Below are 72,089 nucleotides of genomic sequence, written 5' to 3'. Positions count from 1 at the left end.
CGACAAGTTTTCAATTACTTCTAGCACGTACGCAACTCATTCAACACCAAACATAATCGTTAATTCAACAATAACACAAGTCTTTCCATTGACAAAGGAATAAAAGAATTAGGTGAACCGTTTCCTTACATCAACTAACTTTGAGTTATAACAATTTACATTATCTTAGAAAATAAACAACAATTCACACTTAAGTCTCGCAATGTTAAATATAACACTAACATGACATGATGACAATTCTTAAAGTGGTCGGATCGCGACATCCTTCGCTACATTCTACAGAGTTAGAGAGAACTATAATCAAAACAACACGACAAGTAATTTTTTTTTTGCAACCATCGACGATAAGTTGACATTATGCTCTTGGCTTACTAACATTATGCATTATGACTTCAATAACAATCTAATAAGAGTATTTGTAATTCACAACATTCAAACCATAACAATAGCAACTATTGTTCCCAATTTGAATACCAAAATCACTTCCATCGTCAACTAAAATCATCAACAAAACTAATTATCACGACAATAACCAATCGACTAAGTCTTAAAAAATAATTTTTAAGGTTATTTAATCAATCATCACCAAATATAGCACAAAACACAAATCATTAGTAATTTCATCTCTAAATCCAAACCCTAGTCATTTCATGTTCAAAGATAACATCTTTAATTACTACCCATACTAAGATTCAAAGAACTAATACAAAATCAACACATAACCCATAATTTCAAATCATACTTCAAACTCTAAGTCATAAACATGTTCAATTCATCCATCAAACTCTTACCCACAAAAAAATTCAATGAAATTAATACAAACCAACATCAAACTCAATATACTTAATAAAACTCCAATTAAAAACTAGAAATAAATTAGAGAAAAGAGGAGATGACTCACAAAGGGGGAACTAGAAATGGGTGAAGGTATAGGTGGTAGTTGTGGTGGAGTGGAGCACAAAATGGTGGAGGAAAGCTTCGTGGTGGTGCTATACTTGGTGTTACAGCAGCCTGCTGCTGTTGGGGGACAAAAAGGCAGCCGTGGCTGCTGCTAGGAGGGAGGAAACCGGGCTGCTGCTGGCTGGTTGCGTGGAGGGCTGTTGCTGGCTGTTTGTGAGGTGTTGTCGGCTGTTTGCTGGTGGGGAAGGGAGGAACTGCTGCTGCTTGGTTGTTTGTGGACTGAACCGTGAGTGAGAGGGAAAAGGAATTGAGAGAGGGAAGGGAGAAGGGAGGAAGTGTGCGGCTCATTAAAGGGTCTGGTCTCACTTAAAAAGTAAAACCCTAACTCATTTAATTAATTAATTAATTAATTTCCTAGATTAATTGTCTCATAAGGCCCAACTAAGAAAAACACACATTCGTTTTACTCGTACTTTTATTTTTGATACAATTATAATCATATAATTCAAACCTCTTTATCTTAGAAATCGTAATTTATTTTTAGTATAAATGTGTTAATATTTATTTTCAGATATGAAAGAAATTTATTAAAACAAATTCAAACAATTTAATATATAATTGTAAAATCTCCAAAAGTTATTTAAAATATTAATTAATAGCGTTATAAAAATCTCGGGGTGTTACAATGCACTTAATCAATTATCAATTATAGCCAAAATCTGAATTTTGATTCTTATTCTCGTTGATTCTAATTCTTGTTAGTTATATAATGCACTAATCCAATTCTAATTCTTGATCAACATTGTTTCTCAACTTTTTCAAAGAAACCAAAATCAAAACCCTCTGATTTTGGGTGATATAGTTGAATTATTCTTCTTTTTAATTTTTGATTTACATTTATTCATTGTTCAAAGAAAGATTCTTATATATGTTGTTTTCTTATTGTGTTGGTAATTTTTCTTCAATGCTGCATGAAGTTTGGGTAGACAAATTGTAACAGACTCGAAATTTCCCATTAATCATCCGATTAATTTTTCCCAATAAATTCTTAATTCATAATCCTTAACTCCAATATAGTTTAGTCATCATAACATTATTTCCTCAAGATTCAATTTTTATATACAATTCGATACTCCTTTAAATTTTCAATACGTGTCTGATTTCTTTAAATTATTTCGAACTCAAAATTTTAAATTTCTAAAATATTCTTTTTGAGCCCAAAAGTTTTAAATACTAATTTATATACTACAAAATTTTCAAAATTATTTAATTAACTTACGATTCACTAAAGCTTTACGTTTTAGATGCTTAATTCCTAATTAATTCCGTTAACAATTATTTTAACGAAGTTAACACTTTCACTTAAACTATTTTAAAACTAGTGTAATTATAATACTAAATTTAATTACACTTTTAAGCTTGTTTTTACACCTAAACTAATCCTAACTACCTAATACTAATAACTCAAAACCTATCCAATATTTTAATCTTGTTTACTTATGCAAGTAAACCAAATTGGAAAAAAAATAATCCCAACACGATACCCTCCTTATCTTAGAGGTTATTCTAGCAACATAGGCCATGTTTACTTGATTTTCTTTATCAAAATATCTCAACAACCATACCTTAACTTAGCCTATTTAACTACATAGTCAATCTTGCAAAAGTGGGAAGAAAAATCAACCTATGTTTTCCCTCTTGTTAGACGTGGCCTTTGTGCAAAATAAACCCACTAATTTTTTCTCCATTTTCTCCTAAATTCACTTTATAAAGTCATATACTAATTCCCTAAAATTAATTAGTTGAAGAAAATCAAGAAGAAGAAGCATAATTGGGTATAATTTTGGGTACTTGAAGATTATCATTTTAGAGTATTGGGCTTTGGAGCATTGGAGCTTGGAGGATCACACAATCCATTTTCCGAATTTGTATTTAGTAGTAATCCTTGATGATAGTATGGTATAATTTATTACTCTACTTTTTATGTGGAAATTTTACATTATATTTACTTTATAATATGCAAAGTATGAAATATATTGGGCATGATTAATTAAGAAAATTTGGTTGATGAATTTATGATTATGTTTATACTAAGTATCATTAATTATACTAATGAAGAAACAGACTGACACATGTCAGCCTGTCCTTCATTAGTTTCCCGCCCATATGAATGCTGAAATACATAAACGTTATCTTCTAAAATTTTCTGTAATACTGTAATTATAAAATATATAATTACATATTTTCTATAATATTGTCATTAATTCTGTATAATTACAATATCATTTCCTAAATACAGAAATTATTTACAACCAATCTGTAATTTTCTGTAATATTGTCAATATAAATTATATAATTACATATTTTCTATAATATTGTCAATAAATTCTGTATAATTACAATATCATTTCCTAAAATACAGAAATTATTAACAACCAACACCTAATTTTCTGTAACATTGTCAATATAAAATATATAATTACAAATTTCCTGTAATATTGTCAATAAATTCTGTATAATTACAATATCATTTCCTAAAATACAGAAATTATTAATAATTATTATACTGATTTTAGATATTAAATCAGACAAGTCATAAGAGAAGCAATAAAATTACAGTGAAGTCTAAATTTGATTTTTAGGGTTCTATTTGGGGAAAATTGAGAGGATTTTATTTTCAGATATTTTAATTTGGAAATAGAACAAAATTAACTTGGAGAATAATACAAAAATAACATTACAGAAAATTTTAGGATTATTGAACCCTGCTTTCATGCTATAAATGCATGAAGAATTTTAACCTTTTGTCATTCACCTATCAAACTCCAAAAATTTTAGCCCTTTGGCATTCACCTATCAAACACTTCAATAATTTTAGCCCTTTGTCATTCATTTCAGTTTTTTAGCACAAATTATTCCTATGGCTCAAAGCTACCACATGATTAGAAATATTGTGGGAGAAACCGGAACATGGAGAATAAAAATCAAAGCAATTTATCAATGGAAAACATATGAACAGAATGGTGAAGTGAACGGCATCCATACAATTCTTATTGATGAAGAGGTTTAGCAAATTCATGTTTTACATAATAGACTATCGTACATGTTTTGGTTTTATTTACTATTTATTTAACTGATGAAAAAATGTTAATTTACAGGGTACTAGAATTCAAGCTATTATCTCAAAGTATGTATTATCTGCTCATCAAGATAAAATCAAGGAGGGAGAACATTACTATATCACAAGGTTTAAAGTGACCGAAAATATTGGAGACTATAAACCAACTAAACACAATCACAAGATAATTTTTCTCAAGAACTCTGTCATAAGAAGATGCAATGACATAACAATTCCAGCAGACCGATTTAATTTTGCCAATTTCAATGACATACTTGCTTTGAAATATGACACAACAGTATTGACAGGTTTACCAACAATTCTAATACATTGAACTGATTGCAAAACATTAAATAGCATAAATATTGACCTTTTACTTCTTCTACACAGACATAATTGCAGAAGTAACTGCATATAGTAATGTAAATGATGGTTTCAAATTATCAATCAACCTTGAACTGATTGATGAGGAGTAAGTCATTTTAATATCATATTTTATTAAAATTAAATTACAGAAAAATTGAGATTAAATAATTATTTAAACCTTGTGTTCGATGTAGGAACAACCAAATTTCAGGAAGGTTTTGGGAACAATATGCAGAGGAAATTTATAGTTACGTATCCAAACCTGAGAATAATAAATCTTTTGTGATTATTATTCAATATGCAAAAGTCAAATTATGGAGAGGTAATAATCATTTTAAAATACCTGATTGAATGTTGCATGATTAAGAAAATACTTATCTTATTTAATAACTCTTTATCCATATGTATTAGGTACGACATCATTGACCAATTCAATGTTCATAACGCGACTCACCATTGAACCTGATATTCATGAAGTGCATGAATTTAAAAACAGGTATAAAAATCATTTAAAACTTATTTAATTATGCATTGGGGATTAGTAAATGTGTGCATCTGAAAAATCTAGAAATTAATACCAAGCCCCAAATTAAACATGTACCAAATTAAAATACCTAACAAAATGCACCATCAATTACTGTTTTATTTCATTCAACAGAAGGAAACTCAACGACGGTTCAATAATTCAACGATCATTGCTTGATGAGTCTAATCACAGTTTAAAATCATCAGAGTTAATATTTCTTCATAATCATGAGGCTGTGCAATTGAAGGATATAGTGCTGCTGCAAAAGGTTATATTTACAACTTTAATTTATAAGAATCTTAAATACAAAACTAAACCACTGAATTGTATGCAAATTGTAAACTACAGGAAGGTTACTATGTCACATATGGCACAATCACATCTATTGATTGTGAGCACGAATGGTCTTATTCATCATGTTACAAATGCTATGATGCTGTTCAAAAAGAGTCAGATGGTTCCATGAGTTGTCTTACATGCAAAGTACCTATTCTATTTGTTTGGCCAAGGTAAATAATTTACATAAAATTTTTGGCTTTTGACTTCTATTGATTAACAAGTAAAACAAGTAAAAATTCAATAATACACTCAACTAATCTAAATTCCATCAATGTGAATTAAAGGTACAAGATTTTTGTGCGTGTTTCGGATGGTGTTGGGCAATCCACTTTTGTTCTTTTTGATTCACAAGTGAAGAAAGAATTACAAGTTACTGCTAAAGAGTTAATTGATAAGCAGGTTAAGGTAATTATTATTAGCATTGAGCTATTACATTTTCTGATACCCACGTCGGTATTTTCTGTTATTGTTTTTTCATTTATTTTATAAACAAATTAATATATTGTTTAAATTACTAATATTTATGATTGTAGATAATTTAATATTGTAAAAAATTGTATTAATAAAAATTAAATCTAGACGAATCAAATAATATCACACTTTGCTATTTTCTCTTATCCATTATTATTGTCTTATGTGATTTTGATATATTTTTCAATCAATTATTTTAATCTTAAATATCATTAATTATACTTGATTATAAATGATTACATGTTAAAAAAAAATTACTTTTAATAAAAATAGATTAAAAGATGATCTTTAGGAAAGGGGAAATAAATAAATAATTTCATAATCTTTATAATTGGATCATTGTTATTTATTAAGGATGGTGTAAAATAATTTCATAATCTTTATAATTGGATCATTGTTATTTGTTAAGGATGGTGTAAGAATGATTGATAAATATTGTTCGAAAATCAAATGGGATAACAATAATGAATTAAATAGTTTACAATTTAGCATATAAATATTTTATAAAATATAATTTTTAATGTTTAGGAATTATATTTTATATCTAATATTTTATCATTTGTACAGTCGATTTTTCTCATCCACGTTCAAAACATCGTCATACTGCGCACCAAGCCTATAACCCAGACAATGAAGGTTTATTTTCAGGTAATTCTCACATGACTAAAAAATATTACCAGTTTTAATATGGATTGTAAGTATGATGAAAAAAATAATTAATGTACATTTTATTAATAGACTTATGACTTTTATTAATAATAGTTTTTTATTCTTTGATTTATAGTAGTTGATTTATCGCAATTACAAAAATCAACGGCGCATTCTATACCCACTTATCCTCAAGTATGCTCAAACAAACTTACTCGGGCTGGAAAGTATACTATTGGTAGAAATTTCATCAAAAGACATACAACCAACGTTCTTGACTTAAATGATTCTCATTTAGAAAATAGTATTGATATAGGTAAGTGTTATGTATAACGTTCTATAATATCCCAATATTAAATAGAGTTGATGTCATATAAATTTTTGAGTTAAGAAAAAAATATGCAGTGAACTTATACATTACTTTGTACATCATACTAATAAAATTAATTTTTATTTATTTTTTTAGATGATGAAAAATTTACAAGAACAGATGTTGAAGGTAATATATATATATATATATATATATATATATATATATATATATATATATATATATATATATATATATATATATATATATATATATATATATATATATATATATATATATATATATATATATATATATATATATATATATATATATATATATATAAATTAGCTTTTAGTAATTTATTAATATTTAATGTGTAATATTCTTTTTACAGTGTATTTTGATGTTGGAGATCCTGACTTTAAATGTGAGTATTGTTTGGCCTTTATGTGGGCAAACGAAAGAGCGCGGAAGGATGGATCATTGAAAAATGCAAAGTTTTCATTATGCTGTATGAAAGGCAAAGTTCAAATTCCTACACTTAAAAATCCACCGAGATTTTTGGAGGATTTATTGAACAGGAAAGATTCTAGGAGTAGATATTTTGTTGAAAATATACGTGCGTTCAACATGATGTTTGCATTTACATCAATGGGACGTCGAGTAGATAATACTGTTAACAAAGGTCGAGGGCCATATTCTTTTAGACTAGGAGGTCAAAATTACCATAGAATTGGTAGTTTGTTGCCAACAGAAGGAAATACAGCAAAGTTTCAACAATTATACATCGTAGATACTGAAAATGAGATTGAAAACAGAAAACGTGCTTTTAGGTAATTTACAATAAATTATTTTTTAATATTATAATTTATGTTTAAGTAAAATATATTAATGTATTTTTTGACCATTCATTTCAGTTCTAAAACTACGAAGGAATTTGATGATGTTTTGTTGGAAAAATTAAAACAAATGATTGATGAATTTAACCCGTATGCTAAGGTATACAGAATGGCAAGAGACAGAATTGACTTGAATAATGAGGTTAACATTCAATTAAAGTTGATTGGGAAAAGAGCTACAGATTGTAGGACATATAATATGCCATCTGCATCTGAAGTAGCTGCCCTTATTGTAAGAGATATTGGCAGTTCGTGTGAAGAGAGAGACATAATTATTGAGAATCGAAGTGGATTATTGAAGCGTATTAGTGAGTTGCACCCCTCATATCTAGCTTTACAATATCCCTTAATTTTTGTATATGGAGAAGATGGGTATAGAATTGGTATAAATCATAGAGGATTGGAGTCTTACTCTTCATCGAATTCTAATCAAAGGATCAAATTAACCATGCGTGAATGGTTTGCCTATAGACTGATGGATAGGGAAAATGAAGCAGATACAATTTTACGATCTGGAAAATTATTTCAACAGTTTTTCGTTGATGGGTGGACAATGATTGAATCAGAAAGGCTATTTTTTGTCCGTAAAAATCAAACGCTATTAAGGGCTGAAAATTATAATAGCCTGCTTGATTCAAATTCTAATGGTATTCCAGATTTATCTAATACTGGTCGTCGTGTTGTGTTGCCATCTACCTTCCATGGAGGTGATCGTTTTATGACTGAACTATATCATGATGCTATGGGAATTTGCAAGACATATGGATATCCGGACCTGTTCATTACATTCACGTGTAATTCCAAATGGCCTGAAATTTCTAGATTCGTTAAGAAGAGAAATTTGCGTCCTGAAGATAGACCAGATATACTTTGTCGAGTATTCAAGCTTAAATTGGACCAGTTGTTGAAAGATATTACAAATGGAAGTTTGTTTGGCAAAGCCAATGCAGGTTTGTTACTTACTTTGCTTCGTTCGTTTTATAGATAAATATTGAAGAAGATTTAATTTATTTAACATGCTTCTAATTTTAATTTATTTGCAGTTGTCTATAGTGTTGAATTTCAAAAAACAGGACTACCACATGCACACATTGTATTATTTCTGCATCGAGACGATAAAATTCCAAGAATAGAAGATGTAGACAACATAATATCTGCAGAGATTCCAGATAAAAATCTTTTTCCCATTTTGTACGAGAATGTAAAAGACTTTATGATACATGGTCCATGTGGTACCTTAAATTTAAATTCACCGTGTATGAGAGATAGAAGCTGTAGTAAAAGATATCCAAAACAATTCAACAATACTACAGTACTAAGTGATGAAGGATATCCTGTGTACAGGAGAAGGGATACGGGGGCTACTCCGCTACTGTGGACAAAAACAATGTGTCGATTGATAATCGTTTTGTTGTTCCTTATAACCCTACGTTACTTTTGAAATATCAGGCACACATAAATGTAGAGTGGTGCAATCAGTCTCGGGCAATTAAATATTTATTCAAGTACATTAATAAGGGTAATGATAGAGTAACAGCAGGATTAGTTAGGAAACGAAATGAGAATGCCGATGATAATACTATCGACGAGATCAAAGAATATTATGATTGTCGTTATGTTTCGGCTTGTGAGGCTATTTGGAGAATTTTTGCCTTCGAGATTCACTATAGGCTTCCTTCTGTTGAGAGACTGAATTTTCACCTACCAGGAGAACAAACTGTTGTGTTCAATGAAAATGAAACAATTGAAAATGTCTTGAATAAACCTTTGGTTGATAAGTCAATGTTTTTGGCTTGAATGGAATGTAATTCTAGATTTGAAGAAGCTAGAGAACTTCGGTATTTTGAATTTCTGGGAAAATTTGTTTGGAAGAGAAAAGAGCGTGAGTGGACCATTCGTAAGAGAGGTTTTTCTATCGGTAGACTTTATCATGTATCTCCAGGATGTGGGGAACGATATTACTTACGCACACTTTTGAACTATGTTAAGGGCCCAACAAGTTTTGAAGATATTCGTACCATAAATGGTGTTCTCTACCCTACCTTTAAAGATTCTTGCTATGCAATGGGTTTGTTAGATGATGATAAAGAATATATTGACGGTATATTAGAGGCAAGTTTTTGGGGATCTGCACACTACTTAAGAAAATTATTTGCCATTTTGCTTATGTCTAATAGTATATCCAGACCTGAATTTGTATGGAACAGTACATGGCATGTGCTTTTAGAAGATGTACTATATAGGCAACGCATGATACTTCGATTTCCCGGTAATTTTTTTTATTATTTAATTTAATTAAGAAATAGCTTTATTAATCATGTTTAACCATTAAGTATTATATTAATTTCTAAGTGATGATTACAGATTTGAAGCTTAGTGATGAACAATTGAAATGCTATGCATTAGTTGATATTGAGAAGATTCTGCAGAATAATGGTTGTTCACTACGCAATTATAGCAATGAGCTACTTCCAGATGAATTAATAATTCAGGATAGTTTTAATAGACTCATAGCTGATGAGTTAAGTTATGATAGAGAAGCACTACGCATAGAGCATGAGCAGTTATTTCAATGTTTGACTGCTGAACAACGGATCATATATGATGATATTATGCAGGCTATGAATGATAATAAAGGTGGTGCTTTTTTCCTTTATGGGCATGGCGGAACTGGTAAAACATTTATGTGGAGAACTTTGTGTGCAGCTATTCGATCAAAAGGGGATATTGTCCTTCCTGTTGCTTCAAGAGGTATTGCTTCTCTATTACTGCCAGGAGGAAGAACTGCACATTCAAGATTTGGAATTCCTTTGATTGCCACTCCTGATTCTATGTGTAGAGGTATTACTCCGGGTAGCGATTTAACCTCTTTGCTAAATAAGACTAAGCTCATCATTTGGGACGAAGCCCCTATGACGAACAAATATTGTTTTGAAGATTTAGACAGGAGTATGCGAGACGCTTTACGAGATTCAAATGGTATTGCTTCGGACTCTCCATTTGCTGGTAAGGTAGTTGTTTTTGGAGGTGATTTTAGGCAGGTATTACCAGTTATTCCAAAAGGAACACGACAAGATATAGTTTTTGCATCATTAAACTCTTCTTACATTTGGCATTCGTGTAAGGTTTTAAGGCTTACAAAGAATATGAGGTTGCAAACTCAGTCTGTTGATGATAATGATTAAAAGGATTTCGCTGATTGGATTTTAAAGATTGGTGATGGCATACTAGGAGAACCTAATGATGGAGAACCCATTATTGATATTCCTGATCAATTTCTCATCAAGGATGTTGTAGATCCTATTGGTGCCATAGTTGAAAGTACATATCCATCCATACAGGAGAACTTAAGTGACACAAACTTTTTTCAAGAAAGGGTCATACTTTGTCCTTCAAATGATATTGTTGGGAAAGTGAATGAATATGTTTTTTCATTATTACCTGGGGACGAAAAGGTTTACTTAAGTTCTGATTCTATAAATAAAGCAGATGGATGTTTTGAGTCTAATGTCGATGCATTTTCTGTAGAGTACTTAAACAGTATTAAGTGCTCTGGCCTTCCAAATCATGAGCTGAAATTGAAGGTTGGTGCTCCTGTTATGATGCTTAGAAACATTGATCAATCAGCTGGATTGTGTAATGGCACACGATTGGTAGTCAACCAGCTTGGAGATCACATTGTCGAGGCAACTATTCTTACGGGATGCAATAAAGGAGAAAAGGTTTTCATACCAAGGATAACATTGACTCCAACAGATACCACACAGCTCCCAATTAGACTTCAAAGAAGACAATTTCCTTTGATGCTTTGTTTTGCGATGACTATTAATAAAAGTCAAGGACAATCATTGAGTCATGTTGGATTATTTTTGCCTAAACCTGTATTCAGTCATGGACAACTTTATGTTGCCGTATCAAGAGTGAGAAGTAAGAAAGGACTTAAAATTCTTATTGTTGACAAAGATAATCAAACAACTACGTCGTCGTCGTCGTCTACTGACAATGTGGTATATAAAGAAGTATTTCAAAACTTATGAGGTAAAAAATTACGCGTTCATATTCTTTAAGTAATTTCCTTTTGATAGTTTTATTATTAATATAACTAATCAATATATATTATATATATATATATATATATATATATATATATATATATATATATATATATATATATATATATATATATATATACATATATATATATATATATATACATATATATATATATATATATATACATATATATATATATATATATATATATATATATATATATATATATATATATATATATATATATATATATATGTATATATATATATATATATATATATATATATATATATATGTATATATATATATATATATGTATATATATATATATATATATATATATATATATATATATATATATATATATATATATATATATATATATATATATATATATATATATTGCAGGGTGTTTCATACAATATAGTTACAAGGTGATCTATATTGAAGTTATGAAGCCATTTTTATGGTAAAAATTTTGATTTAGTTGTAATTATTTAATTATTGTAACGAACTTAAGTTATTAATGATAAATTTTGTATTACCATTTATTATTTTCCTAATTTTATTGAACAAAAAATTAAATATTCAATAATATATATATATATATATATATATATATATATATATATATATATATATATATATATATATATATATATATATATATATATAATATTTAAAATACTAACTAATAACCTTTAAAAAAATTATAATACAAGTATAAAATTAACTCAAATTTTTTTAATCTCCGTGCATGGCACGGGTATCTATCTAGTGTTATACTAAAAATATTGTTAGTATGTTGTTTAATAAATTTTCAACATGTTACAAAGTTGGGTGGATTATTATGCTAGAACTAAAATTAAGTTTTACTTATGTATAAATTTGTGTTAGTATGTTTATGGGTTATGTGCTATATTAGGATTGTTATTATAATTAAGTATGTTTATACTAGAATTTATTTTTAATATGTTTATGTTAGTTTTAAATAATTTTAATAAGTTGTGAGTAGTTTTTTATGAACATGTTATATTAACTAGGATTATATTAAAAAAGTTGTTATTAGAATTTTATTTGATATTTATGATATCCTTAATGTTATATCAAATTTTCAAGTTATTGTGTAAAAGTTTTAATTTTTTTTAATGATTATGTTAATTATTTAAATTTAGGATATACTACAATAAAATAAATTAAGTTGTTTATAAGTGGAAAATTAATACTCCAAAAGTAACCTAAGCCATTCGACCAAATTAGTTTATATATAATAGAAAAAAAGCGTTTTAATTAAATACTATAAGTTACTAAGTATCCATAATAAGTTTAAAATATATTTGTGTATAACTTTTTATAAGCATTTAAAGTGTTTCTTTGAATATATGAGAAATTATAATAAACATAACTTTTATGATATTAAATAAATTAGTCGTACAAAATAATTTTTTTTAGTTTACTATTTGAGCGAAAATTTAGGTACAAAATGTGAAAGTATTATAAGAAATTTGTCTCTTAAATTATGAGTGAAATATTGATTTTTATGAAAATGTCAAAAAAATAAAGTTTTTATCCGCTTTATATCTAAAACATTGATTTTCTTGAAAATTATAAAGTTTAATTAAAATAATGATTTTTGTGAAGTAATAAAGTTTTACTTGCTTTACAACTAAAAATATTGAATTTTCATAAAAATTACAAAGTTCACGTGAAATATGGATTTTTGTGAAAAATTTGTAAGTGTCACTCTGTTTTTATAACTAGAGATATTAATTATTGAGAAGTTCCAAGTTTTATGATTATTTGCTAAAATATTAATCTTTTTTGTAAACTTAATAAAGTTACTTGTTTGTCTAAAACTTGAAACGTTGACTTTTGTGAAATTGTTGGATTTGGAAAACTTATCCTAAGATTACCATTTAACTTGGAGTTATAAATAAAATAATTAATTATCCGAAAAGAATAAGTTGTATTGATTCTAAGTTAGGTAATATCGATTTTAGGAGTTTATTTCAAGAAAAATAAATTTTATAAGCTACTAATGGAAAATATTAAAGAGAAGACTATTAACAAAATAATAAGTAAAATTTTTGGTAATAAATGAGGAAACTATTAAATATAAAGTGATAAATAAAATATAATGAGTAAAGATTAATATATGAATCACAAGGGCCTAGAGGTAAAATTTAAGTCTATGGTAGTAACTATATTAAATAAAAGAAATTCTCACCTAAGTTGAATAAAGTTAAAGTTAGCATGTAATAACGAAAATGTGATGAACTTATGTGAAATTATCTGATTATTGGTTGAATGACCATGATAGTAAGGTAATGTCGAATCATGGACCGACATGTAAAATCCCGGCGCCCATGTTAGCCGGCACGTATAAATGCGGTGTTAGACAGGGAGTTAGCTACAGCTCGAGCATAAACATTGGCGGGGTGACGACTCCCACCACAATTTTATGGATGATAGGATTTTGCAGGAATTAGTTTCAGGTTCCGATCCAGGCCGTAGCTACCAATTATTTGTGCTATCGAGGACTTAGCTGCATTTTGTTATTCACTTGATGTTTGATGATCTTGACGTATTTGTTTTTGGCACTTTCGCGCATAAAGAAGCTCAAACTTGGTTTGTTTTGTATGAAACAGGGCACACAACACCATTTGGTATATATTATTGTGTTGAAATGGTTAGAATTGAAAATCCTAGTCATATGCTTGAAATTACGTGCTAAGTTGCGATTTTAAGGGTTTTTAAGCGTTTTTGGCACTTTTGCGCATAAAGTAGCTCAAACTTGATTTGTTTTGCACGAAACTTGACACACAACGCTATTTGGTATATATTATTGTGTTGACATGGTTAGAATTCAAAATCATAGTCATATGCTTGAAATTACGTACTAAGTTGCAATTTTAAGGGGTTTTAAGCGTTTTTGGAACTTTCGAGCATTAAGTAGCTCCAACTTGAGAAAATGCTTGAAATCGTAGGGATGAAAGTTTGGATTACGGTTTGGTTTCTATCAAAACCAAGTCAAACCAAAAAACATTCAGTTTTCTTTTCATTAGTCCAAAGTCATACCCTTTTTGACATAAATTTTTGGAAAAATTATCTATAATAATCCAATCTATTCATGATTTTCCTACAATAATCTCACCTATTGATTAACCATGAATAATCTCAACTTTAAAGGGTATTTTCGTAAAGTAAATCCGGTAACCAAATGACTTGCAATAACAAGTTTTGTTTTTATAAAAAAATATAAATTAAAATAAAATAACAACTTTAAAGGGTATTTATATTTTTTTTCTATCTTTCAAATGATATATGTAAGAGGGTAAGAGAACAAAATCAACAACACAAGTCCTCAATTCTCACATAATAATAGCGACAGTAAGTCACTAAATCAAAAAGTATGATAGGCAAATAAAAACCTAATATTTTCAACAAGAATATCCTTTGCCATATGAGATAAGATAAGCAATGAACAACCATAAATACTGATTAAGTTCCAAAATACATTGAAGTATAGTACCCTAATATTTGTATTAGTCTTTTAAGAGGAAAAAAATTGAAGATGAAAGGCAAATAAAAACCTAATAGAAGTATTTTCAACTAGAATATCCTTTGCTAGATGAAAAGAAATGAGCAACAACCTCCATGTTTTTAATTTTTTAAATAATACCGATAAACTTCCGCAATGCATAGTTGCTTATATTCTTGAACAATCCAAAATGGTAAATGAGGTTTTGAAGAGGGAGTACCATTTTACAAAATCAATAATCCTGTTTTCCCAAATTACTTTTTGATTTGTTTTTAAAAAAATTAGAGCGTACATAATTTCAAATCTGAATTAATTTCTCTTACTATTCTGAAGAATAAAACAAAGAGTTTTGTTGATAATACTACATAATATAGCATCAAACTCGATGATGGTAACATGTCCTTATCTGAATTGATGACAAGGTATACTTGATGTAATAAGTACTTTATATATTAACCACAATAATGCATGAGCAATTTGACACGAAACATTCCATGGTATTAATTTAATAAATGAATGTTCATGTGACTGATTTCATTTCTTCAATATATCCTATTCAATCCTAATGTCAGGAAATACTTCACTGAAAACTCATGTATACGTTTCTACACTATGTTACTCGGACTCCGATACTGGTATGTTTCGAAGTATCGAACATGTCTATAATATTCAATTTCACACCTAAAAATGAAGTGTCCTAAGTGTCTACCAATGTCCGATCATCAACAATACGACTGGGTACATGAGTCAGAATGAAGAATCAGAGCAACATTGTAACTACATAAAGAGACTTACCGGAATCATGTGTTTCCAACGAACATAACTCTTTGACTTGAAAGTCACTAGGTTGAGGCTCCTTAAAATCTTCCTCGAAGCACATCTCCTTGACATCATGATAATTAGGATACGGACCATCTTGAAGTTTAGCAAAGAAATAAAACAGCTTGGAATCATCTTCAGAACGAGCGATGAAATTCATGCACACCACTGTTACAGGTTGGTGCTGCCTATCTGCAACAAGTACCTCCTTCAGCAACAAATTTGTGCACTGCAACAAACATCTCAAATATTATGATAAAGTTGCACAACTGTGTTTGGAGTAGAATTAGTAGTTCAAATTGGTACAATCTTTAAGATTTTAAAGAGATAATGTTTTTTAGGGTGGGTTTCATGGGAGGAAGGGGAAGAAATGCATGAGGTAAGGATCCTTACACCTCAAATGTCCATGCAGAATTTCAATCAATTCAAATAGCCCATGATCCTTACATCTCACTCTCCTAGGGTATCAATAAGTCCATTGGAAATATTTCACAAAAGTACAACATATCAAATCAAACACTTAAGACTCGTAATAGCTCACACGTCCTATTCAGAATTATCAGTACTTCTTTCACAACTCCCACAAGATTGGTCGTAGCAAAATTTGTAAAGACTCGTCATTGTAATTGATCACATCTATGGTATTAATATTTGAGTTAATATGAAGTACATAAAATAGTTCAACAATGAGATATAAAATAAAATGCCTACTGAGTCAAATTTTGTTTCTATTCAAAGCAAAACAAAGAAAAATACCCACTGAAGGGGTAACGAAATAAATAAAATCGGGTTCAAAAAACAAAACAAAACAACACAAATTTACTCATTCATTCAATTACTTACGTATCAGACTTCTCCTCCTCATCAACACTATTAAACAGATAAACAAAATCAAAAAATCAAAATTCAAGTCAAAATTACTAGTAATAAAATTCCAAGTAAATAAATTAATTAAGCAAATACAGTATTAAACACATAAACTGTTGAACAGGTAAACAAAATGAAATCAAATATTAAAATTAAGCAAAGATTACACACATACAATTGATCACGATCAAGGTAATGATCTCCAGGATAATCCAAGCTGGAGAAAAAACAAACAAAAAACCAAGTGAATTATATTACTATGATTAAAAATTCAAGTCAATAAAATTAAGGAAATATTAAACACATAGAAGTACATACATATAACGATCAAGGTTTGGGGCCTTTATGCGGCACAGATGGTAAACGAATTATGGATCGGAATTAGCAATAACATAACTAACAATTAACTTTAAAAAATTAATTAAAAACATAACAAATGAACAATCAGTGACGTACCAAGGAATTGATTTCAATTTTTTTTGAGGCCTTGATGCATGAACTACATCACCGCCATCGGGGTCCATCGTCGCCATTAAAAGAGCTTTTTTTTCTGAAAAAAACTTACAAATACAGGAAAACAAAACTACTATTTAGGGTTATAACATATATTTAGGGTTATAAAAAACAGAGATTAAAAAAAACAAAAACAAAAACAAAACAAAAAAAACTAACACAAACATAATAGAAATTAAAAATAACAAAAATCAATAACCCTAACTAGAATGAGATCAGTTAACCAAACATAAAAAACAGAAAAAAAAAGCAAAAAAAAAAAAAGATAATCAAAACAAATCGAAAAACTTAATAGAGATTAAACGAAAATTAACAAACTAACCTTGAAGATGAAGAGATTTGAAGAAGAAAGGGTTAAGGTTATAGAGAGAATCAGAGAAGGACGCGGCGAAGAGGGTTTTCGTGAAATGGTAACTGCCCTAACTGGAAAATGAAATGGGTCATAGATTGGCATGCAAACGGGGCGGGGCGGGTATTGGAATTAATTACCATCTCCATCTCCATCCCCACTCATCAGGTTTATAAAACGTCTTTTTCCATCCCTCAATAATTGTAATATACCCCTAGATTCCGAAGCTTGTTTACTAGCAAAAAGTCATAAACAAACCTCTCTTCCTAGTTTGACTCATAGTACTAAACCATTTGTTTTGATACATTCTGATATTTAGGGCTCTGCTTCTGAGTTTAATACGCACGGTTTTTCTTACTATGTTTTTTTTGTGGATGATTGTAATTGTATGAGTTGGGTTTACTTCTTAAAACACAAATCTAAGGTTTTTGATGTCTTTGTTAAGTTCTATAATATGCTCATCACTCAATTTCAAACACAACCATAAATGCTTCGATTAGACAGGGGGGGAACACATCAACTCCGACATACAAAATTTCTTTTCATCTCAAGTCTCATTCATCAAACCACTTGTTTAAATACTCCACAACAAAATGGGGTAACTGAACGAAAGAACCGTACTCTCCTTGAGATAACCCAAGCTCTTATGTTTAAAGCTCATATTCCCACCCATTTTCGGCCCGAAGCAATTGTCACTCCCACTTACTAAACTGTCTTCCCACAAAATCCATCAATTTCAAGACTCCCTTAGCCACCCTCCAAACGCATCATACTATCCCCTCTTCTCATTCCTTACCTCCACGTGTGTTTGGTTATGTTGTGAATGTTCATCTTCCTAAACAAGCCCGTAACAAACTTGAACCTCGTGCTCTAAAATGTGTCTTTCTTGGGTATAGGGTAACTCAGAAAGGGTATCGGTGCTATGATCCAGTCCATAAAAAACTCTATACCACTATGGACTGTGACTTCTTTAAGGACTCATATTATTATTCCCAGCTTAGTCCTCAGGGGGAGACTACTATTAATGACTTAGCTGTCTTACGCATCCCATAGTAATTGATCCTTATCCTAAAGAGCAAGTAGGTGAACCACAGCTGCTGTCATTGAAGACATAGTACTTCCTCTTCCTCAAACTATCCCTGTTCTATTTGAAGCATCAAGTAAAATACTAAACAAGAGGTACACTCTGAACTTTTAATTGATGTTGCTAATGATATACCAGATGTTGAGGAACAGTGCAGATATAAGTTTCCACCAAGGAGTACAAGGGGTGCTTCTCCAAGGAGATATGATCCAGAGTTTGAGGCAATGAGGTCTCGGTAGCCTATTGATCAGGGTAATAGTGGATCCTTACCTGAAGCAGCTGTAGCTTTCAATACCTCACTGTATTCTCATGCTATACCCCGAAATGTTGAGGAAGTACTCCAAAACCCTAGATGGTGGAAGGCGATGGAAGAAGAGATTTTAGCACTTTAAAGGAACAAAACCTGGGAAAATTGTATGTTACCCAAAGGGAAGAAGACAATTGTATGTTACCTAAAGGGAAAATTGTAAGTTACCCAAATGGGTGTTTTCAATTTAATTTCATGCAGATGGAACCATCAAAAGATACAAAACAAGACTCGTAGTCAAAGGGTATACATAGACATATGGGGTAGACTCATGGAAACTTTCTCCCCTGTGGCCAAGATCGACACGGTTAGAATCTTATTTTCAGTTGTAGCTAACAAAGATTGGCCATTGTACCAGTTTGATGTAAAAAAATTCCTTCCTTCATGGTGAAATAGAAGAAGAATTCTACATGAAAGCACCTTTGGGGTTCTCTGATGACTATATTCAAGGGGAAGGATGTAGGCTTAAGAAAGCACTATATGGGTTGAAGCAATCTCCACGAGCATGGTTTGGTGGATTCACAACAGCAATGAGAAAGTTTGGTTGTGTGCAAAGTAACACTGTTCTTAAAGAAGGAAAAGGATCAAATTACTTGCTTAATAATCTATGTTGACAATATGGTTATCACTGGAAATAATGAAGAGGATATTAATGAGCTCAAAAGAAGGTTGTTCCTGGAGTTCGAGATGAAGGATCTAGGAAACCTTAAGTACTTTTTTGGTACTGAGGTTCTTAGATCAAAGAAAGAGATATTAGATCAAGCCCTAAAAATTGACTGATGAATATACTGCTCTTATTAATAATGATACGTGGGAGTTAGTTCCTTGTCCTTCTAATGTGAATGTTATTCGATGTATGTGGATATTTTGTCATAAAACTAATGTTGACGGTTCTTTTGAGCGCTATAAGGCTCGGTTAGTTGTTGATGGTAGTTCTCAACAGGTTGGGATTGACTGTATTGACACTTTTAGCCCTGTGGTTAAACCTGCAGCCATTCCGGTGGTTCTGAGTTTGGCTCTTGCTAGTTCTTGGTCTATTCATCAACTTGATGTCAAGAATGCGTTCTTACATGGTCATTTGAATGAAACTGTTTATATGTATCAGCCGATGGGGTTTCGTGATCAGTTGCATCCTGATTATGTATGTCGACTTAAGAAATATCTACATGGACTGAAAACAGGCTCCGAGAGCGTGGTACCAGCGTTTTGCTGATTATGTTCGGACGATTGGTTTTGTGAACAGTGTGTCTGACACTTCCTTGTTTATCTATCGTCCGGGTTCAAATATTTCTTTCTTACGCAGACATATTATTTCCTTACTTGCTATTGAGTTTGCTATGAAGGATTTAGGTCTGCTAATTACTTCTTGAGGCCTGATGATTTCGCCTAGTCTCGTGAAGGAGAATTTTAGAGCACGCTTGATGGAACGAGGGCAAGAGTTCTTGTTGTTCAAGCACAGTATCAATTTCACTATAAGAAAGAGTTAAGCCCTTGATTAGTTAAAGAACCAATCGTTGAATCGTAATCGAAGTCCCAACATTATCAAGTTGATCCGCAAGGTTCTTTAAATGAAGACAATATGCATTCATATCCACAAAATTTGCAAGATCAATGTGTGTGAATTGTTCTTCAAGATAGAGAGCAGGGGTAGTCTGGTTGTCTTGAAATATATCACGTAGGTTGTCCCATGCTTTTTGCGCGGTGTCGGCCTTGGAGATGATGCTAAGGAGGAGGTCACGAGAGATGGATCCATAAATCCACATTAGGACGTGAGCGTCCACATATTCCCACTCGTCTTATCTGGCACTGGTGTAGATGACGAATCAGAGGCAGCCATATTAGAAATAATATGATCAAGAACACGGTAGGCTTTGTAGTGGGTTTGAAATAGTTGAGACCATGTTGAGTATAACCCACTTTCCAATTCTAACTGTATAGGAATATGGTTCTTGATATTAGTTATAGAGAGAGAAGGGTGCAATGAGTTTCTCTCACCAGCCATGGTAATGAAGAAGAAAGGAAGAAGATGATTGATAGACAGAATGTGAAAGAGGATCGAAGGGAGGGCTGATACCATATAGGAAATGATCCTTAATGCCTTACATTTATTACAAAAGAGTATATATATAAAAGCATAGATCAATGCAATGTACCAAAGTACCCTTCATCACAATCCTATCGACTTTTCTCATCCATCCTAATATAGATTACATGTAGTCCTTGCTCTCACTAATTGGCAATAAAATTTATCATGATGAATCAAGAATAATTACCCTACGCTCTTACTGACCTTTTATTGCTTTGTCAACATTAAAAGCAGTTGGTTGCCTCTTCCACACTTTAGTAGAAATGTTTGTGACATCATGCTCCTTTTTCAAACCTTTACCCTTCAAATTCTGGAACTTAATATGCAGATTCTGAGCACCCAATAGAACTCTCGCATTTGACATCGTTTATAACACATTCAAACTTAATGATGCAAACTTTGAGTCTAAGTTACTTAACATAGAATTATTTGACTCGCTCCTAAATGAAAGACAAGTGCAAATTCCTCTAAATTTTATTCATTCTCATTGCAGTTTATCTCAACTAAAACTATCTTATATTATTCTACTAGAATACTTTTCATTACATTAACGCAAGTAGTAAACTGTTAAGCTATAAATACGAAGATGAGATATATTTTGCACACGAAAATTGAGCTAAAGTACAAACGATAGAATAGAAGTAACATCCAATGCGAACCAACTTTAATCACCTATTTCCTGACATCTCTATAGTTTGTGACAAGAAAAACAATAAATCACAATTTTAAGGTTATACATGGATAAAACACTAACATTATGTTTAGATAGAAGAAAAGTGGCACGCGGTCCCCCAAGTTACACTATTAAATGCAATAATGTAGTTTTATACATTTTTATTAAAAATAATGCAATGAAAATATTAAAATGTAAAAGCGTGTAAAGGGTAAATGATGCAAGGGCCGGAGGTGTATAGTTAATAATAGGTAGCATAATTAAATTGAGACATGGAAAAATATTAAAGTCATTATATGTATGAGACACTTGTCTTGTTATGGATGATTATCGTTTGCTTTAGATCTATATTGCAGAATTGTGTTATTTTGCGTTGCTGGTCAATCTAAGATATTTGTAATCTTTCAACACAAACTTTCCATTACAAGACACATGTAGTCATCATGTAATTATGTAAACATCAGTTTGTCCAAGGTCCTAACATCTGTTGATTTAAGTAATTAAATATTAGATTAAAGAGAAGAAATTTAAAGAAAGAAAAAAAATAAATTATTTAATTATTAGACTTAAGCTTTATTAGCTAAAACCCTAAATCCCTAAAATGACATTGTATTAATGTAGCAAAACTCACAAACAAATTGAAAGTCAACCCCAAACAAACATAGAGGTGAAACAAAACTCACAAAATGCAACATTTTATCATGAACTCTAACTCTAATCGCGTGAAATTGGTATGAAATTTTGCCCTCAAATCAAATTAATTTTATAAAGTAAGACAATCAAATTAAATATAATTATTTGCATCTTTCAACAATTGGTCTCAATATAATTATGATAACCTAGTAGACAATAAAACATGGCAAAAGTTGGGTCGGACTTAAATGAAACGGGTCGGGTCGGGCCGAGTCATGCAAAATGAAATGCGAATTATTACAAGATGAACACTATTCATCCTTAGTTGATGGATAGTTCTTTTGCTACTGAACTACCACGTCGTATGCCACTTCATCAACTACTTTGATTTTCTTTATTATTTTCCCATTTCTTCACGTTCTCTCTTAGTTTCTTCCTTTCTCATTTTCTTTCTCATTTTTCCCATTTCTTCATTTTCTCTTTCAGTTTCTTCCTTCACATCTCAAGTTCTGCCATTTAATCCAACAAATTCAGTAATTGTGGTTGGTTGTTTGTTTTATTATTTGATTTGATTTTGATATGGGTTTATAATTCTTCTAATTTCTTGTAATTTGTCCTCGTCTCGCCATTTTTCCTATTTTTTATTTCTATCTATTACTTATACAATGCGCAAAACATAACACATTAGAATACAAGAATTTCATCTATTAATATTAGAAAAATCTACCCAGAATAATCCAACCTATTCACGATTTTCCTACAATAATCTCAACAATCGATTAGCCATGAATAATCTCATGTATTGTATCAATTTACCCGGAGTGCTGTTGAATCCATTTTTACCAATTGTTCCGGTTAAGTTGCTGTAGCTTATGTTTAACCCAACTTCTTCATCATTTTACCATGAATTCCTTCCTCCATTAAAACCCATACCCCAAATCCTCCATTAAAACCGAAAAATTCATCAAGAATCTCTGTTTTTCTTTTCTTTTTTTCATCTGTCTCATGCTATGAAGAGCATTACCACATCTCATTCTTCCGGACAATTTCGTTTATTATGTGCAGTGAATTTACAAATGGTACAACTCATCTGCATGCCATGTCTTGTGAGTTTCCCTGGTTTTTTTGGGTCCTCAGGAGCACTTTTGATTCGTGACTTTCTTGATCTTCCTGGACCAATTTTGATTGGGGGTGGATCGATGGACATATCAATTTTAGGCCATTGATGTTCTCCAATGCAAGGAGCTATGCAACCTGTATAAGTCTTGTGTATGCAGCTTTGGTGTAACATTCTTCCACAAATGACTCGACGTCTTTATGTAGGTAACTAATTGAGACAACAGCATGACAACAAGGAATCCCTTTAAGATCTAATTTCCTGTACGTACATGTTCTTCTTTCTATGTCCACCTCTAATACGTCAATGTGATGAGCAACTTGGAATACTGTAGCAGTAGACGGTAGAACAGTGCAATTAGATGCCTCTTCTTTCTCTTTATCCAATATAACTTGTACTTTTGGACATAATAATCCACTCCACTTGCTTGCACACTCCTCCCTCTTTGTAGTTAGCCTGTTCATTATCATTGTTCAAATATCATCAAGCATATCAATCAAGTGTTTTGATCTAGCATGCATGATGTAATAGTTAAAAGTTTCGGCCATGTTACTCAATATCACATCGCACTTTGTATCAACCTTCACAAAAGCTCGACAAAATAAACGAGGATTAGCCAAGTTAAATGCTTTAGCAATTACATGGTTTACTTTCTTCATTTCTGTGATTCCGTCATTAAAATCAGCTTCATTATAAGCTTTTGCACACCTCCAAAATAAAAGCTTCATCTCTTCACCCTTGAAGCTTTTGTTCCAATTAGCATATATATGTCTCGCACAAGATTACAAGCCCCGGTCGGGTCCAGCTCAAACCCGGCCGGGTTGTCTAAAATCACTTGCTAATATGTTTAACCCAAGGACCCGGTCGGGTCTTGCTTAAACCCGTTCGGGTCCTGCAACTTCTACTCTCTGGAAAACTCTTAACACACAGACCCGGTCCGGTCTTCTGGAAATCCGGTCGGGTCTTCAGAAACCAGGTCCGGTCTTCCAGAAACCCGGTCCGGTCTTGCTGAAACCCGGTCCGGTCCTGCTTTAATAACCGTTTTTTCCGCACGGTTTTTTATTAAATGATGGGGAATGTAACCAAACAAGGGGAGTTAACATTTTCTATGTTTTTTTTAGATACTTTTAATTCTTCACTTTGGGAAAGAAACTTTGTAACTTCATTTACTTTCGTTCATCATTTGGTATTCGAATTCAAGTACTATTTCTTTATCCCTTTTCTTGTTATTATTTTTAATCATGTTTCCTTTAATGAATTCTTGTTTTGTTGCATTTAATATGTGTGAGTAGTTTCTTAATCTAAGGTTAGATGGAACCCTAGCCATGATTTTGATGATGAATTATTGAGTTCCAATCCCTTTTTGTTATGCACAATCCTTGTTCATGCTTGATCTCTTATGCTAGTTAACTTACGTTTTTCAATAGAAACTTTGGAAATTGTAGTTAACAATTTATTCATCGTTAACGAAAGTTAGAGTTGAATGAATGGCCTTTTAGATCAAGGGCTTGATAATCTTCATGAAAATAGATAGATTTGATTGTTGGATCTTATAGAATATTGTGCTCAATGTCATTACTATACTTGATTCCATGAAAATAGGTTTGATAGTATGGTAGTGAAGCTAATAGTCTTCGAAAGGAGTTATTAGTATTCTTAATGGTGTATTCGTCCTATTGAACTTGGTTATGATTGTTGTAAGGGTAGTAGGATCTCATTGTCATCATATCATGCTAGTGGGGAAGTTTATCCCTGGATGTTTTAGTATCATCGATTTACTTTTCTAATTTAATTGTTTGCGCTCTAGTTGTTTAGTTAGTTTAGACATATATCCTCCAAATTTGTGTGTTACCTAGGATCAATTGGTAGCCGGAAAATAATCACTTACTACATTGTTCCCTGTGGATTCGACCCTAACTGCTGCTATACTAGTTGCATACCAGGAATTGTTTGGTAGTACATAAACGACCTATCAATATTCCCATCAGTGACAATTGTAAAATGGCTTTTTTGGGCTACTTTATTTCAATGCTTCCATGTAACTCATTAGCTTGGAATAGTGTTGCTTCATTGAACCATGTAACTTTCTGTGAGTAGCATATTTAATCTTATATGCAAAACCCTAGTAATAATTATCCTGTAATTCTTCCTCACAATGTCTATAATTTCAGATGACGCTATGTGTGGTCTACTTTTGAACAGATCAAGTAACTCTTCCGCACACCAAGAAGCCTTGAATTGCCTATTTGAATCCATATTCCTTTGACAAGTATGTTGACCATCCACTGTTTTCACAACACATGAAGCCGTCTTCCTATCCCAACTAGCAAAAATCCTAAATGGACACCCTTCAACACATCTTACTCCAATTCTTTGCAATCTTTTTTTGTCACTTGCACAAATTTTAACATTTCTCCCTTGAGCAATAGCATATCTAGTAACAGCTTGTCTAAATTCAAGAGAATTACCAAAAACAATTCCAACACACCATTTAAACCTCCTAAAATCTGTTTTATCATTTACTATAGTAGGTGTGACAATTTCATCATCACTATTTTCATATTAAGACACAATATCATTGAAAGAGCACTCACCAATCTTCAAATTTGATTGAACAACACCTTCATCCTCCTCCACTGACAAGTCCTCACTCAAAACAAGCTCAATTGACCCATCTCCTTCAGTTTCATCCTCATCTGATATGATATAGTCTAAATCTGTGCTATCATCTTCATCTTCAAAAGCTTCTTCATAACCCTCATTTATCTCACCAGATGCAATTTTACCAGGCCAAGTCTCATACCAATCACAAGTAAAATCTAGCTCATCTTCAGATAAACCTTGTTCGATGGGGATTAGCTTATAATTCTTTTCATGTTGTGAGTTTATGGGGCTGTTTGGGATGAAGAAAGCAACTTTGATTTTCAGATTCATTACAAATATCTGAAATATTAGGTGGGTTGGGATATGAAGAAAGCAACTTGCCTCACATGTATCTTTATGTGCTTTCCTAGGTGTTAATTTCTTCCTTTCACCTACAAAGCCATATGCTTTACCTACATTACTAAATTCTTTTTTCATTTTCACAGACAATTTGTCATCATCTTTAACATCAACAACATATACATCTACAGCCCTAAAGTCAGTACCAACATTACCCATTTCACTTACAGAAACATCATTGATTAGTTTCTTCAACCCTTCCTCAAAAGTCATTGCCTTAGGATCTAAGTAGTATAAGCTAAATGGAGACTTGAAACCAATATCTTCCTCAACTATTCCCTTAAGTTCAAACCAAGATAACTTGTCAGGTTCTATGCTCATGGATTTACACATACCACCCACATACTCTAATTCAAACCTTGTCTTTTTAAACACCCCACCAAACCACCATTTTATTGTAAAGGAATCACACTGACTAGCCTAGCATAGATCAAATCAAGAACAAAATTTAGAATGCATAATTGGAGATGAAAATTCGAAACCCATCAATTTAATTTTACAAAATTTGAAAACTTACCATTGATGGCTATAGTCACTGAAAATGACGGAGCTGCGATTATAGTCACTAGAATGGGAGCTCAAAAGAGATGGGCTTCTTCACTCACTGCTTAGAATGAATAATAAATTGGAGATGAAAATTCGAAACCCATCAATTTAATTTTACAAAATTCGAAAACTTACCATTGATGGCTATAGTCACTGGAAATGGCGAAGCTGCACTTATAGTCACTAGAAATGGGAGCTCAAAAGAGATGGGCTTCTTCACTCACTGTTGTGTCGTCAATGGAATGTGAAGTAGAAACAAACATGGATAGGGATGCAAACGGGGCGGGGCGGGTATTGGCTTTACCATCCCCATCCTCATCTGGAAAATCAATCCCCATCCCCATCCCCATCCCCGCGGCGGGTATAATTTTTTTCCCCGTCCCCGCCCCGATGGGTTTGTACCTAATACCATCCCCGCCCCGCCACCCATCTAGGTATCCATCCCCGTCTAATACTCATTTTACCCGCCCCACCACCCATCAAATCCTCGCTTAATACCCATCTGTATCACATATTTATATTCAATTATTTGGGCCTTAAAACCCATTTTACTTGCACAATATAATAACATATTGAAATTCCAGAAACAATGTAAAAATTAATCATGTAAAAATTGATCATTATATTAAGGGTGTTTGAAGAACTAAAAATTAATCAGTGTTTACTTGCACAATATAATAACATATTGAAATTCAATACCTACATATGAATTACAATAAGTGCCACTTAGTGAGCAGAACGTGGAAGAACAACTGTGCTTAAAAACATCCATGAGAAGAACTAAACTATCACAATATCAACTTACCATAGTGGAATAAAAAAGGCAGGAAAAAGAGATCGGAAAAAACAACTGTGCAGTGATCGATGGATGTTAATCTTGGTAAAAATTACTGAATTTTTTTTTTAAAAATAAAAAAAATAAAAACTGGGGTTTTTAAAAAAATTTTCAAAAATTTGAAAATAAATTCAAGGTTTCCAGAAATTTTAAATTTTTTTTTTAAAAATAAATTTAGGGAGGCGGGGCGGGGCGGGGCAGGGATGGGGCGGGTATCACCTAAAACCCATCCCCATCCCCGCGGTGGGTATCAATTTTATACCCGTACCCGCCCCATGACCCATCAAACCGGGACCCATCGGGGCGGGGATGGGGCGGGTCTCCTATTAGACCCGTCCCGCCTGCATCCCTAAACATGGAGGAGATGGGGTAGATTGACACAATACATGAGATTATTCATGATTAATCGATAAGTTGGGATTATTATAGTAAGATCGTGAATAAATTGAATTATTTTGGGTAAATTTTCCTTAATATTAACAATATTAATTTAAATTAATATTAATAATATTAACATTAATTATTAATATTAATTAATATTACCAATATTAATAATAGATAATAGATAATATATAATAGATAATAGATAATTGATTTGCTCAACCAATAGGCTAAAAGTCAATCAAAAAGCTAGCCAAAAAGCCATAAACCGAACACGCCCAAAGTACATTTTGTTCAAATAAATAGTGTCAAATCCTTAGCCACATTTTGTTCAAATTAATATTAATTATTAATATTAATTAATATCTAGTATGTTTAGTTTTAATTTAATTACATCTTATAACATTCTACTTTCATAGTTTATCTATTTATTTTATTTTAATCGGCTAAGAAAAGAGAAGAATTACATGATAATGAAATTCAAACCTTATTTTGAAAAGCAATACTTTCTCTAAATGAATTACTCCTTCATTTGCATGTATGTGTACTTTCTCCATTCTGAAATACTCGCTACATTACGATTGTTGATACTATTTATTGTTTAAATTTATTTTATTTATTACAGCTAATATGTAAGAAAATATAGTCGGGTGAGATCTTATTTGAATCATCTAATCGCATAGTTTTAGATATTAACTTTTACAATTTTTAGATGTCTATACTTCATTATATAAATGATCAAAATAACACATTCGATTGCGTAAAAAGTCAAATGTAATAAATATAGTGAAACAAAGGAAATGCTTTTTCTGTTTCTTTATGTTTGCATTATGAGACTTGAATATTTAAGAGATTTTTGAGTTCCATAATACAAACTCCAACAGCAGAATAAATTTTTATTTGTTCTATTGTTATAATATTATGTAAATCTACATAAAATATTTTAAGATGAAAGATTATAATGTTCGTGATAAAAAGGGAGTAAATTAATAGTACGTACAATTGTTACGGCCCAAGAGAACAACTAAGAAGTATGCAAGGCAATAAAATGAGAAGAAATAAGGGAAATAGAAATTGAAAATCTAAAAAGAATAAGCAAATTAATGTAAAAATTCAAAGTATAAGCAACTTTTAAATTTAATATTCAAAATAAGCAACTTTTCCAAATTGTTAGGAAATAGATTAGAAAAGTTAATTTTAGTTTTTTAATTAAAATAGCATTCTTTTGGAGAGAATTAAAATTAACATTAAGTCACTTTATATGATTAAATAAAATCACCTCTAATCCCATAATTATCAACTTTCCCAAATTTTTAGAAAATAAAATAGGAAATCTAATAATTAAAATTCTAAAAATAAGCCTTGTGAAATTGACATGGCCCAAGAAAATAACAATTATAATTGAAACAAGAAAGTGCACATAATTAGCCTTGTAATTGTTCGTTGTTAATAACAGCGAACAAAAATGCTTGATAAAAATCTTTGTTCGTTGTTACTAAAAGTGAACAAAGACCTTGACTTATTTTACCAAGCTTCTAACCCCAAACCTGTGCTCCAGAAAAAAAGTACTTATTTTGAAAAGTAAGTTTAAAAGTTGATTATTTTTTGAATTTTTTATATTTATATTAATTTTCTTATTCTTTTCAAATTTTTATAGCAATTAAGGTATTTAGTACTCCTACAAGCTTTAATTACATCGTGGCCTCGCACAGTTGCACAGCAACGTAACCTACTTGTAAAGGGATTCATAAATCTAATTAATCTATGTCTGCAACAAACAATATTCATTCATATAATTATTACAAAATTGACTACTAATTAAATATTGATTTAAATTGATACCACCATTATTTTTCACATTAAATTTGTAGAAGACCATCTCACTATAGTTATAATTAATTATTTTAAGGTTACAAGTAATCGTATTAATACTATAAGTGTACATTTGGTAACCTAATAAAAAATTGTTTCATGAGACGTAGGGATGAAAGTTTGCATTACGGTTTAGTTTCTATCAAAATTCAAAACCAAGTCAAACCAAAAAACATTTAGTTTTCTTTTCATTAGTCCAAAGTCATACCCTTTTTGACATAAATTTTTGGAAAAAATCCAATCTATTCATGATTTTCCTACAATAATCTACCTATTGATTAACCATGAATAATGTCAACTTTAAAAAGTATATTCGTAAAGTAAACCCGATAACCAAATGACTTGCAATAACAAGTTTGGTTTTTATAAAAAAATATAAATTAAAATAAAATATCAAAAAAATGTTAAAAAAATATTTTAAAAATTTTATGATTTTTTTATTATTCAGAAAATTTTGTATGTAAATTTTTAAAAATTTTCTAATATTAAATTAATTTTTAGTTTACTATTTTTGTGAATTGCATACTATAGCAGGTCTTCGGGTTACTTAAGACAAAAACCCCTAAAATTGGGATTGTTCATAGTTAATCAATAGGTTGGATAATTACAAGAAAATCATAAAAAAGTTGAATTATTATAGATAATTTTTTCCTTAATTTTTTTTAAAGAATTCCCAAAATAAGTTTAGGAAAATTTTAATTTCTAAAAAAGTGTATGGGTCCGAACCAAAGTTAAAGTTTTCATTTTAATTTTTAAAAGAATTAAATTTATTTTATGCATTGTTGGCTACTCAAAAAAACCCGGTTCCTAGTTCCTGCATATTTGGTCAACAAACTACTCCTATGTCCCAGAATGATTGCCACAATTGAAATTAAAATCTCTCACAAAAATATCGATGATGACAATCAACATGGGACGAGTAACAAGTTCCCTTGATTCACAACAGCCTTAATGAAAAAGCTTAAGCAAAGACCGTCTACAGAAAGAGCTTAACAAGTTCTTGCACATTTGATGAGCCTATTTTGGCTAGATAATTGATTAAAAACATAACAAATGAACAAACAGTGACGTACCAAGGAATTGATTCCAATTTTTCTTGAGGCCTTGGCCAAGTGATAGATGGAAGGACTGCAGCTCTTACCAAAGGTGAGACTGGCACCTTCTGACAGAGAATGGCGAGAATGACTAAGCACACCATTTCATCTTTACCTGAGTTAAAGAATGTCAAGAATGGCGAGAATGGGACCCGCTTATACAAAATGGCAAGTATGGCGACTGGCGAGAAATGGTCAAGAAGAAATGGAAAGATGAGAATGCGAGAAGAAGATAAAGGAAAGGCACTTGCTGACATGTACAAAGTATTGTTCATCATGAACAATATTCCTTGCTTACAAATGTTCTATATTTAGAGGATGTAATCCCTTCAAAGGCAGAAAGATCCGGAGGAAAAACACTCATCTCCATCCATTTCTCTTCCATTCCCTCCGAAATAACTTTCCTTCCATTTCTCTTCCTCCTAAATAAACCACCAAGAACAAACTCCCTACAGATTTCAATTAGAAAGAGCAAGTTTCACGCTTCCACGTAAAATATAGAGGATAATTTTGTACAATTATAGCTCAATAACTCAAAACTAAATAAAATTAGATAATATGAAACTAAAAATCAACGATGATAAAAAAACTAGATGAGAAAATCAAAAGGTAATCTACAACTCAAACAACCTAGAAAAACGGTAAAATTAAGAGAATACAAACTACATTCAGTTCCCTACATAGTGAAATGCAAGAACATGTCTCATAAGCAGTTAAAAAAGTAGTAGAATGAAGAATCAGAGCAACATTGTAACTACATAAAGAGACTTACCGGAATCATGTGTTTCCAACGAACATAACTCTTTGACTTGAAAGTCACTAGGTTGAGGCTTCTTAAAATCTTCCTCGAAGCACATCTCCTTGACATCATGATAATTAGGATACGGACCATCTTGAAGTTTAGCAAAGAAATAAAACAGCTTGGAATCATCTTCAGAACGAGCGATGAAATTCATGCACACCACTGTTTCAGGTTGGTGCTGCCTATCTACAACAAGTACCTCCTTCAGCAACAAATTTGTGCACTGCAACAAACATCTCAAATATTATGATAAAGTTGCACAACTGTGTTTGGAGTAGAATTAGTAGTTCAAATTGGTACAATCTTTAAGATTTTAAAGAGATAATGTTTTTTTAGGGTGGGTTTCATGGGAGGAAGGGGAAGAAATGCATGAGGTAAGGATCCTTACACCTCAAATGTCCATGCAGAATTTCAATCAGTTCAAATAGCCCATGATCCTTACATCTCACTCTCCTAGGGTATCAATAAGTCCATTGGAAATATTTCACAAAAGTACAACATATCAAATCAAACACTTAAGACTCGTAATAGCTCACACGCCCTATTCAGAATTATCAGTACTTCTTTCATAACTCCCACAAGATTGGTCATAGCAAAATTTGTAAAGACTCGTCATTGTAATTGACTCACATCTATGGTATTAATATTTGAGTTAATATGAAGTACATAAAATAGTTCAACAATGAGATATAAAATAAAATGCCTACTGAATCAAATTTTGTTTCTATTCAAATAAAATTTTACACAAGCCTAAAACAAGCATTGATGTGCTTCTCCAACACTAAAGCAAAAATAAATCTTATGCTTGTAGAATTATAAAATTAACTTGAGAATGCATGTATAAATAATAAGAATGAAATTCAAGAAAAGGGTGGTCATGTTATGCAAGGTAAAATAAAAATAGATGCTATAGCATATCTTCAGAACACACACATATGCCTAATCAATCAGTTTGTTACTCCGACTCTTCATTTTGGTTCACGTACCCATATCCAATCCTTGATACTAGGACATTGGACACTTCATTTTAGGTATAAAAATTGCATATTGAGACGGGTCCGATGCTAGTAAAAGCACAGTTTTCCGAGTATGTCGATACCGATACCTAAGTCAACCCCCCCAAACTAATTCAACTTCTAATGGGGAGCAGTGGGAACATCAAAAGAAGAGACACAAGCAAAGAGGTAAAGATTGTAAGCAATGCAAAAAAAAAAAAAAATTTAAAACAACTGCATATAAAGAACTTTATAAGTGAATCTACAAAAGGATTACAAAACAATCAAATAAAAAACGATGAAGTGGACTTTAGTATTCAAACCTGACCTCTTTAGAATTGTAGTAGGTTAGCGCCTTTTCGGCAAGAGGCTTATAGAAATTCAAATTAGCAAGAGTAGCCACCTTCCTGGGAGGGCCTTCGAGATATCCAGGGCTAAACAAAGCAAAACAAAGCACAGATAGTAAACGAATTATGGATCGGAATTAGTAATAACATAACTAACAACTAACTTTAAAAAATTAATTAAAAACATAACAAATGAACAATCAGTGACGTATCAAGGAATTGATTTCAATTTTTTTTGAGGCCTTGATGCATGAACTACATCACCGCCATCGGGGTCCATCATCGCCATTAAAAGAGCTGTTTTTTCTGAAAAAAACTTACAAAAACGGGAAAAAAAAAACAAAAATAAAACTTGATAGATTAAACTAACACAAACATAATAGAGATTAAAACTAACAAAAATCAATAACCCTAACTAGAATGAGATCAGTTAACCAAACATAAAAAACAGAAAAAAAAAAAAAAAAAGATAATCAAAACAAATCGAAAAACTTAATAGAGATTAAACGAAAATTAACAAACTAACCTTGAAGATGAAGAGATTTGAAGAAGAAAGGGTTAAGGTTAGAGAGAGAATCATAGAAGGAGGCAGCGAAGAGGGTTTTCGTGAAATGGTAACTGCCCTAACTGGAAAATGAAATGGGTTATAGAACAACACAAATTCTAATGAAAGACGGTATAGACATGCTAGCCCATTTAATATTTTTATTAAATAAAAATAGAAGTTGAGTTTCATCAAAAACCGAACACAAATTCTTATTTGAAATTGTCTTTTGTAAAGATGGCTCTTAAATGTCCAATCTAAATCTAATTTATGTTAATTTTTTTTAAAAAAACTACTATTGAAATCAAAAGCGCGCGTGTTAAGTGAAATCTAAAAAGTCACATAATATATTTGGGGTTATAACAACATTTATTTGGGGTTATAACATAATACATCTGGTATTATACCAACATATATTTTAGGGTTATAACTTCAAATATATTATGTTATAACTTCAAATAAATTATGTTATAACCCCAAATATATTCTTGTATAACACCAAATGTAATATGTTATAACCTCAAGTAAATGTTATTATAACCCTAGATATATTATGTGACTTTTCACATTCCACTCGACACGTGCATTTTAATTTCAGCAGTAATTTTTTTACAATTAATATAAATTAGATTTTGGCTGGGCTTTTGAGAGCCGTCTTTATAAAAGACGGACTCTTAAGAGAGCTCGAAATTGTGAATTTCAAAAAGTTCATCTCATTATTTGTGCATTATTTATGTTAGTTTTAATTTTTCCTTGTCAATCTATTCACCTTTCTTCAACCTATACTATCCAATATCCATCCTCAAGTTTTTTCTTATCATATTTTCTAAAAATTCAGACCATTACTTGTTGAATTAACAAGTTTGATTAAACTTTTCATCTTTTCATCTTCTCTATTCTTCTTTGTTCACAAGTAAACAAGTTTGATTCATTTATTTGTTGATTTATTTTTTTTTTTTTTGGTATTATTTGTTTAATAATAGGTGATTTTTTGTAGGATTTATGATTGTTCTTGTAATTATTTGTTTCATAATATTTATGATTGTTTTTGTAATATTCTATACTATATATTAATGAAGAAACAATTAGGACACATGTCGACTTCACAATAAAAGTTTTCCCGCTCTTTTCATGTTCTTATTATCTATACATCTATCTATACAGTATACTAATGAAGAAACAATTAGGACGCATGTTGACTTCACAATAAAAAATTTTCCGCTCTTTTTATGTTCTTATTAGGCAAATATATTTTAGCATATCATGTATTATCTTTCTGATTAGATTTTTTAATATATTAGTTACAAAAGATTTTAAAATCATATCTTATTTACTAATTTTTACCATATACAATCAATTAAGATATATAGTATCTTTTAATTACAATGGATAATTATCGGATAACATATTAATTAATTATGTAAAAATTTTATTTTCATTAAAATATTTTGTAATAAATTAAGAAAAGAAAATAATTTTGAAATAGCTTTTTTATAGATAATCATATACACTACGTAGTGTAATAAAACCGCAGCCTTTATGATTATTTTTTTCCCTTGTTTTTTTATCCTATTTATGCTACGTCTGTAAAAAACCGCAGCATATGTGGCGCAGCAGATGAAGTTTTTTCCACTAGTGTACTTACATGACTATATTAAAAAAAACTACAAAAATCAAATAGACTATGCATTAATTATTTAAGTAAATAATAAGAAAAAAATGTTGGTGAAATAAATTTCGAATGATAATTCTATCACCTATGTTTGACAAAGTTATAACACATAAATAAATAAATTAGGTTATATGTAGACTCAATTAGGAACGGGAACAGCAACAAGAGGGGGGGTGAATTGTTGTTGTTACTAGTTTAAGCGTTTTTGCCCTGTTTTTACGGAATTGAATAAAATAAATAAAGCTTAAACTTAGAGCGAAATAATTAAAAGAGACAAACGATTTTTACGTGGAAACTTTCTAGGCCTAAATAAAAGGAAAAACCACGACCCCTCGGGATTTCTAAATTCTCCACTATGTTTAAGGCAACTCGTTACAATTACATTAAACATCTTACTTCACTCGAAGCGCATCAACTAGGCCAACTCTTCTCTCTCAAATTGCTTCACTCAAAGCAACAAACTTAGCTTCACTAAAAGCTAATTCTCACCACTAGCTTCACTAGAAGCTTTCTCCTTAGCTTTACTCAAAGCTAATCTCTTCTCTAGCTTCACTAAAAGCTATCTAATTCCCCCCTTAGACTCACCCGAGTCTAATTACATATTCTCTCAAAAACCCTTACAAAAGGATAAAAATTCTCTAAAAATAAAATCAATAAGTTGCACAAGAAAATATCATAAATTAATTGGCATTTTTAAAACAAAATTTTCTTGTAAAAATTCTCCCAAAATTACGTATGATTTAATGGCTCATACTAAGGCAAGTTTTTATGAATAACCGAGTCCACTATTTATAGAGCTAAAATCCCTAAGAATAAGGAATATTCCAATCCATTATTCCATTATCAAAAAGATCATGGGAGTAATGTCGATTAACCAAACATACGGTTATTTGATTAAGTCAAATCATACAGAAATAACCGCTGTTCCCATTTGCCTAAAATAGCTTCTGTTCCCTTCAAGCAGCAGTTTCTTCAATAGCTGTTCCTGTTCCAGTACTATTTGCTGGAACGTGTTTGCTATAAATAGAAACGATTATGCTTATTACGAATGGTTACTTGCTAACTTGTAGGTATAAAGACGGTTAAGAATGATAGCTAAGACCCATTCAACAACAACTAATTCTATTTTTAGTAAATCCAATATTTACTAAAAATAGATCCTAAAATAAAGGATCTTTATTTAGAGGCTCATACGTAAAGTAATTTTTAGAAAACTTTTTGCCAATTAATTATAATAATTAATAAATGCAACAAATTAACTTTATTTAATACATTAACTAAAAATAATAATTATAAATAAATAACCAGAATTTCCAGTTAACGTAGGCTGACTTTCAGCTTAGGAACAGTGCGCTGTCTCCAGACTTCAATTTAGCTAGAACATCCAACTTAGGAACAGTAGATCTGCTGTTTCCATTTTACATCCCAAGCGATATGCTTCTCCTAACCTCTTTTGAAACCTTTTGACATGTACGTTTCCATAAGCTAAGTCATAGGTACTATCAACGATCATTATCACGACCGGATATCGACCTGCACACAATCTCTAAAAACATATTTGCTTAAATAAAGTGTAGTCATCATCAAAACTCAAGAGGTCCAACATTATATGTTTATTATTATAGTAAAAAAATACTCCCTTCATTTCTTAATAAAGTTCCCACAAATAATGTTCACAGGAATTAAGAAAAATAAAATCTTTTAAATAATAGAAATACTATTTTATTAAATAATAAATTTAATGCAGGAAAAATAGAGATCATAAACGTTAAAAATATTAAATAAAATTTAGTGGAAAATTATCTAAGGACCACAACTAATAAAAAATATTTTTATAAAGTTAGTGGAAAATATATAGGGGCATAAAGAATATAAAAATGTTAAAATGAACTTAGTTAAAAATATGTGGGGACCATAAGTATTATTAAAATATTAAATTGGGATGAATAAGGTTATTTTGTTCAAAATTTGTGACACAAGCAAAAAGATTTTTTATGGGAACAACAAATGGAGCATCCCAAAATGACAAATAGAAACTTATTTAAGGAATGGTGGCAGTATAATCTTTAGGCTGAAAACTTATTTTTAAGGTTTTATACAAAGACGTTAAACATTTAAATTATTATTTAAATTATTTTTTATGTGTTGAAATTTTCTATTATTTTTATGTAATTACTTATAATCTATATTGTTTAATGTATGATTTTATGATTATGTTTTATATATATTAGTTTTAAATTGCGTTTCTGGACAGATTATGTATGCTGTTTGGTTTTGTGCGTTTACCATGTTATAGTATGTGATGGATGTTCATGATGTTTGTGGTATTCTAGGTGTAGGTGTAATTGTATGTGTGTGTTATGGTTGATTTGGGGAAAGTGTGTATGTGTGCTTATTTCCCGAATACGACTGAACCTTGTAGGAAGTCGATTCGTGACCGGGAATTTAATAGGACGCTTTAGAGTTGGCTATCTTGCTTAAGGTATGTTGTAACACCCCGAGATTTTTCTGGCGTCATCAATTAATATTTTAATGACGTTTGGGTATTTTATAATTATATTAAATTAATTTTGAAGTAGTTTTAATAAATTTCTTTCGTATATGAATTTAAATATTAACATATATTTATATTAAAAAATACGATTACGACTTCTAAATAAAGAGGTTTGAATCAAAATAATTATTTTATCGAAATGTGTGAGAACACAAAGGCGAGTCTCTTAGTTGAGCCTCGCAAGAAAATGAATTTAGATTTAATAAATAAATAAAACATAATAATAATAATAATAATAATAATAATAATAATAATAATAATAATAATAATAATAATAATAATAATGAGTAGGAGGCTTTAAAACCCTACATGCCAAAAATCAGCCGCCACTCTCCTCTCCTTCTTTCTCTTCTTTCTTTCTCTCCTCCCTTCCCCTTGCTGTGCCGCCAGCAGCCACGACCACCAGCACAGGCACCAGGGACAACAGCCGTGCGTCTCCTTCCCCAAACAGCCACGACCCAACCGGCTCTTCTCCTTTTTCTGCTGTGGAGGCTGCGCCACCAACAGCCAGGGCCCAGCCGCCTTCTCCTTCACCACCATCTAGTCTTCATCCTTTTGTTAGTCCCATCTTTGTGAGCCATCTCTTCTCTTTTCTCTAATTAATTTCTAGTTTTATTTGAAGTTTTATTGAAGTTTTATGAAGTTTATGAGTGAGGTGTTGATTCTTGTGTTATTTTAATTGAATTTTTGTGGGCAAGAATTTGATTGATGATTTAAACATGTTTATGACTTAGGGTTTGAAGTGTGATTGAAATTATGGGTTGTTTGTTGGTTTTTGTAGTAATTTCTTCGAATCTTAGTATGTGGAGTGATTAAATATGTTATCTTTGAACACGAAACGATTAGGGCTTGGATTTAGAAATGAAATTACTAATAATGTGTGTTTTATACTATATCTTGGTGATGATTGATTAAACAACTTTAAAAGTTTTAAGATTGGTCGATTGGTTATTATTGTGAATAATTAGTAATGGTGAAGATGTTAGTTGACTTTGAAAGTGATTTTTGATTGATTAAATTGAGAATAATAGCTACTAATTGTTGTGGTTTGATTGTTTTGAATTACAAATGTCTTTATTAGGATGTTATCGAAGTTATAGATACATGATATTAGTAAGCCAAGAGCATGATGTCAACTTATCGTCGATGGTTGCTAAAGTTAATTGTCGTGTTGTTTTGACTATAGTTCTTAATAGTTTTGGAGAATGAACAAATGATATCTCAACATGATAACTCTACGATTAGTCTTATCGTTATATTAATGTCATATTAAAATTGTAAGATTTAGTTGTGATTAGTTATTTTTGGGTAACGCGAGCCGATATGCTCAAAATTAGTTAATGTAAAGGAAAGATTCACACATACTTTTACTTTAAATGGATGGAAAGACTTATGTTGCGTTGAGTTGATGATTTTGACTTGTATTGAATGAGTTGTGTGCGTGCTAGAGTGATCGGAAACTCATGTTGAATGGGTGATAGTGGTTACTTGGACATTTAGTTTGGTATGGCAAAGTAGTTAAGGGAACTTATTAGTTCTACTCATAACTTATATAGGTGCCTATTTCATAAGAGGAAGTAGAGCCTTAGTTGGGTGATTTTATGATTCTTGATCGTGCAGTGACACTTACAGGTACGTACACGCAGAAACTAACCCTTATATGTAATTTTCTTTAAGACATTATTGTTTATTGTGATAATATACATTGCATTGAAACTATGAGATACTATTGAGTACACTTTACATGAAGAGCTATCGACTATGAAATCCTTGCGCTTAGAATAGTTTAGAGAATGAGAGTTAATAGAGGACGAGAACTACCCCTTATTTATTTAAGAATTAGATTATGTCTAATTGGAGTTAGAATGACTCCTTTATAGGTGAATTTCATATTCTATTGAGTGGCTCAGTGGGTTTTGGCGCGCTGCTTTCCGAGGGCGCTCATTAATAGTTGAGAGTGGAAGTTATTCCCATCTGATAAGGTACTATATTATGATTAGCTGGCGTGACTTAACTGGATTATGTCCGGTTGTTTTATTAGTCCCCTAGGTGAGGTTCGACGGGACCACCGTAAGGGGGGTATGAGCATGCTTGGGTCACAGGGCGCCGGATGGCCGATACCGCCCCTTGACCGAGGTGATACCATGCGGGCCTTGCAAACCCCAATATGGTGGCCTCTTCACTGGTTTAGTACCCCAGTGTGTTAGGTTTTTCCCGAAGGTAGGACCCGAGAGGGTCAGCTGGAGGGGGCATGAGCTCATACTTTGCCATGGGCGCCGGATGGCCGATAACGCCCTTGGCCGTGTCACTATGCCAGGAAGTAGAGAAAGATCCACTGATAGAAAACTATTCAGTGATAGAAAGTTTATTCACTGATCGAAAGTTATTTAATGATAGAAGGTTCATTCTTTGGTAGAAAGCTTACGCATTGATAAAACGTTTACTTTTTGATAGAATATTTACTCTTTGATAGGATATCTACTTATCGATAGAATAGTTATGCTATTGAGAAATGTGCCTAAGTTAAGTCACCTCAAGGGTATTACGGACTATGATCACACTTACCTTAAGATAGACAAGCTCTATAAGGTTATGTGTTAGGTATTCTGTTAATGCGTTGGTCGAGTTGAACTATGCGTGTTTTGCAAAAGTTTATGTTTGAAACGAGGAGCGTGAAGACCTACATTCTACCCAAGAGCACATGGTTCGGGTTGGAAAGCACGTAATGAAATTAAGAAGTATAAGTGGCCGATAAACGGTTACTATCCGTGCTTGCGTTTTATGAAATCATCTTATTTTGTTTTATGATATAATGCTATCTAGTAGTTGGCCTTATTCTATTTGATGTTAGTTACTGACGTGTACGTGTTTGTGTTTATTTTTGATTGTTGATGACTTTCTACGATTGTCCTGCTATGACACATTGGCCTTTGGTCTAATGTCGAGCAGCAGGAGGATCATAGACAGGCGTAGCAGGTACTGGAGCTTCTTATGCATTGCATTGCATTTGGGGAAAGTGATGAGGGCGAAGCATAACTTGTGTCATTACCCCTATCTTTCGATTTTGTATCTCTTGTTATCTTTTGTAAATTTTGGTTGTATATGTTTTGTTATGAGGCCTTGTGTCCTCCCACGTGTATTTGTATTTCCGCTGCGTAGTCTATAACTCTGTATGGTTTTAAGGAGTTAAGTCTTTTTAAAACGCAAACGTCGACACTAGAACCACGATCCATGCTTGGCATGTTGATTTGAGAAGCCGGCGACGAATCATTCCGCCGTGACATAGTTTTGATAGGCCGTTGGTGCCTTTACTTTATTAGCTTCTAAATAACTTTTGTTTTTCTATAAAGACGCACAGTTTTAAGGCAGATGCTGCCGAAATTTTCACTCACCTTTTTAAAGTTAATAATTAAAGTTTATCTAAATTCTTTTCCTTTTTCTTTTATGTAACACCCGAATTTCCTCCTGTCCTTTACGGTTTTGGTTTCGTTAAGGGGTCGGAAATTCTGGGGTGTTACAGGTGGTTACCAGAGCCAGTGGTCCCTATTTTCGACGCTTTGTGTCCTCAAAATCGTGTAGAGATTGCTTGAAGTTAGAAGTCATTCGTGAGAGTTTGGGTAGATACGGGATAGGTGCATACATTACATATTCATGCATAATGATTACTGTTGCACGTGCATAGATCAATATATAGTTTGTTTAGCTTGTTATGAGACTAATTCTCATGTGTGTTATTATAAATAATAATTATGATGCTGGTTTGAATGATGATATGATTTAACAAATCAGTAGATTTGAATTATGCATTATCAAGCAATAATGAAATTTTTGAGTATTTGGTTCAACTCATGAGCTGTATTATAAGTAGTCATTATGAAGATATGAAGTACGAATGAAGAAATTCTAAAGAAGTTGGTTGCATCGGGAATTTCCTCTTGCTCGTGATGATTATATGAAATTTAGCCTTATGTGTTTGAGTATTTGTTCATGTTAATTGCTTTCATAAAGCTTACTAGTTTTGATATTGATTCTATACATGAACCCACTATTTATTTATCTGCTTGAGCATTCCCTTTGTTAAGTGCATTTGTCCATCATATCATAACATAGAAGGTGGTGATCATAATTCTCTTGAATATGTTGAATGACTGTGCAAGTACGAGCGTAAGAAGTTTGAACTAGAATAAGGATAAGAGCTAAAGGGCAATAAGAATTCGATATATTGTAAATGAAAAAAAAAAAGGGGGGGGGGGGGTCTTGTATGCGATACCTTGTAAATAAATTTTTTTTTTATCACCAGTTGATGATAATAATATGGTCATTGTTAAAGTACAGATGCGTTAAAACCTAAATATAAGGAGAAGTTTGAGAGCACGCTAAGAGTTTATAGTTTGAGAATTCAACCCCCAATTTGGAACCATGGTTTATAAGAGTATTATTGATATATTCTTCATATAGTGATGAGTTTAAGTAAAGAGATTGTTTTCAACGTCTCAAAGTGTTTAAAGATAATGTTATATTAGTTGGACTAAATTATCACATTAGTATTGTTGTTCAAACTAGAATTACCTTAATATTTTCATTTGAAGTTATTATTCTTACTAGGTTGAGGCTCTTGGCCTTTGTAATTAGCTATAGTAACTTTGGGGTTGTGTTTTAGTGTGGCATGATCGTGTCTACCAATAAACGTTTTTAGTCTCATACATTGATTGAGACTGATGCTTTAAATTGGTTTATGTAACATATATTTGTTAGTTCTAAACCCAACATATTATGCTTGTAGTGAGACCTTGAGAATCAGTTGAGAGTGAAAATGATAGTCAACCTATTCGCCTTAGTAAACACTTTATATATATTTTGATGAATTATATACTATAAGGGTCCCTTGTCATTGATTTTGATTTTTTTTTGTAAGCATCCAACTCTCATCATACTGAATATAGTATTTCATGTTTGTCGAGTGATAACGACCTTTAAATCACTATTTGTTGTCAAAAAAAAAAAAATAAAATAAAATAAAAACCTAGTTGAAGTGGTTCTTTGGATAAAATAAGGGTGATTTTTTTTTTCTTGAAGACATATGAGTTTGAGTATCAAGGGAGAGAATTATCATTCGCAAGTCCTCTGAGTTTTGTATAGCGTTGAGACATGGTATATCATTCATACATAAGTCGGTAACTTTATATTAAAGTGGATAGTCAAAGAATAATCGTCATAAACAAATTTGTGTGCTAAGGGCCTAAGAATCGATTCGAGGGAACACTATTGAGTTAAGACATTTTATCTCATTAAATGCTTATATAGAGTGATGAATGTTTCAATCGGTTGATAATGTGAAGAAGAATCATGACTGTTTTAAAGCGTTAGCTGGATAAAATGATATTTGAAATTAAAAAGGAATCAGCGATATTATAATTTGTTTTTCCTCATGGCATTTATAAGACATAAGGATAAAATAACCTGATGATGAGGTGGATTAAGCGTCTTTGTGTACGTAAGATACAGTTAAATGTTTTAAGTATTTTAGAGTATCTCATTGATCACCAATTCAATAGTCCTGCCAACGTATTGAAATGAAAGACTTAGATGAGATTCTAAATGAAGCTGACTTTACGCAAGTTATTGTTTTAATAAGGATTGATGTGATACGTGGTAAATTAATTTGGAGAGTTATGGTATTTTAAACCTAAACAGTGAAGAAATGACAATGAGTATGCGAATAATCATAATTTGAGAAATGAATCGAGATAATGGATTATGTCTTAAACGATTATTATACACAATCATTATTATGTGATAAGGAGAGTTAAATAATATTCGCACTTGTGTTAAGAAGAGTTTTAATTTGATGTTACTAAATTGTTGGATCGTAATAAGCATTTGATGAAAAGAGTTTTGAAATTTTGACGTGTTTTAATACAAACAATTATGTTATAGTTGTTAGTTTTAAGTTTTGCATCTTAGGTCGAAGGACAATTGAATTCCACTTGTTTGCGAAGGAATAATTGTAATGCATAATTTCAAGTGTTGTGTTATTTTGTTGGCTTGTGTCGTTGTACTTTAGTATAGTGTTAGGATTATTAATGTAGCAGTCATGTGGTTGCGATAACGGTCTTATAGTTAGAGGTAGTATTGTGATGGAAATGTTATGATGAAGATTGGATATTGTGAAATTAGTGTTGATATCAACTTTATCAAACTGTATGATACATGACTGCTTTGCTATTGATATTGAAAATTGCGGTGATGTAGGTGTGTTCATCAGTTACTTTTCATCGTGCATATTTTTATGTATACATAACATGTCATCTTTGTTGATCATTACTATTATTATTACCCTATTAGTACCATTAGCACCGTCGTTATATATGTACATCATACATTACTTTAGTCATGTATAAGTTCGTGATCTTAATTGATATACATTCTATACTTTCAACATATCTAGTCGCATAGTAAGTGAATAGCCAGAAAATGTTGATAACCTTTGACATTACCCTTCATGAATCTAAATCATCCTCACATTGTCATAATTAGAATTTGATATTATGATGGATAATGGATATTATTATGGAATAACTATGATATGTGTATTAGTATTGTGGCTGTGAATGTATGATTATTAACTACAGTCTCTTGCTAAAATATGGCATATATAATTGGATTATATACTTGAAACATGTATTATGTTATGAGTTATTAATTCGAGTTGTTAATCTATTAATCAAGTCATGATGTATGATCTAGAATGTTATAAAATAATTTGATCATATATGATTAGTGAAAAGAGCATTTCATGTTAAGTAAAAGGTTAGGATTATGTTAGGATAAGTAAAGTTAGTGGTGACTCGATTTGGGAGTTGATAACCAACCAGTTTTGTAAGATTCATGTATCCTTAGGTATAGGGTCTAATTGTAATACGAGTTAAGTGTCGAGCAACTTCGTGCACCTTACTTTTAGGACCTTGTTGTTTTGATATTTTACCCCCATTCATGGTTCAAATTATAATAGTTAAACCTTCCGTACATTTCAAGATTATCAAAAAGTACGACCTTAGGTGGTCACGTAGAAGTGGAAAGGTTGTTTGAAGAATAACATTAGATAAAAGGACATTTCGTGTTGTTAAGAGCTCAAGTGATACACTTTAAAAGGCACATGTGCTAGATCCATTACTCTTGTAAACATTGAGGAGAGTTGTCTTACTAGAACATATTGAGACCTAGATACTAAGGTGTGTAGTACTGAGATCAAAGATATTAAATAATTGGAGTTCCATGGTATAACCACACTATCCTTGCATATGTTTCGAGGTTAGTGAGTTACGGGGTCGTAACTAAGTTTTAAGGGGGGTAGAATGCGATAGAATTTCGCGCGTTTACACGCATTTTCACCTGCACTTTCATGCATTTTCGCGTCTATGATAACAACCTATTACAAACTTACATTCTTTTGATTGATCGTTTTAACCAATTTGTGTAATATTTACATGCTTTTGATTAGATGTTGAGCTATTTACATGCTTTTAACTGATTGTTTGAATCAATTGGTGTGATATTTACATGCTTTTGATTAGATGTTGAGCCAATTTAGGTGATTATAAATACTCGAAATGAGATATGTATGAATATTCTGATAGATTGAGTATCCTTTTGTTAAAAGTGTCAATAAGGTCACAATCCTTGAGTCAATTTTGGAGCTCAGAATAGTTAAAACACCTTCTTGAGTTATTAGAAATACAAGTTTCCATGAATTGTACTCTTGTTACTCTAGTTTTGGGGACGAAACTCCTTTTAAGGGGGGTAGTCTGTAACACCCCGAGATTTTCTGACGTCATCAATTAATATTTTAATGACTTTAGGGTATTTTATAATTATATTAAATTAATTTTGAAGTAGTTTTAATAAATTTCTTTCGTATATGAATTTAAATATTAACATATATTTATATTAAAAAATAAGATTACGACTTCTAAATAAAGAGGTTTGAATCAAAATAATTATTTTATCGAAATGTGTGAAAACACAAAGGCGAGTCTCTTAGTTGAGCCTCGCAAGAAAATGAATTTAGATTTAATAAATAAATAAAACATAATAATAATAATAATAATAATAATAATAATAATAATAATAATAATAATAATAATAATAATAATGAATAGGAGGCTGTAAAACCCTACATGCCAAAAATCAGCCGCCACTCTCCTCTCCTTCTTTCTCTTCTTTCTTTCTCTCCTCCCTTCCCCTTGCTGTGCCGCCAGCAGCCACGACCACCAGCACAGGCAACAGGGACAACAGCCGTGCGTCTCCTTCCCACCTTCCCGACCAGCAGCAGCAGGGGGCTGCGTCTCCTTCCCCAAACAGCCACGACCCAACCGGCTCTTCTCCCTTTTCTGCTGTGGAGGCTGCGCCACCAACAGCCACGGCCCAGCCGTCTTCTCCTTCACCACCATCTAGTCTTCATCCTTTTGTTAGTCCCATCTTTGTGAGCCATCTCTTCTCTTTTCTCTAATTAATTTCTAGTTTTATTTGAAGTTTTATTGAAGTTTTATGAAGTTTATGAGTGAGGTGTTGATTCTTGTGTTATTTTAATTGAATTTTTGTGGGCAAGAATTTGATTGATGATTTAAACATGTTTATGACTTAGGGTTTAAAGTGTGATTGAAATTATGGGTTGTGTGTTGGTTTTTGTAGTAATTTCTTCGAATCTTAGTATGTGGAGTGATTAAATATGTTATCTTTGAACACGAAACCATTAGGGCTTGGATTTAGAAATGAAATTACTAATAATGTGTGTTTTATACTATATCTTGGTGATGATTGATTAAACAACTTTAAAAGTTTTAAGATTGGTCGATTGGTTATTATTGTGAATAATTAGTAATGGTGAAGATGTTAGTTGACTTTGAAAGTGATTTTTGATTGATTAAATTGAGAATAATAGCTACTAATTGTTGTGGTTTGATTGTTTTGAATTACAAATGTCTTTATTAGGATGTTATCGAAGTTATAGATACATGATATTAGTAAGCCAAGAGCATGATGTCAACTTATCGTCGATGGTTGCTAAAGTTAATTGTCGTGTTGTTTTGACTATAGTTCTTAATAGTTTTGGAGAATGAACAAATGATATCTCAACATGATAACTCTACGATTAGTCTTATCGTTATATTAATGTCATATTAAAATTGTAAGATTTAGTTGTGATTAGTTATTTTTGGGTAACGCGAGCCGATATGCTCAAAATTAGTTAATGTAAAGGAAAGATTCACACATACTTTTACTTTAAATGGATGGAAAGACTTATGTTGTGTTGAGTTGATGATTTTGACTTGTATTGAATGAGTTGTGTGCGTGCTAGAGTGATCGGAAACTCATGTTGAATGGGTGATAGTGGTTACTTGGACATTTAGTTTGGTATGGCAAAGTAGTTAAGGGAACTTATTAGTTCTACTCATAACTTATATAGGTGCCTATTTCATAAGAGGAAGCAGAGCCTTAGTTGGGTGATTTTATGATTCTTGATCGTGCAGTGACACTTACAGGTACGTACACGCAGAAACTAACCCTTATATGTAATTTGCTTTAAGACATTATTGTTTATTGTGATAATATACATTGCATTGAAACTATGAGATACTATTGAGTACACTTTACATGAAGAGCTATCGACTATGAAATCCTTGCGCTTAGAATAGTTTAGAGAATGAGAGTTAATAGAGGACGAGAACTACCCCTTATTTATTTAAGAATTAGATTATGTCTAATTGGAGTTAGAATGACTCCTTTATAGGTGAATTTCATATTCTATTGAGTGGCTCAGTGGGTTTTGGCGCGCTGCTATCCCAGGGCGCTCATTAATAGTTGAGAGTGGAAGTTATTCCCATCTGATAAGGTACTATATTATGATTAGCTGGCGTGACTTAACTGGATTATGTCCGGTTGTTTTATTAGTCCCCTAGGTGAGGTTCGACGGGACCACCGTAAGGGGGGTATGAGCATGCTTGGGTCACTGGGCGCCGGATGGCCGATACCGCCCCTTGACCGAGGTGATACCATGCGGGCCTTGCAAACCCCAATATGGTGGCCTCTTCACTGGTTTAGTACCCCAGTGTGTTAGGTTTTTCCCGAAGGTAGGACCCGAGAGGGTCAGCTGGAGGGGGCATGAGCTCATACTTTGCCATGGGCGCCGGATGGCCGATAACGCCCTTGGCCGTGTCACTATGCCAGGAAATAGAGAAAGATCCACTGATAGAAAACTATTCAGTGATAGAAAGTTTATTCACTGATCGAAAGTTATTTAATGATAGAAGGTTCATTCTTTGGTAGAAAGCTTACGCATTGATAAAACGTTTACTTTTTGATAGAATATTTACTCTTTGATAGGATATCTACTTATCGATAGAATAGTTATGCTATTGAGAAATGTGCCTAAGTTAAGTCACCTCAAGGGTATTACGGACTATGATCACACTTACCTTAAGATAGACAAGCTCTATAAGGTTATTTGTTAGGTATTCTGTTAATGCCTTGGTCGAGTTGAACTATGCGTGTTTTGCAAAAGTTTATGTTTGAAACGAGGAGCGTGAAGACCTACATTCTACCCAAGAGCACATGGTTCGGGTTGGAAAGCACGTAATGAAATTAAGAAGTATAAGTGGCCGATAAACGGTTACTATCCATGCTTGCGTTTTATGAAATCATCTTATTTTGTTTTATGATATAATGCTATCTAGTAGTTGGCCTTATTCTATTTGATGTTAGTTACTGACGTGTACGTGTTTGTGTTTATGTTTGATTGTTGATGACTTTCTACGATTGTCCTGCTATGACACATTGGCCTTTGGTCTAATGTCGAGCAGCAGGAGGATCATAGACAGGCGTAGCAGGTACTGGAGCTTCTTATGCATTGCATTGCATTTGGGGAAAGTGATGAGGGCGAAGCATAACTTGTGTCATTACCCCTATCTTTCGATTTTGTATCTCTTGTTATCTTTTGTAAATTTTGGTTGTATATGTTTTGTTATGAGGCCTTGTGTCCTCCCACGTGTATTTGTATTTCCGCTGCGTAGTCTATAACTAAAGTCTAATCAGAAAGTGCCCACATCACGGATTACCGGATTGGATGGTTATTGAGACAGTTTACAATGCTTTGAGGCATGAAATCCAGACTTCTTTGGATGCTGCTGCTGGGGGTAACTTCATGATGAAAACATTGACCCAGGCGAAGAAAATTCTTGATGATATGGCCTCAAATTACCACTGGCGAGAACAATCAACTCCAAGGAGAGGTGGTAGGTATGAAGTGGATGCTATTGTTGCTTTGACAAATAATGTACAGGCTTTGACAAGGAAGGTTGAACAATTGGATGTCGCTGCAATAAATAAAGTTTGTGGGGCTTGTGGGTTAAAAGGGCATTCTAGTGTTGATTGCCAACTTCAAGCCGAAGGGGTTGCTGCTGTGGAACAAGTCAACGCCATTCAAAATCAGAATGCGAGACAACAATACAACCCCTATTCCAACACCTTCAATCCAGGATGGAGGGATCATCCAAACTTTTCCTACAGAAACAACAATGCGCAGAATCCCTCACCCTCGTACAACATACCATCGGGTTTCCAACAAAGACCTCCCTTCCCACCTCAACAACAACATCCGCCGAAGTCTAACCTTGAGAGCTTGATGGAGAACTTTATTGCTACCCAAAGCAAGCAAAATGAACACTTCAGCACCTCTATTAATCAGATTTTGGCCCACAACAAAATGATCGATACTCAGATGGCTCAAATGGCACAACAATTGAGTAACCTATCCATGCAAAAGGGGAAACTTCCGGGAAACAAAGAAAAGAAGTAAAGAACCCAACAACATCCCCACATCAACAACTCAATGCAGTAACTACGAGGAGTGGTAGGACACTTCATGATCCAACCCCAAAGGTAAAGACTTCACCCATTTTTGTTCCAGCTCCAGGTACTAATGATGATGTTTCTGAAGAAAAGAAAGATGAGCCAGTCAATTCAGACAAGCCCATGACTGCCGGTCGAACGTACACACCACCAGTGCCATTTCCTTCTAGATTGGCACAGGCGAAGCTTGAGCATAAATATGGAAAATTTCTTAAAGTTTTGAGCAAGCTACAGATCAACATCCCCTTCTTAGAAGCCATTAAGGAAATGCCCTCTTATGCTAAATTCCTCAAAGACATCATTTCCAACAAACGCAAGCTAGAGGAGAGTGTGGTGGAAACTTTGAATGGGCAATGTAGCGCTATTTTGCATTGCAAGCTTCCTAAGAAACAAGCCGATCCTGGTAGTTTTACTATCCCACTGAAGTTGGGGAAAGATGTGTCTGCTGTAGCCCTTGCTGATTTAGGGGCTAGTGTGAGTGTGATGTCGTTAACACTATGCAAAAAGATCAATGGCGAGATGAAAGCCACTCGGATGTCTATTCAATTAGCCGATCGATCTGTGAGGTACCCAATCGGTATTCTTGAGGATTTCCCCGTCCAAGTTGGTAATTACTTCGTATCCTGCGATTTCGTCATCATGGATATGGAAGAGGATGCCCGCATTCCGGTGATTTTGGGTCGTGATTTTTTAAAGACTACTGCAGCCAATTTTGATGTGAAGATTGGGAAGTTATCACTTGAAATTTTGGGAGAACAGCTGCACTTCCATCTCCCCTCATCCATGGCACATTCTGCCATTGGGGAGACTGTTTATCGAGTGGATGCGATAGTTGATGCTACTACAGAGAGGGAGTCCACACCCTCCATTGTTGATCCACTTTATGCAGCTATTGAAGGCAACTACGAGAAGGATAGGGCCGATGTGATTGAGATGGTCCAAGTTTTAGATGTTGCACCTACATTTGTTCCTGCAAAAGCTAAGTTTGAGGACATCCTACCCTGGAAGGTGTCCACCATTGAGGAACAAAAGGAGTGTACTACGCCTCCTCAGGTAGAATCAAAATCCCTTCCTCCTTCTTTGAAATATGTCTTTCTAGAGGATAATGACACTTACCCTGTTATTGTCAATGTTGAACTCAATGGCACTCAAATTGAGCGATTGCTCACAGTTTTGAAAAAGTATAAAGAGTGTTATTGGGTACACTATTGATGACATCAAGGGTATTAATCCCTCATTCTGCACTCATAAGATGTGGTCCTTCTGGTCCTGGAGGTGGTGGTTCGGGCCAGTGATCATTTATTTGATCTTGTGCCAAACACTGAGGACCGTGCTTGGACTGGCTTGGGGTGGATAATCACTTCCCACTCACTCACTCACTCACTCATGCACCTGCATATTTTTATCATTTTCAGCATATAGAGTTAGGTTTTATTTCTCGCAAAAAAAAAAAAAAAAAAAAAGAAAAAACGTGTTATGGCTTGATGAGAATTGTTGGAATCCCCTGTATATGAGTAACACTGTCTTTTCCCCTAAAATGAATTTTGCAAAATGTTTTGACTGGTATTTTGGCATGTGATACTGTTATTTGGATGTCAGAGGTAAACCGCAGACACTCCTAATTTGAGAACCAGTTAAGTGGCATTTAATTGCCTCATGAGCATGAGTAGGTTAGCTGGTGAGTTGGCCTAATCAAATGTGTGTGCATTATGTGCTAGGATGCCCATTAGGGGCTAGACTGATCTTGACTTTGCTTTACTCCTCCTAGAATTTGACTAGATATACCTTGTTGAAAATGATTTTCAGGCTTAGATGTTACTTGAAACCACATGGACTAAAAAGCCACCTTGCACTACTTGACTTTAGGTTTTAGCCCTCTTGAGCTTGAGCCCCTTTTCTTTCAACCCGCATTACTAAAGCTCCACAATCCCAAAATTTCCCCCTCTTACACCACTTAGGGAGTGAATCAATTATTTAAGTTTGATGTTGGTTGTTGGTGTGGTTACTGATCCATAATGGTAAAATCTCGAGCTTCTTTTAAATTCTTCTGTATATAGACGCCCCCAAGTATTATTTCTTCAAAAAAAAAAAAAAAAAAAAAAAAAAAAAAAAAAAACTCAACAGAAGCAACAAAAAGAATGTGATTTTTGCTTGTAGTTATAAATTCAATTAAAAGTTTTTATATCTTATTCTTCCAGAAGCTCGAAATTTCATTGGTTAAGTTCATTTATGATTGGTTGTATGATGTTCATGCTCGAAATGTGTGTAGTTGCGAGAAAAGAGATTTCACTCCCTACTGTCCCTACTAGGTCTCATACTTTTAGCACGACCAATAACCTTAGCCAACGTCGCTCCCATTATTAACCTGAATTGATTCTCTTGGTAGTTGAAGTCTATTTCAAAGGAGAAGGATAGCAAAGTTAAAGTGAAAGTCTTTAGAATGTTGTTTGCATTGGAGAGAACTTTTTGTCCTTCTAAACACATGAGTGTGAGAGTTGGGAGGGAAACACTGCTGGGGAATGGAAGTAGTCCTTTTTACTACTTCGGTGTGTGTAATGAGTTCTAGACTCATCGACAATGGAGTGGTGAGTTGCCCCGTGAGTACCTCCTCATTTGATTTATGATGTGTTTACGATGGCCTTAACTGGTTACCTTTTGGATGAATCGTGAAAGCCTGATTGCGCTATGATATTCCGGATTGAGGTTAAGTGCGCCTAAATGCCGAGTCGTTTGAAGTTTCTTTTAAATGAATTTCGAAAACTTTTGGGGAAGAACTTTGTTGACCTATATGATCTCCACTTTTCTTTGATGGTCCATTTGCTTGGGGACAAGCAAGGGTTTGGCTTGGGGGAGTTTGATGTATGCACTTCGTACTATATTTTTATGCTCCTTTCCCTTGCATTTTATGGCATTTTGATGTGTGATTTCGCATTTTCCATGTGGTTTTACGCTTGGTTGGAGTTTTGTGTGTCTTTGATAATTTTCATGCCATTTTATTTTCCGCACGGTTTTTTATTAAATGATGGGGAATGTAACCAAACAAGGGGAGTTAACATTTTCTATGTTTTTTTTAGATACTTTTAATTCTTCACTTTGGGAAAGAAACTTTGTAACTTCATTTACTTTCGTTCATCATTTGGTATTCGAATTCAAGTACTATTTCTTTATCCCTTTTCTTGTTATTATTTTTAATCATGTTTCCTTTAATGAATTCTTGTATTGTTGCATTTAATATGTGTGAGTAGTTTCTTAATCTAAGGTTAGATGGAACCCTAGCCATGTTTGATGATGAATTATTGAGTTCCAATCCCTTTTTGTTATGCACAATCCTTGTTCATGCTTGATCTCTTATGCTAGTTAACTTACGTTTTTCAATGGAAACTTTGGAAATTGTAGTTAACAATTTATTCATCGTTAACGAAAGTTAGAGTTGAATGAATGGCCTTTTAGATCAAGGGCTTGATAATCTTCATGAAAATAGATAGATTTGATTGTTGGATCTTATAGAATATTGTGCTCAATGTCATTACTATACTTGATTCCATGAAAATATGTTTGATAGTATGGTAGTGAAGCTAATAGTCTTCGAAAGGAGTTATTAGTATTCTTAATGGTGTATTCGTCCTATTGAACTTGGTTATGATTGTTGTAAGGGTAGTAGGATCTCATTGTCATCATATCATGCTAGTGGGGAAGTTTATCCCTGGATGTTTTAGTATCATCGATTTACTTTTCTAATTTAATTGTTTGCGCTCTAGTTGTTTAGTTAGTTTAGACATATATCCTCCAAATTTGTGTGTTACCTAGGATCAATTGGTAGCCGGAAAATAATCAGTTACTATATTGTTCCCTGTGGATTCGACCCTAACTGCTGCTATACTAGTTGCATATTAGGAATTGTTTGGTAGTACATAAACGACCTATCAATATTCCCATCAGTGACAATTGTAAAATGGCTTTTTTGGGCTACTTTATTTCAGTGCTTCCATGTAACTCATTAGCTTGGAGTAGTGTTGCTTCATTGAACCATGTAACTTTCTGTGAGTAGCATATTTAATCTTATATGCAAAACCCTAGTAATAATTATCCTGTAATTCTTCCTCACAATGTCTATAATTTCAGATGATGCTATGTGTGGTCTACTTTTGAACAGATCAAGTAACTCTTCCGCACACCAAGAAGCCTTGAATTGCCTATTTGAATCCATATTCCTTTGACAAGTATGTTGACCATCCACTGTTTTCACAACACATGAAGCCGTCTTCCTATCCCAACTAGCAAAAATCCTAAATGGACACCCTTCAACACATCTTACTCCAATTCTTTGCAATCTTTTTTTGTCACTTGCACAAATTTTAACATTTCTCCCTTGATCAATAGCATATCTAGTAACAGCTTGTCTAAATTCAAGAGAATTACCAAAAACAATTCCAACACACCATTTAAACCTCCTAAAATCTGTTTTATCATTTACTATAGTAGGTGTGACAATTTCATCATCACTATTTTCATATTCAGACACAATATCATTGAAAGAGCACTCACCAATCTTCAAATTTGATTGAACAACACCTTCATCCTCCTCCACTAACAAGTCCTCACTCAAAACAAGCTCAATTGACCAATCTCCTTCAATTTCATCCTCATCTGATATGATATAGTCTAGATTTGTGCTATCATCTTCATCTTCAAAAGCTTCTTCATAACCCTCATTTATCTCACCAGATGCAATTTTACCAGGCCAAGTCTCATACCAATCACAAGTAAAATCTAGCTCATCTTCAGATAAACCTTGTTCGATGGGGATTAGCTTATAATTCTTTTCATGTTGTGAGTTTATGGGGCTGTTTGGGATATGAAGAAAGCAACTTTGATTTTCAGATTCATTACAAATATCTGAAATATTAGGTGGGTTGGGTTTTATAATGAGGTCTTGGGAACCACTTGCCTCACATGTATCTTTATGTGCTTTCCTAGGAGTTAATTTCTTCCTTTCACCTACAAAGCCATATGCTTTACCTACAGTACTGAATTCTTTTTTCATTTTCACAGACAATTTGTCATCATCTTTAACATCAACAACATATACATCTACAGCCCTAAAGTCAGTACCAACATTACCCATTTCACTTACAGAAACATCATTGATTAGTTTCTTCAACCCTTCCTCAAAAGTCATTGCCTTAGGATCTAAGTAGTATAAGCTAAATGGAGACTTGAAACCAATATCTTCCTCAACTATTCCCTTAAGTTCAAACCAAGATAACTTGTCAGGTTCTATGCTCATGGATTTACACATACCACCCACATACTCTAATTCAAACCTTGTCTTTTTAAACACCCCACCAAACCACCATTTTATTGTAAAGGAATCACACTGACTAGCCTAGCATAGATCAAATCAAGAACAAAATTTAGAATGCATAATTGGAGATGAAAATTCGAAACCCCCATCAATTTAATTTACAAAATTCGAAAACTTACCATTGATGGCTATAGTCACTGGAAATGACGGAGCTGCGATTATAGTCACTAGAATGGGAGCTCAAAAGAGATGGGCTTCTTCACTCACTGCTTAGAATGAATAATAAATTCGAGATGAAAATTCGAAACCCATCAATTTAATTTTACAAAATTCGAAAACTTACCATTGATGGCTATAGTCACTGGAAATGGCGGAGCTGCACTTATAGTCACTAGAAATGGGAGCTCAAAAGAGATGGGCTTCTTCACTCACTGTTGTGTCGTCAATTGAATGGGAAGTAGAAACAAACATGGAGCAGATGGGGTAAATTGATACAATATATGAGATTATTCATGGTTAATCGATAGTTGGGATTATTATAGGAAGATCGTGAATAGGTTGGATTATTTTGGGTAAATTTTCCTTAATATTAACAATATTAATGTAAATTAATATTAATAATATTAACATAAATTATTAATATTAATTAATATTACCAATATTAATAATAGATAATAGATAATATATAATAGATAATAGATAATTGATTTGCTCAACCAATAGGCTAAAAGTCAATTAAAAAGCTAGCCAAAAAGCCATAAACCGAACACGTCAAAAGTACATTTTGTTCAAATAAATAGTGTTAAATCCTTAGCCACATTTTTCTCAAATTAATATTAATTATTAATATTAATTAATATCTAATATTAATCAAATGAGAAGAAATAAGGGAAATAGAAGTTGAAAATCTAAAAAGAATAAGCAAATTAATGTAAAAATTCAAAGTATAAGCAACTTTTAAATTTAATATTCAAAATAAGCACTTTTTGCCCAGGGCACAGGTTCGAGGTTGTTCGCTGTCAGTCAATGTCTTTATTCGCTGTTTAACCATTTTTGACCGAGCTTCTTTGTTCGCTGTTATTAACAGCGAACAAGTACAAGGATAATTAGGCACACTTGCTTGTTTCAATTTTTATTGCTATTTTCTTGGGCCATGTCAATTTTATAAGGCTTATTTTTAGGCTTTCAATTATTAAAACTTTCTATAATTAAATAAAATCACCATTAATCTCATGATTATCAACTTTTCCAAATTGTTAGGAAATAAATTAGAAAAGTTAATTTTAGTTTTTTAATTAAAATAACATTCTTTTGGAGAGAATTAAAATAACATTATGTCACTTTATATAATTAAATAAAATCACCTCTAATCCATAATTATCAACTTTCCCAAATTTTTAGAAAATAAAATAGGAAAGCTAATAATTAAAATTCTAAAAATAAGCCTTGTAAAATTGACATGGCCCAAGAAAATAACAATTAAAATTGAAACAAGAAAGTGCACATAATTAGACTTGTAATTGTTCGTTGTTAATAACAGCGAACAAAAATGCTTGATAAAAATCTTTGTTCGTTGTTACTAAAAGTGAACAAAGACCTTGACTTATTTTACGAAGCTTCTAACCCCAAACCTGTGCTCCAGAAAAAAAAGTACTTATTTTGAAAAATAAGTTTAAAAGTTGATTATTTTTTGAATTTTTTATATTTATATTAATTTTCTTATTCTTTTCAAATTTTTATAGCAATTAAGGTATTTAGTACTCCTACAAGCTTTAATTACATCGTGGCCTCGCACAGTTGCACAGCAACGTAACCTACTTGTAAAGGGATTCATAAATCTAATTAATCTATGTCTGCAACAAACAATATTCATTCATATAATTATTAAAAAATTGACTACTAAATAAATATTGATTTAAATTGATACCACCATTATTTTTCGCATTAAATTTGTAGAAGACCATCTCACCATAGTTATAATTAATTATTTTAAGGTTATAAGTAATCGTATTAATACTACAAGTGTACATTTGGTAACCTAATAAAAAATGTTTCATGAGACGTAAAGATGAAAGTTTGGATTACGGTTTAGTTTCTATCAAAACCAAGTCAAACCAAAAAACCATTCGGTTTTCTTTTCATTAGTCCAAAGTCATACCCTTTTTGACATAAATTTTTGGAAAAATTATCTATAATAATCCAATCTATTCATGATTTTCCTACAATAATCTCACCTATTGATTAACCATGAATAATCTCAACTTTAAAAGGTATATTCGTAAAGTAAACCCGGTAACCAAATGACTTGCAATAACAAGTTTTGTTTCTATAAAAAAATATAAATTAAAATAAAATATCAAAAAAATGTTAAAAAAATATTTTAAAAATTTTATGATATTTTTTATTATTTAGAAAATTTTGTATGTAAATTTTTGAAAATTTTCTAATATTAAATTAATTTTTAGTTTACTATTTTAGTGAATTACATACTATAGCAGGTCATCGAGTTACTCAAGACAAAAACCCCTAAAATTGGAATTGTTCATAGTTAATCAATAGGTTGGATAATTGTAGGAAAATCATAAAAAAGTTGGATTATTATAGATAATTTTTTCCTTAATTTTTTTAAAGAATTCCCAAAATAAGTTTAACCAAAGTTAAAGTTTTCATTTTAATTTTTAAAAGAATTAAATTTATTTTATGCAATTTTCCATTGTTGGCTACACAAAAAAACCCGGTTCCTAGTTCCTGCATATTTGGTCAACAAAGTACTCCTATGTCCCAAAATGATTGCCACAATTGAAATTAAAATCTCTCACAAAAATATCGATGATGACAATCAACATGGGACGAGTAACAAGTTCCCTTGATTCACAACAGCCTTAATGAAAAAGCTTAAGCAAAGACCGTCTACAGAAAGAGCTTAACAAGTTCTTGCACATTTGTTGAGCCTATTTTGGCTAGATAATTGATTAAAAACATAACAAATGAACAAACAGTGACGTACCAAGGAATTGATTTCAATTTTTCTTGAGGCCTTGGCCAAGTGATAGATGGAAGGACTGCAGCTCTTACCAAAGGTGAGACTGGCACCTGCTGACAGAGAATGGCGAGAATGACTAAGCACACCATTTCATCTTTACCTGAGTTAAAGAATGTCAAGAATGGCGAGAATGGGACCCGCTTATACAAAATGGCAAGTATGGCGACTGGCGAGAAATGGTCAAGAAGAAATGAAAAGATGAGAATGTGAGAAGAAGATAAAGGAAAGGCACTTGCTGACATGTACAAAGTATTGTTCATCATGAACAATATTCCTTGCTTACAAATATTCTATATTTAGAGGATATAATCCCTTCTAAGGCAGAAAGATCCGGAGGAAAAACACTCATCTCCATCCATTTCTCTTCCATTCCCTCCGAAATAACTTTCCTTCCATTTCTCTTCCTCCTAAATAAACCACCAAGAACAAACTCCCTACAGATTTCAATTAGAAAGAGCAAGTTTCACGCTTCCATGTAAAATATAGAGGATAATTTTGTACAATTATAGCTCAATAACTCAAAACTAAATAAAATATGAAACTAAAAATCAACGATGATAAAAAAACTAGATGAGAAAATCAAAAGGTAATCTACAACTCAAACAACCCAGAAAAATGGTAAAATTAAGAGAATACAAACTACATTCAGTTCCCTACATAGTGAAGTGCAAGAACATGTCTCATAAGCAGTTAAAAAAGTAGTAGAATTTGACCATTAAGATCATTAAGATTACAAATTTGGTTTTAATCCTGACATGCTCAAAATCTCAAATGATATATGTAAGAGGGTAAGAGAACAAAATCAACAACACAAGTCCTCAATTCTCACATAATAATAGCGACAGTAAGTCACTAAATCAAAAAGTATGATAGGCAAATAAAAACCTAATATTTTCAACAAGAATATCCTTTGCCATATGAGATAAGATAAGCAATGAACAACCATAAATACTGATTAAGTTCCAAAATACATTGAAGTATAGTACCCTAATATTTGTATTAGTCTTTTAAGAGGAAAAAAATTGAAGATGAAAGGAAAATAAAAACCTAATAGAAGTATTTTCAACTAGAATATCCTTTGCTAGATGAAAAGAAATGAGCAACAACCTCCATGTTTATAATTTTTTAAATAATACCGATAAAGTTCCGCAATGCATAGTTGCTTATATTCTTGAACAATCCAAAATGGTAAATGAGGTTTAGAAGAGGGAGTACCATTTTACAAAATCAGTAATCCTGTTTTCCCAAATTACTTATTGATTTGTTTTTAAAAAAATTAGAGCGTAAATAATTTCAAATCTGAATTAATTTCTCTTACTATTCTGAAGAATAAAACAAAGAGTTTTGTTAATAATAATACATAATATAGCATCAAACTCGATGATGGTAACATGTCCTTATCTGAATTGATAACAAGGTATACTTGATGTAATAAGTACTTTATATATTAACCACAATAATGCATGAGCAATTTGACACGAAACATTCCATGGTATTAATTTAATAAATGAATGTTCATGTGACTGATTTCATTTCTTCAATATATCCTATTCACTCCTAATGTCAGGAAATACTTAACTGAAAACTCATGTATACGTTTCTACACTATGTTACTTGGACTCCGGTACTGGTATGTTTCCAAGTATCGAACATGTCTATAATATTCAATTTTACACCTAAAAATGAAGTGTCCTAAGTGTCTACCAAAGTTCGATCATCAACAATACGACTGGGTACATGAGTCAGAATGAAGAATCAGAGCTACATTGTAACTACATAAAGAGACTTACCAGAATCATGTGTTTCCAACGAACATAACTCTTTGACTTGAAAGTCACTAGGTTGAGGCTCCTTAAAATCTTCCAAGTCCTTGACATCATGATATTCAGGATACGGACCATCTTGAAGTTCAGCAAAGAAATAAAACAGCTTGGAATCATCTTCAGAACGAGCGATGAAATTCATGCACACCACTGTTTCAGGTTGGTGCTGCCTATCTGCAACAAGTACCTCCTTCAGCAACAAATTTGTGCACTGCAACAAACATCTCAAATATTATGATAAAGTTGCACATCTGTGTTTGGAGTAGAATTAGTAATTCAAATTGGTACAATCTTTAAGATTTTAAAGGGATAATGTTTTTTTAGGGTGGGTTTCATGGGAGGAAGGGGAAGAAATGCATGAGGTAAGGATCCTTACATCTCAAATGTCCATGCAGAATTTCAATCAATTCAAATAGCCCATGATCCTTACATCTCACTCTCCTAGGGTATCAATAAGTCCATTGGAAATATTTCACAAAAGTACAACATATCAAATCAAACACTTAAGACTCATAATAGCTCACACGCCCTATTCAGAATTATCAGTACTTCTTTCACAACTCCCACAATATTGGTCGTACCAAAATTTGTAAAGACTCGTCATTGTAATTGACTCACATCTATGGTATTAATATTTGAGTTAATATGAAGTACATAAAATAGTTCAACAATGAGATATAAAATAAAATGCCTACTGAATCAAATTTTGTTTCTATTCAAATAAAATTTTACACAAGCCTAAAACAAGCATTGATGTGCTTCTCCAACACTAAAGCAAAAATAAATCTTATGCTTGTTGAATTATAAAATTAACTTGAGAATGCATATATAAATAACAAGAATGAAATTCAAGAAAAGGGTGGTCATGTTATGCAAGGTAAAATAAAAATAGATGCTATAGCATATCTTCAGAACACACACATATGCCTAATCAATCAGTTTGTTACTCCGACTCTTCATTTTGGTTCACGTACCCATATCCAATCCTTGATACTAGGACATTGGACACTTCATTTTAGGTATAAAAATTGCATATTGAGACGGGTCCGATGCTAGTAAACGCACAGTTTTCCGAGTATGTCGATACCGATACCTGAGTCAACCCCCCCAAACTAATTCAACTTCTAATGGGGAGCAGTGGGAACATCAAAAGAAGAGACACAAGCAAAGAGGTAAAGATTGTAAGCAATGCAAAAAAAAAAAAAAACTTTAAAACAACTGCATATAAAGAACTTTATAAGTGAATCTACAAAAGGAATACAAAACAATCGATCAGCTATATAAGAGAAAAAAAATAATCAACAGATAATGCCCAAGACAGTATGACACTAAACAAACAATAGGAAAAATAAAAAGTGGATACAATCAAATAAAAAACGATGAAGTGGACTTTAGTATTCAAAACTGACCTCTTTAGAATTGTAGTAGGTTAGCGCCTTTTCGGCAAGAGGCTTATAGAAACTCAAATTAGCAAGAGTAGCCACCCTCCTGGGAGGGCCTTCGAGATATCCAGGGCTAAACAAAGCAAAACAAAGAAAAATACCCAATGAAGGGGTAACGAAATAAATAAAATCGGGTTCAAAAAATAAAACAAAACAACACAAATTCACTCATTCATTCAATTACTTACGTATCAGACTCCTCCTCCTCATCAACACTATTAAACAGATAAACAAAATCAAAAAATCAAAATTCAAGTCAAAATTACTAGTAATAAAATTCCAAGTAAATAAATTAATTAAGCAAATACAGTATTAAACACATAAACTGTTGAACAGGTAAACAAAATGAAATCAAATATTAAAATTAAGCAAAGATTACACACATACATTTGATCACGATCAATGTAATGATCTCCAGGATAATCCAGGCTGAGAAAAAGCAAACAAAAAACCAAGTGAATTATATTACTATGATTAAAAATTCAAGTCAATAAAATTAAGGAAATATTAAACACATAGAAGTACATACATATAACGATCAAGGTTTGGGGCCTTTATGCGGCACAGATGGTAAACGAATTATGGATCGGAATTAGCAATAACATAACTAACAAGTAATTTTAAAAAATTAATTAAAAACATAACAAATGAACAAACAGTGACGTACCAAGGAATTGATTTCAATTTTTTTTGAGGCCTTGATGAATGAACTATATAACCGCCATCGGGGTCGATCGTCGCCATTAAAAGAGCTTTTTTTTCTGAAAAAAACTTACAAAAACAGGAAAAAAAAAACAAAATAAAACTTGATAGATTAAACTAACACAAACATAATAGCGATTAAAACTAACAAAAATCAATAACCCTAACTAGAATGAGATCAGTTAACCAAACATAAAAAACAGGAAAAAAAAAAAAAAAAGATAATCAAAACAAATCGAAAAACTTAATAGAGATTAAACGAAAATTAACAAACTAACCTTGAAGATGAAGAGATTTGAAGAAGAAAGGGTTAAGGTTAGAGAGAGAATTAGAGAAGGAGGCGGCGAAGAGGGTTTTCGTGAAATGGTAACTGCCCTAACTGGAAAATGAAATGGGTTATAGAACAACACAAATTCTAATGAATTGATTAAACTTTTCATCTTTTCATCTTCTCTATTCTTCTTTGTTCACAAGTAAACAAGTTTGATTCATTTATTTGTTGATTTATTTTTTTTTGTATTATTTGTTTAATAATAGGTGATTTTTGTAGGATTTATGATTGTTCTTGTAATTATTTGTTTCATAATATTTATGATTGTTTTTGTAATCTTCTATACAATATATTAATGAAGAAACAATTAGGACACATGTCGACTTCACAATAAAAGTTTTCCCGCTCTTTTCATATTCTTATTATCTATACATCTATCTATACAATATACTAATGAAGAAACAATTAGGACGCATGTTGACTTCACAATAAAAAATTTTCCGCTCTTTTCATGTTCTTATTAGGCAAATATATTTTAGCATATCATGTATTATCTTTCCGATTAGATTGTTTAATATATTAGTTACAAAAGATTTTAAAATCATATCTTATTTACTAATTTTTACCATATACAATCAATTAAAATATATAGTATCTTTTAATTACAATGGATAATTATCGGATAACATATTAATTAATTATGTAAAAAAAATTTTTTCATTAAAATATTTTGTAATAAATTAAGAAAAGAAAATAATTTTAAAATAGCTTTTTTATAGATAATCATATACACTACGTAGTGTAATAAAACCGCATCCTTTATGATTATTTTTTTCCCTTGTTTTTTTATCCTATTTATGCTACGTCTGTAAAAAACCGCAGCATATGTGGCGCAGCAGATGAAGTTTTTTCCACTAGTGTACTTACATGACTATATTAAAAAAAACTACACAAATCAAATAGACTATGCATTAATTATTTAAGTAAATAATAAGAAAAAAATGTTGGTGAAATAAATTTCAAATGATAATTCTATCACCTATGTTTGAGAAAGTTATGACACATAAATAAATAAATTAGGTTATTTGTTTATTATTATAGTAAAAAAATACTCCCTTCATTTCTTAATAAAGTTCCCACAAGTAATGTTCACGGGAATTAAGAAAAATAAAATCTTTTAAATAATAGAAATACTATTTTATTAAATAATAAATTTAATACAGGAAAAGTAGAGATCATAAACGTTAAAAAATATTAAATAAAATTTAGTGGAAAAAAATCTAAGGACCACAACTAATAAAAAATATTTGTATAAAGTTAGTGGAAAATATATAGGGGCATAAAGAATATAAAAATGTTAAAATGAAGTTAGTTAAAAATATGTGGGGACCATAAGTATTATTAAAGTATTAAATTGGGATGAATAAGGTTATTTTGTTCAAAATTTATGACACAAGCAAAAAGATTTTTTATGGAAACAACAAATGGAGCATCCCAAAATGACAAATAGAAACTTCTTTAAGGAATGGTGGGAGTATAATCTTTAGGCTGAAAACTGATTTTTAAGGTTTTACAAAGACGTTAAACACTTAAATTATTATTTTTATTATTTTTTATGTGTTGAAATTTTCTATTATTTTTATGTAATTACTTATAATCTATATTGTTTAATGTATGATTTTATGATTATGTTTTATACATATTAGTAATACTTTTACAGCTTTTAAAACAAATCAATTTATAATTTCAATATGATTTAACAGTCATATAATAACTTAATTACATATATAAAATTAATTATTTTTTATTTGAATAATTTATAAACCGTGCTTAGCACGGGAATCGATCTAGTTGTTTGTTTAATAATATGTAATTTTTTGTGTGAATAATATGTAATTTTTTTCGTGAGAATAATATTTAACTTTTTTTGTTAAGTATAGCAAAACTTATAAGAAGAAAGCAAGCTTGAAAAACGATGCTTAATCCTTTATTTTGTTTATTTTTTTGGTGTTTGTATTGTTGTTTTACATGATATGTTGGTATTAAAGGTTTTAGAAATAGACATTAATCATATTGTAAGTAGGCATTAAGAATGATGTAAATAGACATTAAGAATAATATAAGTGGGCATTAAGGATGATGTAAGTAGGTATTAAGGATACTATAAGTCGGCATTAAGTATACTTTAAGTAGGCATTAAGCATACTATTAGTTGGCATTAAGTATACTGTAAGTAGGCATTAAGTATACTGTAAGTAGGCATTAAGAATGATGTAAATAAGCATTAAGGATACTATAAGTGGGCATTAAGAATGATGTAAGTAGGCACTAAGAATGATGTAATTAAGTAGGCAATAAGCATATCGTAAGTCGGCATTAAGCATATTGTAAGTAGGCATTAAGCATATTGTAAGTAGGCATTAAGCATACTATAAGTTGGCATTCATACTATAAGTTGGCATTAAGTATACTGTAAGTAGGTATTAAGAATTCTGTAAGTTGGCATTAAGGATGATGTAAGTTGGCATTAAAGATGATGTAAGTAAGCATTAAGCATACTGTAACTTGGCATTAAGCATACTGTAAGTTGGCATTAAGTATATTGTAAGTAGACATTAAGCATACTGTAAGTAGGCAATAAAGATGATATGAGTAGGAATTTTACATAATATGTTGGATTTTGATGCTGGTTAAGTTGGTGTTTAGAATATGTGCAGTAGTCTTTTAGCATTTATTTAGTTCTATGTTCATAATTGGATTTTAAGCAATTACAAGTTGTAACACCCCGTATTTTGTCGGTTTTAGAAAAAAAATAATAAACTAAATAAAGAAATATTATTAAAATTATATTATTTACATGGACAACTATACGAAATAAAGTAAATTAAATATAAAAACAAAAAAAAAATGTAAATAACGGTAACGTGTTTTATCGCGTACTTTGTTATCGCGTAGTATTCTTTTTCGATTTAACATTATTTATAATAAATAGAATAATTATAATAATAAAATAAAAAAATAAAAAAAAATTATGGAGGGAATGGGAAGGGGGCAGCCGGTTGAGTATAGGTGAATAGGAGGAATTTTGTAACTCCTCTCATAATTGGATTTTATGGCACAATAAGTTGATTATTAATTCCTATTAATTCTTTAAACCTCATTTGAATTCCTCACATTCTTAATCCTCAAAAGTGAACACAAAAATCAGAAAAAAAAAATTCCTTCCCTTGCTCCTGGTTTCGGCTGTCACAAAGAAAAAAAAAATTTTTTTTTGTTTGTTCAATCCAATCTTTTGATCTAAGGGGTAAGTTAATTGAATTGTTAATTAAAAATTTTATATACAAGATTTCTAAGGTGAATTATATTTTTTTTTGTATGATGATATCCTATGACTTTTAGGAGGATTGAGTATTTTTTTTTATGTATATATATAATTTTCTCTAATAATCCTTTAATAAACTTTAATTTTGTTAAAAGGATTAAGTTATGTTTCTTGATTTATATTCTTTAACAAAGTTTAAATTTGTTATAAGAATTAAGTTTATATTGATATTTTAATAAATTTCTTTTTATGATTTATAATTTCTCTAACAAAAATTTCAATTTGTTAGAAGAAATTTAATTGGTATGGATCAAGTGGTGTAGTCATCGAAGAATTTATAAATCCTTTAGCAAAATTTGATTTGCTTGAAGGATTGTGTATTTAAATATGTCTTGGTTTAAAAAGGATGATTTGGTTCTATAATTCTTTACAAAGTTTTAATTTGTTAAGAGAATTAAATATTTAATTTAATTATCATAATTTGTTAAATTTTAAGTTCTTGAAGGATCTTGTGGATGGGCATATTTCTTTTTATTTGATGACTTTTATGCTTTGATGATGGGGTTTTTGTGTATTAATATATGTGTGGATATATCAAGTGGCTATGTGATAGAAAAATTTGCCTTGCTTGTTTTATTTTAGTCATTGTGATATTGGTCTTGTTAGATTATTTTGGTCATGGGATTAAAAAAGTTAGTAATTTGAATAATGAATATATAAAATAATAATAATAATAATAATAATAATAATAATAATAACAATGGAGTGTTGGACAGCAGCTGCTGCCTCGGTTTTGGTGCCGATCCGGAAACGTTAGTTGTGTTCCGTTGTTGGTTTATGTATCTGATGCGTTAAAAACTCGTTAAACGCTTAAAATAATTAAAAATAGTAATTGGATGTTAGAAATTGTGAAATTCGGTACCCAAGGTAATTGATGCGTTCCAGATGCAGTGATGAAGTCGGATTTTTCATTTGAATTTTCTAAACTATCCGAAATTGCCATTAAAGTTTCTGGTCAGAATTTGAAATTTGGATTCATTGGTAATTGGATGAAAACATTTAAAATTATCAAGTCTTAGTGATATCTTAGTTGTATGGAGTGGATTAAATGTGTGAACACGTTCTAATATGTGATCGTTTTGTGTATGTGTTTTTTCGGACCTCGATTCATAAGAGGGCGAAAATTCTGTCGTGCTTGAACATTGTTGTTTGCAGCGCTTAAAGGTACACGCTTAGACCATACTGTTTATATAGTTGTACAAGTAGTGTTGTTTTATCCCTAATCGAAGTATTGTAAATCACATAAGGATTAGACATCTCAAATAATTTGAAAGAAGTTAACTTGGAAGTTGAGAATTGATATGTTCGTTACCCAAAGGGGTTAACGTTTGATTTGAATTATTATAATTATTGTTCCCATGGCAGTTTTGGATCATTACGGTCACCATGGGGGTATGCATACTTTTACCTCTGACGACCCGAACAGGACGGGCAACGTCTTAGGTCGGTGGTTGCCTTGGGATTAGCTCTCCCAAGTGTATTCCTCCAAAAGGATTGGATTTATACTTGAACGACCCGAACAGGATGGGCAACGTTACAAGTTGGAATTATCAAATAATGAATGTATTAGAGCCTATGCATGCTAGGATAAACACAATGCTTGTATTCAACCTGTTTGACATTTGTATGAAGTCTCTGACGTGTATTGGATTGTTCTTTGGAACCTGCTACGTGTTATCATACGACGTGCAGTAGGTTGATTGCAGGTGGGGACTGGAGTGAGAGCTCGGCTTAGAACCCGTAATCATCAAGATTAAATTTCTTTTTGTAATAAGTTTATGAGTGGAAATAACTCCGATTTATGTAACAGGAATTTGTGTTGGTTCTTTTCGTTTTCGTCCAATTTCTTAGCTTATCTAGAGGCCAGTAGGCTCTCGAGTTGTAGGTAAAGACTTCCGCTGACTTATTTTTTTCGCTTGGCACTGTTTTTCTGCTTTAATTATATTCCTTTATCGATGGGACGTTGACGATCCTAGAAGAGATGGTTCTTTAGTGTCCGTATGTGAACCGGGATCATGTTTTCATATGATTTTCCGGGCCACTTGAACCGGGTGTTACACAAGTGGTCATTGAACTTAACTAAAGTATGTAGTGTGATGGTGACCTAGTCCTAGTTGGTTTGGTATCACCGTCCAACTAACTTTTCTTTAAATTTCTACACAAATAAACTAAGATGATACATGATCCAAATTTAGCATAATTCGACTCAACTCAAAATAATTTGTATGTAAAATTATATCAGATTGATAAGATATTTATGTACACACGATTTAAAATTGACATGACTCGAAATATCTTACGAACACCTTAATAATAGATATACACTCAAGGTCCATCAGGGACTTGATTCTTGTTGAAATATTTTCCAATTTTTTACATACTTGAACACCTAGAAAATATTTTCTAACTACTATATATAATAATTAAAATGATGAAATATTTCGAAGACAAAATAAAAATGACAACACCCACTAAATCATATTTTCTTCACAATTAAAATTTTTTAATTTTTATATTTTCACTCCATATACTCCCTCCGTTCTTTTTTGATCTTCCACTTTGGATTTTTCACACATATTAAGGAAGATAGTATCTTTGGGTTGTAGTGGGTATTATTTTAATTAAATAGTAGTGTGAAGTAATGATTGTATTGAAAGTATGAGGTTGTAGTGGATATTATTTTAATTAAATAGTAGTGTGAAGTAATGATTGTATTGAAAGTATGAGAGAGAAAATAATTATAAATAAAAGAAAAGGAGTACATTAAAAGAAAAATGGGGTTTTAAAGGGTAAAAGTGGGATAAAAACTTTCTAAAAATAGAAAGTATTCTAAAGTGGAAGAACTTTTGAAACTACCCGTTATAGTAATGTGGAATATCAAAAAAGAACGGAGGGAGTATCATTTAAATTTAATTTATTTTTTATATCATTTAAATTTAATATATTAATTAAAATTTTCAATACTAGATAGATTCTCGTGCCAATCACGGTTTATGAATTATTTAAATAAAAAATTACTAATTTTATATATGTAATTAAGTTATATATTACTCCTAAGCATATTGAAACTATAAATCAATTTGTTTTAAAAAACTATAAAAGTAATTAATATGTTATCCGATAATTAACCATTGTAATTAAAAGATACTACATATCTTAATTGATTGCATATGGTAAAAAATTAGCAAATAAGGTCTAGTTTCAAAATTTATTTTGTGACTAATTAATTAAACAAATCTAATAAGAATTTAAAAGAGGGGGAAAATTTTTATCCTAAAGTCGACAAGTGTCCTAATTGTTTCTTCATTAGTATATTGTATAGAGTCCTAATTGTTTTTTCATTAGTATATGTATAGATAGATTGTCTTTTTTGATTGGGTCGTACCAATTATTAATTTTCATGTATATTAACAGGTGGCAGACTTAGGATAGTTGTGCTATTTGATTAATGATTTTATCAATAGAATATTTAAACAATTTAATCATATCCATTTACAATACTGAACCCCAAAGTAAAATTGAAACAAATAATCTGATACTTAAAATCAGTCAATCACAATGTGTCAACTATCATAAACTAGATAGATTCACGTGCCAACCACGGTTTATGAATTATCCATTATAAATAAAAAGAGTGTAAGGCTTCTTCACTATTCACATTTTGGAAATGAATAGTGTTTTTGCTTAGTCATCTTCCACTTCATCTTTGGTGTTACACTCATGTAATGGATTGCATGTTTTTGCTTAATCATCTTCATTTGGGGTTACACATGTTCATTTGGGGTTACACATGTCGTGGATTGCATGTAGGGTTCTTTGCACTTCATCTTTGGTGCTACACACATGTGGTGGATTGCGTGTAGGTTGCTTTTGCATGTATGTTAGTTTTTTTGCACTTATGTTAGTGTTTTTGCTTTGTCATCTTCATTTTGGGTTACACATGTCCTGGAGTGCTTGTAGTGTGCCTTTTTCTATTGCATTTTTGCATGTAGGTTGTTTATATAATGCATGTAACACCCCTGAATTTCCATCCCCTTAAACAAAACCAAAATCGTGAAGGGTGGGAGGAAATTCTTGTGTTGCATAAAAAGAAAAAGAAAGAATTTAAATAAACGTTAAAGATTAACTTTAAAGAGATAAGTGAGTAGAAATTTCGGCAGGACCTCTTCTAAAAATTAAGGGTGTGACCAAGGTAAGTAAATAAGATAACACAACTAAAATGATCCAAGGCCTCAATGCCATCCAAAATATGTCACGACGGAGTGAATCATCGTCGGTTCCTTAAATTATCAACTCCAATATGGATCGTGGTTCCAGTGTTAACGCATCGATTTTAACGGCTATAAAAGAACTATTCTTACGATCATACATCCAAAAACTACGCAGCGGAACTATGAATCATACAATGAGTCACATGGCTCCAAACAAAAGAATTATACAACCCCAAAAAGGAAAACTTTACAAGTAATGTAAGAGCTATAAATCATTAGGCAACTTGTACACAATTGCTACGATCGTACTCCACTCTTTTCCCCAATGCAATGCAAAAGAAGCATTATGATGCAATTATGAAGAGCTCTCAATTCAAAATCAAATTAGGACATAATTGCATCATGACATTATTAAAACCCATTGAACCTTCATGTACTAAACTTAATGAACGTGCTGATCATGGCTTGAATAAAGGAGATCATCTTCAAATTGGATTGAACATCTACATGCAAGCATGGCAAGACCAAGGGGAAACAAAAGGAAGTCTCCCAATAGCTTTCAACCAGAACAGAATGCTGTTCCCAAGCCAGCAAGCTGCTGAACAGCAAAGGCGTCAAACAGCCTGGCAGCCCACTGTGCGAGCATTGGAACATTTATCTTGGTGTGTGTTTGAGCATGGGATTTCAAAGAATGGCATCTTTGGACAAGAAGGAAGAAGCCAAGACTTAGAGCTAGCACGGAGAATCCTCACAAGGCCCACAAGACCAGCCCCAAGGTCGCTGGTTCGCCAACTGTTCGATAATGGCTGAGTCAGAACACTTAGGCTATATTTTTGTTCTGTTTTATTTTCTTTATTTTGCACGTGTTTGTAGTAATAAGCACGGGGTAGTTAGTTTGTTAAAACCCCCCCAACTAGTCGTTAGACAAAGCTCTATATAAAGGGCATGATCATTGTAATAAAACTCAGACTTGGTTTATGAAAATTCATTCAAAGTAATTGGTGCAATTACAAACTTGAGTATTACCTTTGTGAGTGAAGCAAGGGAGGTATTCAATCAATTCCACGAGGGTTAAGAGAGTGAATCTTAATCTTGAGTGTGAGGACGAGGCCAAGGACTGAGTGAAGGTCCATTTGTCTCCATCCACGACAAAGAACAATCCCCAAGGATTGTTCTTGTCACCCTACTGTTTTCATACAAACAGGAGGTTTACTTGTTCTTTGTGTGTCAAGAGTGTTCTTGGCCATATTCTTGAAGACATTAAGCGGGTTCTTGGATTGTTCCACCACGTACATGCATCACATTATACCTGTTACGTCAAACTATGATCCTCCTGCTGCTCAACATAATGACCATAGTCAAATGTATCATAGTAGGAACATCATAGGAAGTCATGAACAAACAACAAACACATACACGTTAGTAATCAATGAACTTATAACAATTAGAGTCATTAAAAAACACTATATACAACGATATAACATAGCAATAACGAATCTACTCATCAGTCTAAACACCTCTATTTGCTCATGATTTCTCTTTCTAACTACTAATCCCTCGAAGTATATTCAAAAGTAGTGGATCTTTGCTCTATTCATGGCTTCTCTTTCAACTACTAATCCTTTGAAGTATATTCAAAAGTAGTGGATCTTTGCTCTATTCATGGCATAGTGACACGGCCAAGGGCGTTATCGGCCAGCCGGCGCCCATGGCAAAGTATGAGCTCATACCCCCTC

At 31.9% G+C, this 72,089-nt stretch overlaps 3 protein-coding genes and 1 pseudogene across 35 annotated transcripts; 2 read left to right on the top strand and 2 right to left on the bottom strand.

Annotated features, from left to right (window-relative positions):
- The first annotated feature begins 917 nt into the window (after positions 1-917).
- LOC130805494 (uncharacterized) lies at positions 918-11,642 on the top strand (annotated as a pseudogene).
- Positions 11,643-15,602: 3,960 nt separating this feature from the next.
- LOC130805318 (uncharacterized) lies at positions 15,603-34,168 on the bottom strand. 15 transcript variants are annotated; one of them, XM_057670055.1, is made up of 8 exons: positions 34,024-34,168; positions 33,479-33,584; positions 27,307-32,378; positions 27,143-27,229; positions 21,404-24,078; positions 17,317-17,410; positions 17,032-17,077; positions 15,603-16,222 (listed from the first exon to the last, which is right to left on the bottom strand). In XM_057670055.1, exons 5-8 carry the CDS (start codon positions 21,561-21,563, stop codon positions 15,935-15,937), a joined length of 588 nt encoding a protein of 195 aa, XP_057526038.1. In that variant the 5' UTR covers positions 21,564-24,078; positions 27,143-27,229; positions 27,307-32,378; positions 33,479-33,584; positions 34,024-34,168; the 3' UTR covers positions 15,603-15,934. The 15 variants fall into 15 exon arrangements, 14 of the variants coding, with proteins under 14 accessions (XP_057526038.1, XP_057526037.1, XP_057526035.1 ...); XM_057670054.1 differs by having other exon boundaries at positions 27,143-32,378; XM_057670058.1 differs by lacking the exons at positions 21,404-24,078; positions 27,143-27,229 and adding an exon at positions 16,837-16,863 and having other exon boundaries at positions 16,072-16,222; positions 17,036-17,077; positions 32,126-32,378.
- Positions 34,169-35,573: 1,405 nt separating this feature from the next.
- LOC130805315 (uncharacterized) lies at positions 35,574-62,960 on the bottom strand. Of its 18 annotated transcripts, XR_009040193.1 has the most exons (10): positions 62,768-62,960; positions 62,455-62,558; positions 62,175-62,216; positions 61,976-62,002; positions 61,755-61,860; positions 60,313-60,556; positions 58,487-58,575; positions 55,823-55,910; positions 55,659-55,745; positions 37,120-37,259 (listed from the first exon to the last, which is right to left on the bottom strand). XR_009040193.1 is itself a non-coding variant. In XM_057670041.1 (8 exons), the coding sequence occupies exons 2-8, from the start codon at positions 62,529-62,531 to the stop codon at positions 37,089-37,091; spliced, it is 756 nt and encodes a 251-aa protein (XP_057526024.1). In that variant the 5' UTR covers positions 62,532-62,548; positions 62,768-62,907; the 3' UTR covers positions 35,574-37,088. The 18 variants fall into 18 exon arrangements, 13 of the variants coding, with proteins under 13 accessions (XP_057526024.1, XP_057526014.1, XP_057526016.1 ...); XR_009040192.1 differs by having other exon boundaries at positions 37,118-37,246; positions 55,659-55,910; XR_009040191.1 differs by having other exon boundaries at positions 55,659-55,910.
- On the top strand, positions 39,826-51,422 carry LOC130805317 (uncharacterized). Of its 2 annotated transcripts, none has more exons than XM_057670044.1 (3): positions 39,826-39,899; positions 47,734-47,809; positions 49,127-51,422. In XM_057670044.1, exon 3 carries the CDS (start codon positions 50,298-50,300, stop codon positions 51,384-51,386), a length of 1,089 nt encoding a protein of 362 aa, XP_057526027.1. In that variant the 5' UTR covers positions 39,826-39,899; positions 47,734-47,809; positions 49,127-50,297; the 3' UTR covers positions 51,387-51,422. The 2 variants fall into 2 exon arrangements, with proteins under 2 accessions (XP_057526027.1, XP_057526026.1); XM_057670043.1 differs by lacking the exon at positions 39,826-39,899 and adding an exon at positions 44,342-46,749.
- Positions 62,961-72,089: the final 9,129 nt, after the last annotated feature.

Source organism: Amaranthus tricolor, chromosome 2 (assembly GCF_026212465.1).
Source record: "Amaranthus tricolor cultivar Red isolate AtriRed21 chromosome 2, ASM2621246v1, whole genome shotgun sequence".
Classification (NCBI taxonomy): Eukaryota; Viridiplantae; Streptophyta; class Magnoliopsida; order Caryophyllales; family Amaranthaceae; genus Amaranthus; species Amaranthus tricolor.
This window is presented reverse-complemented; position numbering and strand designations above follow the sequence as displayed.

Excerpts from the sequence above, each read along its gene's own strand:
- LOC130805317 (XM_057670044.1), top strand. The coding sequence starts at position 50,298 with ATGACTGCCGGTCGAACGTACACACCACCAGTGCCATTTCCTTCTAGA.
- LOC130805318 (XM_057670045.1), bottom strand. The coding sequence starts at position 26,958 with ATGTGTAAATCCATGAGCATAGAACCTGACAAGTTATCTTGGTTTGAA.